At 40.4% G+C, this 72,089-nt stretch overlaps 1 protein-coding gene and 4 non-coding genes across 5 annotated transcripts; 3 read left to right on the top strand and 2 right to left on the bottom strand.

Moving 5' to 3' along the window:
* Nucleotides 1–4,499: 4,499 nt before the first annotated feature.
* Nucleotides 4,500–4,572, top strand: TRNAA-UGC (transfer RNA alanine (anticodon UGC)). The gene has a single exon. It is a non-coding gene; the product is annotated as a tRNA-Ala (tRNA).
* Nucleotides 4,573–24,326: 19,754 nt separating this feature from the next.
* TRNAA-AGC (transfer RNA alanine (anticodon AGC)) lies at nt 24,327–24,398 on the bottom strand. Its single transcript has one exon. It is a non-coding gene; the product is annotated as a tRNA-Ala (tRNA).
* Nucleotides 24,399–34,079: 9,681 nt separating this feature from the next.
* Nucleotides 34,080–34,161, top strand: TRNAS-GCU (transfer RNA serine (anticodon GCU)). The gene has a single exon. It is a non-coding gene; the product is annotated as a tRNA-Ser (tRNA).
* Nucleotides 34,162–42,137: 7,976 nt separating this feature from the next.
* On the bottom strand, nt 42,138–42,209 carry TRNAQ-UUG (transfer RNA glutamine (anticodon UUG)). The gene has a single exon. It is a non-coding gene; the product is annotated as a tRNA-Gln (tRNA).
* Nucleotides 42,210–44,294: 2,085 nt separating this feature from the next.
* On the top strand, nt 44,295–60,231 carry SCAND3 (SCAN domain containing 3). The gene is made up of 4 exons (XM_032141074.2): nt 44,295–45,296; nt 52,198–52,345; nt 55,486–56,978; nt 58,037–60,231. The coding sequence occupies exons 1-4, from the start codon at nt 44,877–44,879 to the stop codon at nt 59,951–59,953; spliced, it is 3,978 nt and encodes a 1,325-aa protein (XP_031996965.1). The 5' UTR covers nt 44,295–44,876; the 3' UTR covers nt 59,954–60,231.
* Nucleotides 60,232–72,089: the final 11,858 nt, after the last annotated feature.

The following is a 72,089-nucleotide window of genomic DNA, read 5'->3' as shown; positions in this document are numbered from 1 at the left end:
AGCTTCCTTCTTGAAGTCAGTGAAACTAAGAAACCGCAACTTCCGCAGACAGCGTTATGCTGAAAATTTGCGGGGCTGTCAAAGTTCTCCTTTTAGCCACGTTTCTGAATGTATACAAATATCAATATTCTTCCATAGCTCTTTAGCCGTTTGTACCTAAAAATATATTTAGTTTCCTGTTTTTTTGTTTTGTGTTTTTTTTTTTGAGATAGAGTTCTTTTCTGTCACCCGGGCTGGAGTGCAGTGGCAGGATCTCAGCTCTGTACAACCTCCATTTTCCGGATTCAAGTGATTGTTTTGCCTCAGCCTCCTGAATAGCTGGGATTGTTAGACACGTGCTACCACACAGGGCTGGTTTTTCTATTTTTAGAGGAGACGAGGTTTCACCATGTTGGCCAAGCTAGTCTGGAACTCCTGGGTTGTGGGAATCCACCTTCCTTGGCTTCCAAAAGTGCTAGGACTACAGATGTGAACCACTGTGCCCATCCACATTTTTCTTTGAAACAATTACATGTAACAGAGATACAATTCATTGGAACTAAAAAAAAGGAAAATAGTAAAAAGATGAATTTCCAGTTTGAGGTTCTGCATGTAAGTAGCTTGGATGTTGCTACTTTGACAACTGAAAAGCTGAAGGAGGGGAAAAATCAGTAACTTTTTAGATTCATAAAAGATAGGTCACAGAGGAAACTGGTGTCCCCCCAAATTGGAGAGACAGGCACTGAAAATCACAGCACATTGGAACAGAAATATCTGTGGGAACCATTGTGTAGGTAAGAAAACCTGAATTCTGATCAATGAACTGCTGGAGGCTAGGTGTGGGCAAGTCAGAGTTTAAAAACTCCTCCAGGGGGACCCAGTCACAGCAAGGCCCCCATGCTTTTGTGTGTTTTACTTACAGGAACTTGACCAGATTCTTGCAGCAAATATTAGAGAAAAATACCCTTGTGCTTCCACATGGGGAGAGGAAAAGGGACTATTCTGAATAGCACCTGTTTGTCTTAATAAATTCTGCCCTCAGGAGAAACTAGTTAATCAGAGCCTAACCTGCTGAGGTTTTATCCGCTCTTGGAGGAAAATACCCAACCCAGACAGCTCTAACCTTCCATGTCATGGAAGGGAAATATTTAACTCCAGCCCACTCTAGCCATCCTGTCCATCTAAGGGAAGAGAAAAACAATTAAGCAACACTTGTATGATTCACAGTGCAGAGGTGCAGGCTTACTAAAAGGCCTAATTGGAGGACTGCAGAAATCTTCCTGTCCGCCTGCATCTTGCGCTCACATTACTAAAGATCTATTTGCAGCAGTTCCTTTAACCCAGTGCATCATTTTGAGCTATCAAGAAAAAAGTTACAAGGCAAACTGAAAGGCAAAAAAAAGCTTGAAGATGGAAAGCAAGCATCAGAAACAGACATAGGCAGGGATCTTGGGATTACCAGATGGGGAATTCAAAACAACTAGGATTAATATGGTAAGGACTCTAATGGTTAAATTAGACAGCATGCAAGAACAGATGGGCAATGTAAACAAAGATGGAAATTCTAAGAGCCACAAAGAAATGCTAGAGATAAAAATAAAATGCTGTAACAGAAATGAAGAATGCTGTTGATGGGCTTATTGGTAGACTTCACATGGCTGAAGAAAGAAGCTTTGAACTTAAGGATATATCAGTAGAAATTTCCAAAACCGAAAAGCAAAGAAAGACTGAAAAGAAACAAACCCAGAACAAATAGCAACTAAGCCTGTGAAAAGATGCTCCACACCATATCCCATCAGATAAGTGCAAATTAAAACAAGAGACAACACACACACCTATTAGAATGACCAAACTCCAGAACCCTTACAACACCAAATACTGTTGAGGATGTCAAAAAATAGGAACTCTAATTCATTGTTGATGGAAACACAAAATGGTATGATGTGTTTGGAAGACTTTAGCAGTTTCTTACAAAACTAAACATACATTTATCATACAAGCCAGCAGTTATACTCCTTAGTATCCAGAGAAGTTGAAAACATATGTACACATAAAAACTTACACATATATGTCTATAGCAGCTTCATTCATAATTGCCCAAACTTGGGAACAACCAAGATTTCCTTCTGTAGGTGAATAAACAAACTGTGGCACATCCAGACCATGGAATATCATTCAGTGCTAAAAAGAAATGAGTTATCAAGCCGTGAAAAGACATGGAGGAAACATGTACCATATTATTAGGTGAAAGAGGCCAATCTGAAAAAGTTGCATACTGTATGATTCCAACTGTATGGTATTCTGGAAAAGGCAAAGCTGTGGAGATAGTAAAAGATCAGAAGTTGCCAAGGGTTACAGGGAGAGGGAGGGACTGATTAATTGGTGGAGCACAAAGGATTTTTAGCTCAGCGAAAATACTCTGTATACTATAATGGTGGATGTATGTCATTATATATGTATCCAAACCCAAAAAATGTGCAACACCAAGCGTAAACCCTATTGTAAACTATGGACTTTGAGTAATACTGATGTGTCAATTTAGCTCATCAATTTTAACAAATGCACCGCTTTAACTAAACACGCAGGGCTAAACAGTAGACAGGGATTGACATTCCTAGAACCTGCATTGGCCTGTTGGTTACCAGCGTGTCGCGCAGCCCAGGCCGGGGGATGGACGCGCGAGTCAGGTCACCCGGATCTCTCCGCCACCCCGTTGCGGTCTGTTAAGGAACCACTTGGGGCAGCGAGGAGCGGCAGGTGGAAGGGAGTTAGTCTAGGATGCAAAGAAGCGCGGCAAGAGAAATAAGCAAAGAGCCAAAGGTTTTATCCTCCAGTTCGGCTTTCTTTGCTTATTTCTAGAGATTTATGTTTATTTATTTGGCGGCCTCTTTTACTTGATTCAAAAGGTTTCATCTTAGCTTTCGCCTTTTTTTCCACATTGGTTTTCTATTCTCCCTTCCCCTCCTCAACACGGCTGTGGCCAGAGGGGTACCGGAAGGGGCAGGGCACCCACCGCTGCTCTCTGGTATTTTTGGGGAGATTTCGAGTGCTCCAGGGGACCCAAGAACATCCACACTGACGACCGAGCAAGGCTTGTTCCAATGACAGAGAGAAGAGGTCCTCCACAGGGAGGTGAACCGACGAGGACAAGGAGTCCGCGGCGAGGACAAGGAGTCCGCGACATGGAGGAAGGGGCGGGATGGAAGGCGGGGAATAGTATCTCTGCCCGCCACACTTAGGCGGGCAAGAAAGAAAACGGGGATGAGAGGCAGGGCGAGGCATAGGTTGGAGATGTGACGCGGCCGCAAAGGCTAGGAGCTCCCCGGAGAAGTCAATGGACCACCCCAAGCTGAATCCTAAGAAGGCAGAGACGAGGCTTGGTCTGCGAGGAATGTTAGTCCGCTGAAACTGCGATCTGCGGTTTAAAATTAACCGCCCAAGAGCGGGGAGAAAGGGCCATGTTTTTATTGCTGAAGGGTAAAAGGACATAGGTCCAAGGCCAAGCTGATAAACGGTTCCGGAAAATACTCAACGGTCCCCTCCTGCTAGCTCAGTGAGCGTCCGACCAGGGAGAAGCGGTGCTGGAGCTCGCATGTCAGCGCTTAACGGTGCCTTACCCATTCTGTCTCTAGCGGGATTATAAAAAAAAATCACGCCAGCCTCGCTTCTATATCAGCGCCACTGGGAGGCCAGAGCTGTTCCCTCCAGCGGCGAGCTGGATCTCATTTCTCGGTAGGTCTCTGCTAAGCGTAAATTCAGTAAAACCCAGCTAATGCATTTTAGGCCCGCAAGCTCCTGCCTGAGACCTGCCGTCCGCAAAGCCCCAAAGTTAGCGGGACAGATCGCTACTGGGTGTTCATTTCGGGCAAGGAAGCTCCACCCACCGGCGCAGAGAACTTTGGCCTGAATCCGAGAAGCACAACCCATATTGGTCCTCGTGCGTAACTCTCGGCCTTTATTTATTTGGTCAAGTCTTTCAAAATTCCTGGAGTCGTCAATTTTTGATCAAGAATGTGGTATACTTTCTGCTTAATGCCGTAGTTATATATGCTTATCTTTGCCAGAGCACTTGTCATACGCTATTGAAATGCTCTGTTTATATAATTTTGAATCCTCCCTCCTCAACCTTCACACTTCATTGCAAGTCTCTGTACTGTGAACTATATCCTGAACAGAGGACACCTGTAATTTATTTCTCACTGCTCTGTGAGTGGCTGCTGTACTCCACCTCTATACTAAGGGTGTGGGAAGCCTGATGAAAGAAAAATAGCCTCTGCCCTCCAGAAGCTACCTTACTAGAGAAGGCAACAAACTTAACATAAATCTACTCTTATAAGCTGTTTGTGGTAAATGAAATTTAGGGAAAGTACAAGGAAGTTATGTTTGGCATTAATAAGAATTTGTTGAACCGACTTGATTTTCTATGAATATAAATTGAAAAAGCCGACGGAATTGGGTAGTGCTACTCTATATTAAGAGCTATATGAGTAAACAAAGGGAAAAGAAGGTCTCATGTGTAGGGGGATGTAGCTCAGTGGTAGAGCCCGTGCTTTGCATGTACGAGGTCCCCGGGTCCGATCCCCGGCGTCTCCACTTCAGTAAGCTGAAGAATGAGAATACTGGTTTGTTAGTCCTCTTTCTTTAGGCTTGGGCAGAACTTCTGACGTCTTCAAATACTTGAAAATAGGTCGGTGGCTTTAAAGGTCAGATGTATTTAACATGGCACACTTGGATAGTGCCAAACTTTCTCCAACTGTCAAAATCCTGTAACTTCTAACTGCTTTAGAACACCTTTAAATCTTACCACTCATTAACAAAATTGGGTTTACATTGTTATGACTAAAGGTACAAGATTTGTAACCAGAAATACAGTTATTTGGAGCACAGTTGAAGATGATTCCACCTTCTCTCAGCCACGAGGATCAACTTAAGAGTTAGTTTTGAGGCGGAAGGGTTGAGCAGGGGCGAGGGCAGAGCAAGCGCCTCCTCGTGGCAGGGGCTCCAGCGCAAACCAGCTGCCTCACCTGCTCTGGAGCTCACGGCCGCTTGGCCTCACCTCACTCACGCTGTCCCTCCCGTTGGCTTGCCTGGCTTTGTCTTACCTGACGCGCCATGCCTCGTCTACCCGGGCTCTGTCCTCAACTCTGCCACCACCGCTGCATGGTCCTGCTCGCCCTGCAGCCCGACCTCTGCCTTGCCCACTCTGAGCCTCCGCGCCAGCCCATGTACGCCACGGAAATATGGCTGTTGGAATTGTGGCGTTTTACGACCTTCTTAACACCGTTCTGCATATGTGCTAAGCAGTCTGAGCCAGTTCAGAAAGGAGTAAATGGAAGAAGATGTTGAGCGCCTGTTAATGTCCAAAAAACTTTCAGAAAAAAAAAAAAAAAAACTGTCTTCATAAACTGTAATACCACATTACAACCATTGTGGTATTCAGTTTCATAACCATCTTTATGATAAAAATTTTGGACTTTTTTAGTACTGTGCATTATAGAGATGTATAGTCAAAAATGTTTTGCTTAAGTATTAAATACAACTGAAGCACTTTAAAAAATTAGCTTTGAGCTTTATATCAGGAACTGTCCGAAGTATTTGCCTTAAGATACATTTTCTGCCGTTGTTACCCTGGTCTTTTCACCAATATGCTACTTTTTTTTGGTGGGGGGGTGGGCTGTCATATATACAATCTATAGTATCGGTTTATATAGCGTATATTGTATTGTAAGCCATTTTTTCAGTTGCTTGTTGAATGAGACCTGGTCTGGTTCAATTGAATTTAAGGTCATTTGAATGACCTAAAGGGTAAACTTTTTCTTCTCAAAAATAAGACCTGAATTATTGACACAACCTTGAAGAAACAGCTATGCAAATTATGTTTATGAAAATTTTTTGGACTCAAGATTGGGGAGAGAACAGAGATGGTTGCAAGGATATAATAAGTGCTAGAGCTTACAATTTGCATGCCTAGGGTTCCCAGTTCGATCCTTGGTATCTCTAATTTGTCTTTCCCACAAGGAGCAAAATGAAGCAAAACCTATTCGGTTTGTTCATAGGTTATTTCATTCCTTTTTCGATGTCACTGCTAGTGTTTACTTTTCATCTTCGTCCCCACTTCCTGGTAGTTATTCTACAAGAAACTATATAAAGACACCATTTTTGTGGCAATTTTGGTCAACAATCAGAACAGTCAGTAATACCTATAGTGGGGATGTGGTTCAGTGGTAAAGATTGGAGGACCCAGATTTGATCCGCAGAACTTCCTCTTCCCACCTATCTCTTTAAAGAGTGAGACATTGCATGAATTCTGTAAACAAAACAAGGCCTTTGTCTTTCTCCCCTTAACAATTTTGAAAATAGATTAAAACACCAGAAGTTGAGGCAGTTGAATACAGACATATATGTTTATTTAGTTTTTTATTGATGTATCATTCCATGTGCTGGCTGGCTTAGTAGATTAGATGCTGATACTGAGTGGATTTTTGATCTTTGCAAGGCCCTTTTTTTGGTGTGGTGAATTTATTTATTTATTTATTTATTTATTTATTTATTGAGAAAAAGTCTTGCTCTGTCGCCAGGCTGGAGTGCAGTGGCACGATCTTGGCTCACTGCAACCTCTGCCTCCTGGGTTCTAGCGATTCTCCTGCCTCAGCCTCCTGAGTAGCTAGGATTACACGCGCAGGCCACCACACCCGGCTAATTTTTTGTACTTTTAGTGGATACGGGGTTTCACCGTGTTAGCCAGGATGGTCTCGATCTCCTCACCTCGTGATGTGCCTGCCTTGGCCTCCCAAAGTGCTGGAATTACAGGCATGAGCCACTGCGCCCAGCCTTGTGTGGTGAATTTGATTCTTTTGAAAAGCTCCCAATATCTCCTTATGTCCTGTCTAATATCACATGATGAATGTTTTCTCCCTTTTGGTTCCAGCAAAGAAATTTCTTTATTTTCAGTTATTGTCCTATTATTTCTTTCTTTCTTTATTTTTTTAGACAGAGTCTCACTCTGTCACTCAGGCTGGAGTGCAATGGCGCGATCTTGGCTCACTGCAACCTCCGCCTCCTGGGTTCAAGCAATTCTCCTGCCTCAGCCTCCCAACTAGCTGAGATTACAGGTACCCACCACCACACCCAGCTAATTTTTTTGTATTTTTAGGTAAGACGGGGTTTTACCATACTGGCTAGGCTGGTCTCAAATGCCTGACCTCAGGTGATCCACCCACCTCGGCCTCCCAAAGTGCTGGGATTACAGGTGTGAGCCACCGTGCCTGGCCTGTCCTATTATTTTATTTTCAATATAGCACACTTGCTCTGGTGTACCAGCTGTTGACCTAAGGGATGAGAACTTGACAAATTACTGATATCACACTGACCCTATATGCCTGTGAGTTCTTGTATTCTATGACATGTAAACATTGAACATTTCCAAGTAATTTAAATGCAAAGCAACTAAGTCACTACCACCTTTCTTTATCTTAGTTTTAAGTAGGAGTGCATGCAGATGGTGAAATAAAGCCACATTGCTTTCAATGCAAGGACCTCTGGCTCCATCAACTTCTTGGTGGTGGAGAGAGCAGGATAAGGGAGAACAGTGCATGGGTATGTATCCCACTCAGCCATTTGTCTTTTAGTAACAGTATGATTGTTGTCACTGTGTCATTTACTCATTTCTCCTCATCCTGGTTTCCCATTATAGCCAACTGCTTTTAAAATATATGTACCATGGAACACACATAAGCTGAAGTAGAATGGATTCTCATGATAGATTAGAACAGGACTTTAATGAAGAGAACTGGTTCTGAAGGAAACAAAAAGCTTCTCATGAGAAAGGTAACTTTGCCAAGCAATAACAAATCTGCCAACTCTTGACATTAGATTTCTTTAAGAAAAACATTTATTGGCCGGGTGCGGTAGTTCACGCCTGTAATCCCAGCACTTTGGGAGGGTGAGGCGGGTGGATCACAAGGTCAGGAGTTCGAGACCAGCCTGGCCAACATGGTGAAACCCCATTTCTACTAAAAGTACAAGAATTAGCTGGGCGCGGTGGCAGGCGCCTGTAATCCCAGCTACTCAGGAGGCTGAGACAGGAGAATCACTTGAACCCAGGAGGCGGAGGTTGCAGTGAGCTGAGATCGCACCATTGCACTCCAGCCTGGGCAACAGGACGAGACTCTGTCTCAAAAACAAAACAACAACAACAACAACAACAACAAAACAGATTTATTGAGGTATAATTGATATACAAAGAACTGCACACAATGTGTACAATATGATGAATTTGGGCATAAGGAAATACCCACCCATGATCCATCACCACAATCAAGGTAATAGACATATCCACCAATCAAAGTTTCCTTATGTCTCTTTGGGTTTTTTTGGCTTTGTTTCGTCTTTATTTTTTGTATGTGGTACAAACATTTAAAGTGAGAGCTGTCATCTTAACACATTTTGAAGCGTACAATACCTTATTGTTAACTATAGGTACTATGTTGTACAGCAGATCTCTAGAACTTATTCATGTAGCATAACTGAAATATATCCATTGAGCAACAATTCCCCATCTTCTTCAGCCTCCCAGCCCCTGGCAACCACTATTGCATTCTCCGTTTCTGAGTTTAACTGTTACAGATACCTCATGTAAGTGGAATCATGCAATATTTGTGCTGTGACTGGCTTATTTCAGTTCCCATAATGTCCTCCAGGTTTGTCAATATTGTTGCAAATGGCAGGATTTTCTTCTTTTCTAAGGCCTAATAATTTTCCATTGGATATATATGCCACACTTTCTTTTTTCATTCATCTGTCAATGGATACAGGTTGTTTCCATATCTTGGCTATTGTGAATAATGCTACAATGAACATGGAAGTGCATATATCTCCTTGAGATCCTGATTTCAATTTTTTTGCAAATATACCCAAAAGTGGGATTGCAGGATCACACAGTAGTCTTATTTTTAATGTTTGGAAGAACCTCCATATTGTTTTCCATTGCTGCTTCAGTATTTTACATTCCCACCAACAAGTGTACAGGGGTTTCAATTTCTCCACATCCTTGCCAACACTTGTTATCTTTGTTGTTTTTTATAATAGCCATCTCTACAAGTATGAAGTGACATGTCATTATAGTTTTGATTTGCATTTTCCTGATAATTAATGATGTTTAGCATCTTTTTGTATACTTGTTGGTTATTTGTATGTCTTTTTTGGAGGAATGTGTGTTCCAGTTTTTTGCCCATTGTTTAATTAGGTTATTTGGTTTTTGTTTGTATTCTTTTTTTGCTATTATGTTGTATGAGTCCTTTATATATTTTGAAAATTAGCTCCTTTACAGGTATATGATGTGCAAATATTCCCTCCCATTCTGTAGGTAACCTTTTTATTCTGTTGTTTTTGCTATGAAATTATTGAGACTTCTAAATTTTGCTTGTTTCAGTAGTGTAAAATGAAGTTTTATTGTTATTTATTGTTCATTACTAACGAATACTGCATCTTCACATCCTCATTAGCCTCTTGTATCTTTTCTTTTTGTAAATGCCTGTTTATGTCCTTATTTGACTTTCTATTTGTTTGTTTTTGGTTTGCACTGCTGGATAAAGTGCAGAATAATACACAGCCATCCTTAGAGAAATTGGCTAGTATTTAGGCAATCATGTTAACACATTCTGTATGACCAAATGTAATAGACACAGATGCTCTGCCCAGATCTACCTGCAAGGAAGGACTTGTTGTTGCCTCCGCTATTACAAGTGCATTCAGCAGACAATCCACAACTGTCAGGACTTTCAGGAATTGTTTCAGCTGCAGAGCTGCCTGCCCAAGATCACATCCTTTTTGAGGCTGTTCATATCAAATGAGTGAAGGGGCAAGAATATATATATAATATATATATGTGTGTATATATATATATTTTTTTGAGGCAGTTTCACTCTTGTTGCCCAGGCTGAAATGCAATCTTGGCTCACCACAATCTCTGCCTCCTGGGTTCAAGCAATTCTCTTGCCTCAGCTTCCCAAGTAGCTGGGATTACAGGCATGCATCACCACACCTGGCTAATTTTGTAGAGACGGGGCTTCTCCATGTTGGTCAGGCTGGTCTCGAACTCCCCACCTCAGGTGATCTGCCCGCCTCGGCCTCCCAAAGTGCTGGGATTACAGGCGTGAGCCACTGTGCCCAGCCGAAGGGGCAAGAATATTAAGGCCCCAAAGTGGAACAGATGGACCACTTAGCCTCAGACCTCCCCATAGTGTTAGCTGAGGCTGTCAGGCATGCATCCTACCTTGCATGCATCCTAGCTTGACTTCTTCTCAATCTTGAGTCTACTCTCTGCCTTCCACAGATGTGGATCTCAAAGATACTGCATAATAAACATCCTGCACATTAAACTCTATCTCGCTGGGCACAGTGGCTCATGCCTATTGGGAGGCTGAGACGGGCAGATCACTTGAGGTCAGGAGTACGAGACCAGCCTGGCCAACATGGTGAAAGTCCATCTCTACCAAAAAAATACAAAAAAAAAAAAAAAAAATTAGCTGGGCGTGGTGGCGTGAGCTTGTAATCCCAGCTACTTGGGAGGCTGAGGCACGAGAATCGCTTGAATCTGGGAGGTGGAGGTTGCAGTAAGCCGGGATCGTGCCACTGCACTCCAGCCTGGGTAACAGAGTGAGACCTTGTCTGAAAAACAAAACAAAACAAAACAGAACAAAACAAAACAACTCTATCTCAAGGTCCACTTCACAGATAATCTAACCTGTGACACCAAGCCACTATGCTCCTGTGTATATGTGGAAAATTGTAAGAAAATTCTTACACATACATGTAGAGGGACATGAGGAAATATTTTTATTGCATCATTTATTATCAGATATTTATATATTACATTTTTATTTATATACATATTTATATATTAGTATATATCATTTATATTTATATACTATTATAAACTCTGTCCTTCTGGGTTTTTATGGAGGCTTCATTACATAAGCATGACTGGTTAAATCATTGGCCATTGGTGATCAACTCAGCCTTTAGTGCCTCTCTTCTCCCTGGAGGTTTGGGGTTGGAGCTGAAAGTTCTCTCTCTCTGATCACATGGTTGGTTTCCCTGACAACCAGCTCCTGTGGCTATCCAGGAGCCCACCAAGAGTCTTCTCATTAGAAAAAAAGGTCTTAGGAGCTCTGTGTCAGGAACTGGGGTCAAAGATCAAATATTAGAACAAAAGATTTTCCTACTGCCCACCTAAGGGTTTCAGAAGTTCTATGTCAGTAACCAGGAGCACAGATACATTTTGTTTCAGAAGTTCTATGTCAGTAACCAGGAGCACAGATATATATATATATATATATATATATATATATATACACACACACACACACACATAATACACACACATAATATATATATACACACACACATATCTGTATAATATATATATTTCTTTTCTTTTTTTTTTCTTGAGAGAGGGTCTCTGTCACCCAGCCTGGAGTGCAGTGGTATGACTGTAACTCACTGCAGCCTCAATCTCCCAGGCTGAAGCGATGTCCCACTGCAGCCCCCCAAATAGCTGGGACTACAGGTGCACACAGCCAGCCATGGCTAATTTTTAAAGAAATTATTTTTGGTAGAGACGGAGTTGCCTAGGCTGGTCTCTGAACTCCTAGGCTCAAGCAATTCTCCCGCCTCGGCCTTCCAAAGTGCTGGGATTACAGGCGTAAGCCACTGTGCTGGTCTGTATTTCTTATATCAAAATATCATAGTGGTAGACCTACACATGAACTACTCTGTATCCATTATGCAGCAGGCCAGGTTTCACCAACTCAGGCCTGTATCACAACTGTTTCAGTACTGACTGAGTGGTTAAGTTAAATATTGAAAGCTAAAAAAAGCCAGTGCCCTTATACAAAGGCTGGAATGTACCAAAAGCCCCTCAGAGTTTTGCCTAGGACTTTTGTGGGCCTTAAAGCATGACAAAATAACGAAGGAGTTCTTAACAGAACCCATTTAGGATTAAACAAGTTTTATTGGGAGTCTGAAGAAACTCACCAAGCCTCCACAAACAAGTTTATTGGAGGTCTGAAGGAACTCCCCAAACCTCCTTGATTTAGCAGGAGACAAGATAAGGGTAATTTACCCCAGCACCTAGACCCATTTAGATTAAGTAAATTTACTGAGGCTCCAGAGGAAAGTCTTCAAGACTCAGATCTTAGTTATAGATTGAAAGAAGTTAATCGCTTATGTCTTTAGATGAATGCACACTTACACGTAGACATATAGCTTAAAAGGTATATAAGCTCTGGAAAACTTTGACATTTTGAGTTGGTCTGGCAATAATTTCCAGGCCTTCTTCCTGTAACCGGTTACAGGAATAAAAACTCTCTTCCTCTCCAGTTCATCTGCATCTCGTTATTGGGCATAGAGAAACAGCAGCCAGACCCTTAGTTTGGTCCAGAAACAATTAGAAACAATGAAGAAAATATACATGTAGTAACATACAAAACATCATGTTTAAAGAGTAAGAAATAATACTGAACTCTATAAATCACAGCATTTACATATATAAAAAATATATGGACAAAAGCAACACAAGTTACAATAAGACATACAAATAAAAAGGCACATTAAATACATTCAAATTATGGGAGAAATCTGAGACAAGAAAGGCAAAATTAGATTTTTTAAAAGGAACAAATAGGTGGAGCGCCCGTGGCTCATGCCTGTAATCCCAAAACTTTGGGAGGCCCAGGTGGGAGGCTCTTGGAGACCAGTCTGGGCAACATGGGGAAACCCCATTTCTACAACAAATACAAAAAAATTAGCCGGGCATGGCGGTGCACGTCTATAGTCCCAGCTATTCAGAAGCCTGAGGTGGGAGAATCACCTGCGCCTAAGAGGTCGGGCGGCAGTGAGCCGAGATAAATAAATAAATAGATAGGCCAGGCACTATGGCTCACACCTGTAATCCCAGCACTTTGGGAGGCTGAGGCGGGCAGATCACTTTAGGTCAGGAGTTCAAAGCCAGCCTGGCCAACATGGTGAAACCCCATCTCTACTAAAAATATAAAAAATTAGCTGGGTGTGGTGGTGTGCGCCTGTAATCCCAGCTACTCAGGAGGCTGTGAGAGGTGACAGCATGCTGGCAGTCCTCACAGCCCTTGCTCGCTCTGGGCGCCTCCTCTGCCTGGGCTCCCACTTCGGCGGCACTTGAGGAGCCCTTCAGCCCACCGCTGCACTGTGGGAGCCCCTTTCTGGGCTGGCCAAGGCCAGAGCTGGCTCCCTCAGCTTGCAGGGAGGTGTGCAGGGAAAGGCGCCAGCGGGAACCGGGGCTGCGCGCGGCACTTGCAGGCCAGCTGGAGTTCCGGGTGGGCGTGGGCTTGGGGGGGCCCGCACTCGGAGCAGCCGGCCTGCCCGGGCAATGAGGGACTTAGCACCCGGGCCAGCGGCTGTGGAGGGTGTACTGGGTCCCCCAGCAGTGCCAGCCCACCGGCACTGTGCTCCATTTCTCACCGGGCCTTAGCTGCCTTCCTGCGGGGCAGGGCTCGAGACCTGCAGCCCGCCATGCCTGAGCCTCCCACCCCCTCCATGGGCTCCTGTGTGGCCCAAGCCTCCCCAACGAGCGCCACCCCCTGCTCCAAGGTGCCCAGTTCTATCGACCACCCAAGGGCTGAGGAGTGCAGGCGCATGGCACCGGGACTGGCAGGCAGCTCCACCTGCAGCTTTGGTGTGGGATCCACTGGGTGAAGCCAGCTGGGCTCCTGAGTCTGGTGGGGACGTGGAGAACCTTTATGTCTAGCTCAGGGATTGTAAATACACCAATCGGCACTCTGTATCTAGCTCAAGGTTTGTAAACACACCAATCAGCACCCTGTGTCTAGCTCAGGGTTTGTGAATGCACCAATGGATACTCTGTATCTACTCTGGTGGGGCCTTGGAGAACCTTTGTGTCGACAATCTGTATCTAGTTTAATCTACTGGGGACGTGGAAAACCTTTGTGTCTAGCTCAGGGATTGTAAAGGCACCAATCAGCACCCTGTCAAAACAGACCACTCGGCTCTACCAATCAGCAGGATGTGGGTGGGGCCAGATAAGAGAATAAAAGCAGGCTGCCCGAGCCAGCAGTGGCAACCTGCTCGGATCCCCTTTCACATTATGGAAACTTTGTTCTTTTGCCCTTTGTAACAATTTTTCTACTGTTCACTCTTTTGGGTCCACGCTGCTTTTGAGCTGTAACACTTACTGCGAAGGTCTGCAGCTTCACTTCTGAAGCCAGGAAGATCATGAGCCCACGAAAAGGAACAAACAACTCCAGATGTGCCACCTTAAGAGCTGTAGCACTCACCATGAGGGTCCGTGACTTAATTCTTGAAGTCAGCGAGACCAAGCACTCACAAATTCCGGACACAGCTGAAGCAGGAAAATCGCTTGAACCCGGAAGGCGGAGATTGCAGTGAGCCAAGACTGTGCTACTGCACTCCAGCCTGGGTGACAGGCACCATCTCAAATAAACAAAATAAGAGATGAGCATTCTACAAACTGCTGTGGAAGAGAAGGGAAGACCATGATTATCTTAAATCTACCTGAAATAAAAAGAGGATAAAATAAGGCAGAGTAGAAAGGGGGCTTGGCTTCAGGCTACCCCCACTAGGGCATTCCTTCATGCATCTCCACTGATTACAAAACCTGCCTCACTGACGCCGTAATGTTAGAACTGCATTTAAAAGAATTCCAGGAACTGACCTTAGGAGACAACCGAGGTTGCCGAGTGTCCCACTTTGGGAAGGAATGTTGGACAATCAATTGATTTACAGTCTGTTGCCTCTGGCCAGACCACAGGGATGGCTCATTAAGTCAAGATAACCAGAGCAACTTAGTATGCCGCCCTGCACGCCCTACCGCCAATGTCAGTTCCCCCGCTTTGCCTCTTAAGAAAGCTTTGCCTCTTAAAAAAGACTTGGGCTCTGGAGCTCCAGCAGAGGCCGCGGCCTCGGCTTCCACCCGTCGGGCCCCGACTTGAAGCAGCGGGGAACCTCTCCTTACACCTCGGTGACCGGGTGGCCGCCGGGACACAGAGCCTTTGGGTGGCGGCGTGTGTGCGGGGCGGGAAGAACCGCGCAGAGGCCACTGGGGCGCAGGGCCCGGGAAGGCGGAGCTAGGGACTGACCTGGCCTCCTTTTTAGGCCACGGCGCAGCGCGGATCCTGTCCTCGGGCGACCGCTCTGTCCCAATTGAGCGAGACTACCTGGTCCTGATGACAATGGACAACGGCTTTAACGGCCGGAAGGTCAGCGGAGTCCCAGATGAGGACGAGTGGAACGGTAACGGCCATGGGGCGGTTGGCCTTCCTTCTACCAGACCTTGATGTGGGAAGAGAAAAATGGAGTAACAGGCCACATTTGGCGGTTTGGAGATGCCCACCACGCTTTGGGAAGGTGTACCTATAATGTGAGAAAGCTGCTCTCAGCTTCACCCAAAACTTTTACAAGAAAACATTTGCCACATCTAGCCCTTCCAGATGTAAAGAAGCTGCTGACGTATGATAGACTAAGAATATTACACATCTTGTAAATTCTCATTTGTTTAAAAAAATCGTAGAAAATAAACATCTTCTGGAGATGATTTTTTGAAATGGAGATGTTGCATCACCTCTGGAAGCAACACCAGGAGCAGACACATACACGTTTGTTCACTGGGTTAGACTAGGACGTGGAGAAGATCTGAGAAGGAAGAGAAGAAGGTCCTATGCCAGACTGGTCATATTTAGAAGACGTTTACATATTATAATCATTGTCCTGTGTGTGCATTTTATTCCTCACTACTGTATATGTAGCTGACAACTCCAAGTACTTTTTGAAATGTCTAGTCTTTTTTTTTTTTTTGAGATGGAGTCTCTTTCTGTTGCCTAGACTGGAGTGCAGTGGCACGATCATGGCTCACCTCCCATGTACAAGTGATTCTCCTGCCTCAGTCTCCCAAGTAGCTGGGATTACAGGCACGCACCACCATGCCCGACTAATTTTTGTATTTTTAGTAGAAACGGTTTTCACCACGTTGGCGAGGCTGGTTTTGAACTCCTGACCTCAAATGATCCGCCCACCTCGGCCTACCAAAGTGCTGGGATTACAGGCCTGAGCCACTGCTCCCGGAAATGTCTAGTCTTCCTAGATGTTCTGAAGTGTCTAATATATGTTAAATTTAGAGATAGTAAAATATTACATTTTGTAAATATCTTTTGGTTAAAATTCATATGAAATGTGTTGAGAGGGGAATGGCCAACCACCAGTTCAGTAACAAACATTGTGTTTATGCACTGGTTCAGGGGAGGAGGAGAAGGAGGCTGTGCAGAGAGCTCTATGCCACCAGTGTGCTTACGGTGAGGCAAAATTAACTATTGTCTCTCATGTCTGTGCACTTTGTTTTCCTTATCTGTGTATATACAGTGTTTATAGAGGAAAACAAGTCCTAATTTACATCTAGACTTTCTAGACATTAAAGAGGTTTCCAGTATATGACAAAAGTAGAGTTAGTAAACGAATATATTTTGAACATTTTGTTTTAAAATTCCTTGGGAAGATTGTCTTCTGAAAATTTGAGCATTATTGGCCACTGGGTTGACTGAGATGGGAAGGGTTCTAGGCTGGAATATTTTTATTTGGAAGACTCTTTCAGATTTTAACTATTGTTACATGTGTACAGTTTATTCAAGACTGCTTTGCAGGACCAGCACGGTGGCTCACACCTGTAATCCCAGCACTTTGGGAGACTGAGGTGGTTGGATTGCTTGAGGCCAGGATTTCAAGACCAGCCTGGCCAACATGGTGAAATCCCATCTCTACTAAAAATACAAAAATTAGCTGGGCGTGGTGATGCACGCCTGTAATCCCAGCTACTTGGGAGGCTGAGACAGGAGAATCACTTGAACCAGGGAGGCAGAGGTTGCAGTGAGCCAAGATCACACCACTGCACTCCAGCCTGGGTGATGGAGTAAGACCCTGCCTCCAAAAAAAAAAAAAAAACCAAAAAAACCTGCTTTGTATATGGTGGACAAATAAATATACTCTTTACCTGAAACATCTAGCCTATCTAGATGTTTAGAAGTGCCCAGCATACATTAAATATACAGGTAACATTTAACCTCTAATGTAAAAGTAAGAGTAAATAATCACTTAAAAATATATTTTTGCTAAAATTCGTAAGAAATAGTGTCTTTTGAAAGTGGAATTGTTGCCGGGCGCGGTGGCTCACACCTGTAATCCCAGCACTTCGGGAGGCCGAGGCGGGTGGATCACCTGAAGTCAGGAGTTCGAAACCAGCCATGGTCAACATGGTGAAACTCTGTCTCTACTAAAAATGCAAAATCAGCTGGGCGTGGTGGTACATGCCTGTATTCCCAGCTTCTTGGGAGGCCGAAGCAGGAGAATCGCTTGAACCTGGGAGGCAGAGGTTGCAGTGAGCCAAGATTATGCCATTGTGCTCCATCCTGGGCAACAAGAGCGAAACTCCATCTAAAAAAAAAAAAAAAAAAAAAGAAAAGAAAAGAAAGTGGAATTGCTAAACTGCCCCTGTGAGCGGTATAGTAGGGTCTATACTTGTTTAATGGTTTAGTGGAAGTGGGAGGGAAGATATTGCAAAAGGTAATATACTAGTGTGCTTATACTTAGACTTTTTAGACACCATTTTTCTGTATGTTTTGTGGATTTTGTTTTGCCATGTATAAATTTATAATTAACAAATGAGTCATAATTCTGCAACATCTAGTCCCTTAGATGTTAGAGGTTGCCAGTGTATGATAAAGTACTCAGTAAAATTAGCACATTTTGTACACTTTGTGTTGAAATTCATAGGACAGCTTGTCTTCTATAAATGACTTTTGGATGCAAATTTGTTCAACCATCTCCAAGCATTACACGTGCCTGTATATGTCCACTGAATTAAAGGCAGAGAGAAGGAAGTGAGGAGGGAATGGTTCAAGACCAAAATGACCATATTTGGAAGATACCTCAGATTATAGCCATTGTTACATGTATGCAATTTTATTTAACAGTGCTGTGTCCATGGTGGAAAAGTTGTATGAAATATCTAGTCTTTTCAGCTATTTACAAGTGCTTGATGTATTTAAAAGTAGAAGTAGTTGAATAACACTTTGTAAATAGCTTTTAAAGACTGATGGGAAATACTGTATTTGGAAGTGGAATTGTTAAACCACCTCTCTGAACAGTGTGCTCCCTACTTGTTCGTTGAGTTGAGGGAGGTAGGAGGAAAGAAACTGCAAAAGGTGTTTTGCTAGTGTGTACTAGAAAATTTCAGCTTATCCATTGCCTTATATGTTATGTGCTTTTCATTTAACTTTGCTATACTGTGCATATTGTGTAAATACTGGGCAAATGAGTTGTTGAGTGTATATTTTATAATATACAGTCTCTAGATATTAAATTTTTTAATATCTAGTCAATTTTATAACATCTAGTCTCTAGATATTAAAGAGGTTGCCAGCGTATGACAAAAGTAGTGTTAATAAACTAACATATTTTGTACACTTTGTGTTAAAATTCATTTAAAGACTGTTTCCTGAAAAGGACTTTTGGAAGTGAAATGATAACATCAGCTAAGTGACACAAGTGCCTATATCCACTGAGTTTGTGGTGGAGGGGAGTGGGAAGAAATTAAGGATTTTAGACTAGAACGTTTCAATTTAGAAGACACTTTCAGATATAACCACTGTTACATATGTGTGGTTTATTCAACGCTACTGTGTATATAGTGGACAAACTTAAGTCCTTAATTGAAACATCTAGGCTTTCTAAATGTTTAGAAATGCACAAAATACATTGTAGACATTGTTTTGATTCATATGAAATATTGTCTTTTGAAAATTGATCAAACTACTTCCCTGAGCAGTACACATTATTATATTTGTGCTGGTTCAGGGAGGAAGGAGAAGAAAGTGCAAAGGGCTTTATACCAGTATGTTTATGGTCTTTTACTATGCTGTGTATATAGTGTATATAAATGCACAAACGAGTCCTAATTTACAACATCTAGTCTTTCCAGATGTTAAGGAGGTTGCTAGTGTATGACAAAAGTAGAGTTAGTAAACCGATACATTGAGTACACTTTGTGTTAAAATTCATAGAGTGTTCTTAAAAACACAGCAGTGATCAGGGCCCAGTGGCTCACGCCTGTAATCCCAGCACTTTGGGAGGCCGAGGCGGGCAGATCATGAGCTCAGGAGATCGAGAGCATCCTGGCTAACATGATGAAACCCCACCTCTACTGAAAATACAAAAAAATTAGCCGGGCACTTGGTGGCACAGGCTTGTAGTCCCAACTACTCGGGATGCTGAGGCAGGAGAATCGCTTGAAGCTGGGAGGCAGAGGTTGCAGTGAGCTGAGATCGTGCCGCTGCACTCCAGCCTGGGAAACAGAGTGAGACTCCGTCTCAAAAAAACAAACAACAAACAACGACAACAACAACAAAAAACCCCACAGAAGTGAAATTGTTAAAATCTCTAACTGGATGCTTATACCTCTTCTGGATGCTCATACCTGTCCACAGGGTTAATTTAGAGGTGAGAAGGGGAAGGATTCTAGGCCATAATGTTCCTATTTAGAAGACACTTTTAAATTATAGCCTGTGTTATGTATATGCACCATTTATTCACTGCTACTGTATATACAGTAGAAAACAACTCCTATTTGAAACATCTTGTCTTTGTAGATGTGTAAAAGCACACAACATAGGTTAAAAGTAGATACTAAAGTAACACCTTTCACCAAAATTGCCTAGGAGTGGTTGTATTTGGGAATGGAATTGTTAAACTTGGTGTTTTGGAGAGTACACTGACTTTTCACTGGGTAGTGGCAAGTTGTGGAGGAAGAAGTATGTAGGGGGAAGAGTTCTGTGCAGGTGAGTTAGATTAGTTCAGATGGTCTAACCATTGTTCTATATGTGCATTTTAGTTAATATTGTTGTATATTAAAATGTAAGTCCTTTTGCTCAAAGTGTGTTGGAAGTAGAGGTAGCAAAACAATCCATTTATATCCTTTTGTTAGTTTTTAGGAAGGCCTGTCTTCTAGGAGTGACCTTTGTTAGTCCACCTCTTGGAGCCGGACATAGCCACCTGGACGGTGGAAGAGGGAAAAGAGGAAAGGTGAAGGGAAGGGCTCTTTGCTAGTATCTCCATTATCTAGAACATGGTTTTAGATGATAACCATAGGTCTATATGAGCACTTTACTTTTCAGTAAACATCTTTAGAAAAGATGTATCTTGGACATGGAATTGTGAAACCACCACTGGGTAGTGTATATCAGGACTTGTTCATAAGGTTAGCAGTACAGAGGCAGAAGGAAGTATAAAGGGAGAGATGAATGCAGATGTGTCCATATTTCCATTTTGACGATAGCCATTGATGTATGTGCATCTCTTTTGGCTGTACAATAGGAATATATGAAGTAATTAAAAGGAAGCATATCTTCTTGCTAATATTTTAATGGTATAGATCTGTTAATGAATTATCTTAGAAACATTATACTTAGTGTATTCAGTTGCATTATGTTTTATTTTAAATTGAGCACTAAGGGAATGCAGTATTTTAATCAGAACTCTGCTAATGCTTTTATCCAGAGGCATGTCTCCATTTTTGCCTTCTATAAAATTTTTGTCCCAAAAAAAGCAAGATTATATATTTTTTCTAACAGACTGAGTTGGTGCTGTATATTCTTGGTTATCAGAATACTCATATAGCTTTGCAATTCTGAATTGGTAAATATTTATGATGTGTAAAAAAGCATAATATATACTATATACTGTAAAATCTCAATCCCATATAACTGGATGTTATGTCTACACACACAAGACCTAGAAGGACACATCAAAGTATAAACTACTTGTGATCGTCGATGACTTTGTTCTTTGTTTCTTGTGTTTTACTTTTTTCCCCCTCCTTCCTTCCTTCCTTCCTTCTTTCCTTCCTTCCTTCCCTCCTTCCTTCCTTCCTTCTCTCCCCCTCTCTCTCTTTCTTTCTTTTTTCAGAGTTTTGTTCTTGTTGCCCAGGCTGGAGAGCAGTGGCGCGATCTCGGTTCACTGCAACCTCCGCTCCCAGGTTCAAGCGATTCTCCTGCCTCAGCCTCCTGAGTAGCTGGGATTACAGGCACACACCACCACACCCAGCTAATTTTTTGTATTTTTAGTAGAGACAGGGTTTCATCATGTTGGCCAGGCTGGTCTCGAACTCCTGACCTCAGGTGATCCACCCACCTCTGCCTCCCAAAGTGCAGGGATTACAGGCGTGAGCCACCATGCCTGGCCTCTTGTGTTTTTTAATTTCCTATAATGCACATATTACCTTTTAAAAAAATAAAGGTTATTTTAAAAACCTGGGGAAAAAGGGTCCTACTGACTTTAAGCCATTCTTGTACCTCAGCCTCCTGAGTAGTTTGGATTACAGGCGCCTGCCACCATGCCCGGCTAATTTTTGTATTTTTAGTAAAGACGGTGTTGCAGCCTGTTGCTAGGCTGGTCTCGAACTCCCAACCTCAAGTGATCAGCCCACCTCACCTCCCAAAGTGCTGGGATTCCAGGCATGTGCCAACGTGTCCGGACTCCATGCCATTTATTTCTTGAAGGTCAGTTTGTCCGGGAGAATTTTCCACATTCTGGATTTAGCTGATTGCATCATTACAATGTTATTAAACACATTTCTGTATCTCCAATATTTACTCTAAACAAATGGTTTTTATCTATTTGATTATAGAAATTTAATTTTCAACACAAGTATTTTATTGTGGTCCTGAGTATGTTCGACTTTACTTTATTATGGGTTACATGATATGTAGTTGTCTCACATTTGATGATATAAAATTTAGCTTTGGTTTTAGATGACGTCAGCCTACTCCAACCATTCTAGAGTCCTTCATCCAATTTCACCTCATGGTTATAGCAGCCATTGCCAATTGTGACCTGGATGTGTTATAGCAATACCAGTTGCAAAATGTTGACTCTAATTTTATAATCTCTCCTGCATTTATTAGCTGTTATTTCCTGAGAAGAAAAATCTTTCCCTCATCAACTATATGTTTATCCTGAAATACATTCCATACAGGAGAGATAGGATAAATACTTGATTCTTTTCCTTCATGTGTTAGCTTTCAAAATAAAACATATTCAAAAACCTTCAAAGGTTGAATATGGAAAAGCTATTTTGTGTGTGTGTGTGAGTGAGTATGTTTATGTTAACTTTGTAACCAGCTTCTTTACCAAATTCTCTATTTATAGTTAAGTTTTTCATTTTGAGGGGTGGCTTCCAGATACATAATCCTACCAAGATACATAGATAGCTTTATCCCGTTCTATCCAGTAGTTAATCCTTTAATTACTTTTTCATGTCTAAATGCTTTGGCTAATACTGCCATTACAATGTCAAGTAGTAGTGAACATAATGAATATCCTTGTCATGAAAAACAATTTAAATGTATTTGATCACAAAATACCATAAAAAGACTTAAATAGGGAATACATACCATAAACAGTGCCCCCCCACCCCGCCTGGCTTTTTTTTTTTCAGACAGTGTTTTCCCCTGTTTGCCCAGGCAGAAGTGCAGTGGCAAAATCACAGCTCACTGCAGCCTTAACCTCCTGGGTTCAAGTGATCCACCTGCCTCAGCTTCCCAAGTAGCTAGCTGGGAATACAGGCATGCACCACCATGCCCTGCTAATTTAAAAGAGATGACGTCTCTCTGTGTTGCCCAGGCTGGTCTGGAACTCCTGGGCTCAAGCAATTCTCCTGCCTCAGCTTTTCAAAGTTCTGGGATTACAGGCATAAGCCACCATGCCCAGCCTCATAAACATCTATTAACATTATATATTATACAGAATAATTTATCAGAATAAAACATAATTTCTAGAAATCAATAAGTTAAAAAGGGAAAAACTGGTTTCTTTCCTCTCATATTATGTATTTGATCAATATTTCATACTAGCTCTGGCGTAGGCAAATCACCTTTGATTTGGATTGATTAACATATGTAGGTGTTGTGGCATACTTTTTTGTGTTGGGGCAGTGGAGGTGGTCATCTAGTTAAATGTGTTTGTAAAATGAGTTCAACATGTGTTGGAGACCAGCCTCAACACCACCCGTAGGGTACCCAAAGTCCGGTGGCGACAAAGGATTGAGAAGAGACAAGTTAAGAGTAAAGGTGGGGAGCCAGGGGCCAGTTGCAAAATGGAGGCTGCAAAAGGCTCAGAGCTCTGGTCTCCACACTATTTATAGAGTACAATCACTTAGATCTAAGAAGCAGATGTTCAGGTCGAAACAGTGAAAAGGTGGCAGTGCGTCATAGCCGTAATCTATAGCAATAGCAGTTTAAATGAATCTCCTTTGTGCTCAAACAGCATATCTTTAACCTATCGGAGAGTAGCTAGTGGGAGCGGGCTTAACTTGGAGTCTGTCCACATTCCATTGTTTCAAAGGAGTGCCTTTCTCCTTGAACACAGTGTTTACAGATAAGAGAGCTGGTCTCGCTCTGAGCATGGGAACGTGATGGCAATTAGGAGGCTTTCCTCCTCAGAGGCCTCTTGTGGCTTTCCACAACATATTGTCTCATATTTTTATAGCCAGTTTATGCAGGCACCCCACAAGCCCTTTTCCCACAAGCCCTTTCCCCAAAAACATGTCATTTATTTTTACTGAAATTTTCTTGAACAAGAGATATTTGGATGCCTGGTCTCTCACACTCCCACTAAGCTATTTCAGCAAAGGGGCAGTAGTTCTGGCTTCATTTAACCAGCCAATCCCATCTGTCTCATTCAGGTTAGACTTAGGAGGCACCCCATGCTATGACAGACAGCATTTTATTGTCCTTCATGTAGCTATCACCCCACAGTACTAACGGGGCCCACCGCTTCCATATCTGGTGATTCAAGAAAAGGTAAGATACAGGGTAGTTGGAAGCTCAGAAGAAAGACATCAATAAGATATGTTTCTGCTATTCCACCTCCATGCTGTTCTTTGCTCCAAGAATTCTTTAGAATTCAAAAAAGAAAAGAAAAAAACAGTGAATAAAACAAAGGGTCTCTTATTATTTTTATATTATTTCTGTTTTTTTCTTTCTGTTTTTCAGTAATACCATAGCGTGAAATCCAAAGAAACCAGGCTGATTAATTAGCAAAAATGCTTGTTACAAAGGGTTCAAGACCTTCCTGGTGTGGCAATGCTATCGATACAGATATTTAACACCACAAAGACTGTACAGACAAGCATAAAATTGAATGAATGAGACTAGGTTTATTTAACAGGAGGGAGAAATGAAAGTGGAAAGCCGGTCCGTTGAGAGGAGAAAAGTGCGCACTCCCAAAACTGGTGGAGGTGCCGGGGATTGAACCCGGGACCTCGTACATGCTAAGCACGCGCTCTACCACTGAGCTACACCCCCAACCGCAGACAGCTTCCTTTGCATTTCTTTCATGATTTATAATCAGTATTTCTCAAAGATTCAGTAAATTGCAGTGAAATCATGAATGCAAACTCCGCAATTTGTGAAACAGCTAGGCTGGGTCCTGCACAAGCAGCGTCCAAAGAAAGCAACACAGTGAAATTACAAAGGAAAGAGCCTGAAAGCAGACAATCTGTTGTCTCTCGCTTTTTCCAGCTTCATTTCCTGCTGTTTTCAACCATAAGGCCCCAGGAGGCCAAAGCCAGTAGCGCAGCCCGGGTACCAGCTGAGACCTACGAGTTTGAAGGGGAACTGTAGGGGGGCGTCAAAGGGGATCCTCGCCTACCGAGTTCCAGTCCCCGCGCCCAGCACCGCCTTTCTTGGAACAAAGACTCTCAAATCACTACCGTTTCCAAAAGCCCAAAACGTCCGCTGAACATTTAGTGGTGATGGCAGGGAACGTTCTTGCGAGCTCAAGATGTCATGAATCAATCACAAGGACAAACTGGAAATCTGGGCCCGGGTGAGAGGCATCACGTAGGTACCCAGTTCCGCACGTCTAGAGTAGTTTACCTCCGATAAAACTCTGAGGGTCCCCTGCTAAGCCAAACTGGTGGGAGTTGGGGTGGGGTAGTAGTGTTATTTGAAAAAAAGATGAATTAGGTAAGGCAGGGCTGGCATCTGTTGCTTGGCGACCAATCTGTAGGAAACCATGGAGCAATGAAAAATTATTGGTTTCTCGAATGCTGAGGGGAGGTGGGGGAAGCTTCCCGTATTTTAAAGAGCTGGCCCAGCCCAATCCAGATTCACAACTATTGACTTCTGAGGCACCTCCGTTGAAATCTCTCCCTCTCTCTTTCTCAGTTTATAACTCACTAAAAAGTTGAAAAAATAAAAATGATACAAAAATACCCTTCTATCCTTTACTCAGATTTAGATATTATTAATATTTTACCCCATTTGCCTTATGATTTGCTTCTTCTCTCTCCTGTACGTTGCATACATCACGTCCATTTCCTTTACTTAAAGTACTTTACTATATACTCACAGTACTATTAGGAACTTTTGTAAATTTAACGTTGATACAATAGCTGTATTCAATCTACAGTCTGCATTTCAAGTTGACCAATTGACCTGATGTTTTCCTCTAGGGTCAGGCGTTGCATTTAGTTGTCCTATCTTTTTTAGTCTTCTTTAATGAAAAATATTTGCATAGTCTTTATTTTTTATGACATTGATATGTCATTTAAAAAATAGTGTTATTTTCATTTCTTTCTTTCTTTCTTTTTCTGAGACAGAGTCTCATCCTGTCGCCCAGCTGGAGTGCAATGGCGCGATCTCGGCTCACTGCAACCTCCGCCTCCCGGGTTCAAATGATTCTCCTGCCTCGGCCTCCTGAGTAGCTGGGATTACAGGTGCCTGCCACTACGCCTGGCTAATTTTTTTTTTGTATTTTCAGTAGAGACGGGGTTTCACCATGTTGGCCAGGCTGTTCTCGAACTCCTGACCTCGTGATCCACCTGCCTCGACCTCCCAAAGTGCTGGGATTACAGGCATGAGCCACCACTCCCGGCCTCATTTCATTTTTAAAAATAGAATGTCTTTCACTGACTGATACTTTCTCATGACTAGGCTCAGGACGTACGTTCTCCATTGGAATACTAAATAGATAATCTTGCGTGCTTATATATTTTTCAGCCATTGGTCTGTACTTTTTGGTTCTTGCTTTAAAAAAGTCTTCTCAACAAAGTCTCTAGATAGTACACTTTTTGTGACATTTCTGGTTTCACAAAGGATTAAGGAATTCTTTAGAGGTCACTCAAAACAAAAATAAACGAATATTTTCTGGGCGCTAAAGTGACTTAGAAACACCTGGAGCCCAGGTCAGTGTAGTGAGTAGTCAAAGCCATAGCTGTGGGAACTCTGCCTAAAGTTCCTGGGAGTTGGAACAGTTGGGAGCAAGAACTGCTGGAAGCCAACTTGGACCAACAGAGGAGTGGGTTTAACCTGAAGTCAGATACCAATAGAAATACAACTGTGAGGATGAATATTTAATATCAGAAAAGCAGAGAGTTGGAGGAGCTGAGCCTGACACTCTTGTTATAGGCCAAAACCTATAGTGAGACCAAGTGGTTCAGGGTCAAGTTTGTCGCCTACCTCCTGGCAGAAGTAGAAATATATCCTCTCTGAAAGAAAACTTCCCCGAGTTAGGCCTGCAGAACTCTCTTATGTTAAGATCACACAATAAGGTTAATAATAAAGATTACTACAAACCTAAGAAGGTAAATTACTATGCTTGAGACTCAACAGATACAAAAAAGTCATATTGAAACCTAAAGAACTGTAGACGTTAAATTTTAAGATACAAAATGTGTAATAGCTATGTCTGACATATATCAATAAATTAAGGATATGATTACAAATAGAAGTATGCAAAACAGTGAGTAAAATTATGTAAAAATTTAGATTCAAGAAATAAAGACATAATAGTTAAATTTTTTTTTTTTTTTTTTTTTTGACAGAGTCTCACTCTGTCAGCCACGCTGGAGTGCAGTGGCACGATCTTGACTCACTGCAACCTCTGCCTCCCAGGTTCAAGCAATTCTCCTGCCTCAGCCTCCCGAGTAGCTGGGATTACAGGGGTGTGCCACCACACCTGGCTAATTTTTGTATTTTTGGTAGAGACGGGGTTTCACCTTGTTGGCCAGGCTGGTCTTGAACTCCTGACCTCAGGTAATCCACCCGCCTCGGCCTCCCAAAGTGCTGAGGTTATAGGTGTGAGCCACCATGCCCGGCCAAAAAAAAATTCCTAATAGACAAGGCTAAATAGCATATTAGCTACAGCTGGGGAAGGAATTACTAAGCTGAAAGATAAAGCCAAAACATTAACCCAGAATACAGCAAAAATAGTTAAGAACATGGAACATATGAAGCAAGCTGAGATAGATAAACATGACTGCGAATTATTTGCATCTCCTCCCATCAGAAGGTGAAGCCAAATCTTTTTCCCCTAACCCGGAATGTGGGCTGCCTTTGTGATCTGCTTTGACCATGGGAACACAGTGGCAGTGATGCTGTGTTACTTCTAAGTGCAGGTCTCAAGAAAGCTTACAGCGTCAGTTCTCAACATCTTGGAACACTATCACTGTATAAGAAAGCTGGGCAGTCCTGTTGGGGAGATCAAATGAAGGAAAACTGATAACTCCAGAAAATAGCCCTTGCCAAGTATCAGACATCCAGGCATTAAGGGCATCCAAGAGCAGGGAGTCCCAGCTGACCTGCCAATTCACATTGAATTTGTAAATCCAGCCGATTTTACAAGGAGATGAGATGATACATTTCAGCTGAGTTCTATGTTGTTTTAAGCCACCGAGTTTGGAGTACTTTATTACACAGCCACAGAATACTGATTTAAAAAATAATAATAATGGAAATGGAAGATTATGTGAAAATTCTGAAGTATATATGATTAGAGTTCAGGAATAAAAGAAGAGAAAAAAATGTAAGCAAGATAATATTTAGATATAATATACCTGGAAAATTTCCCAAATTGGAGAGAAAATTTTCACTTAGAGAGTCAGAAAGCAAATGTGTCACAAGCACGTTAAAGAGAAACAACCATAACTACACATCTCATACTGAAACTGTGTTATACCAAACATAAGAGGATGTCTCAAATCAGCCAGAGAGAATGTATAGATTTTCTGCAAAGAAAGAACAATTAGAACGTTAACAAGCATCTTCATGATAAAATCCAGGAAACAATAAAATATATTTTGGAAGTATTGAAATAAAACAATTGCCAATCTAGACTTGTGTACCCATCAAAGTAAACTTTAAGAATGAGAAAGTGTTTAAAATTTTATTTAAAATTTATTTTGGCCGGGTGTGGTGGCTCACACCTGTAATCCCAGCGCTTTGGGAGGCTGAGGTGGGTGGATCACGAGGTCAGGAGATCGAGACCATCCTGGCTAACACGGTGAAACCCTGTCTCTACTAAAAATACAAAAAAAAATTATCCAGGCATGGTGGGGGCACCTGTAGTCCCAGCTACTCGGGAGGCTGAGGCAGGAGAATGGCTTGAACCCAGGAGGCGGAGTTTGCAGTGAGCTGAGATCGCGCCACTGCACTCCAGCCTGGGTGACAGAGTAAGACTCCATCTCAAAAAAAAAAAAATTTATTTTTGGTGCCTATAAATGGGTAAATCCCAAAGTAGCAGCAATACAGAGTATTTAACAATATTTTAATATTTTCTTTTACTCAACAGTCCATCTTTGTGATTTGCTTTCCATAAATACACTAGATTAAAGCAACAATACTCCAAGTTCAATTTGAGTTTATTGAATACTTTATTTCCATTCAGAGTTTAGTAATTACATTATTCTGTCACCAGCGATAATCAAATGGCCTACCTAAGTAGCAAAAATCATAAAGCTATTATAAGCCAAGTCAATGGAATTTATAAAGTTAATATAAAACAGTAACTAGACTAATACACATATGAATTGGGCCCTACTAGAAACATGCTAAAATCATAAGCTTTATTTAAAGAATGGGGTATTGGGGAAGAGAAGAAAGAGAGGCCATTATCATCAAAAATTATTAGGAAGGTTTAGGCAAAAAGAGGCTGGGCACCGTGGCTCACGCCTGTAATCCCAGCACTTTGGGAGGCTGAGGCAGGCAAATCACCTGAACTCAGGAGTTTGAGACCAGCCTGGCCAACCTAGTGAAACCCTGTCTCTACTAAAAACACAAAACTAGGTGGGTGTAGTGGTGAGCACCTGTAGTCCCAGTTACTCGGGAGGCTAAGGCAGGAGAATCACTTGAACCTGGGAGGCCAAGGTTTCAGTGAGCTGAGATCATGCCACTGCACTCCAGCCTGGGTGACAGAGCAAGATTCCGTGTCAAAAACAAAACAAAACATCACTATTTAAGTGTCATGAATTATCATCATCATATGTAAGAAAAGATAACCCATCAGAAAAAATAAATAAAAATTAAATTAAATTAAAAAATAAACCAAAGGACCTATACAGATCAAATTTTCAGTGAGTCTCTCTTTCTTCTTCACAGGCATTAGCTGCACTATCAGCATAGCCATAGTTCCCATAGCTGCCAGAATGTACTCCTTCACTCAGGCCTGCATGCCTCATTATGTCAGAAGAGAGAGGGAAATGGAGGGCATAGAGGGTGGGTGGGTAGGAAAGAGCTAGGGGTTACCCAGATCATGTCTTCAGTACCAGGATCCCACAGAACAACAACTTTCCCCCCCTCAAACACCTCAACATTGGTGGAGCCTTAAGAGTGAGAGTTCTGCCTGGGCACAGTGATCCACGCCTGTAATTCCATCACTTTGGGAGGCCAAGGAGGGCGGAAAGTCAGGAGCTCAAGACCAGCCTGACCAACATGGCAAAACCCCATCTCTACTAAAAATACACACACAAAAATTAGCCAAGTGTGGTGGTACGTGCCTGTAGTCCCAGCAACTTGGGAGACTGAGGTGAGAGGATCATTTGAGCCTGAGAGGCGGAGGCTGCAGTGAACTGAGATCACACCACTGCAGTTCTGCCTGGGCGACAGAGGAAGACCCTGTCCCCCTTCTCCCCTCAAAACAAGAGTGAGAGTAATTTTGAATATCATTGACAAAAACAGGTAGTTGACAGCTAATGCTTGCATCGAAAAAAGCTCTTCTAGTTTTGTTTATTAAAGCTTTCAAACTTATATAAAGTTAGAGAGAATGGTGTAATGACTTTCCATGCACACATCAACCAGGTTCAACAACAATTAGCATTTACCATTCTTATTTCATTCATCTCTCCTTTTCTCCACTGAAGTATTTTACTTCTAAGCATCATGTAATTTGATGTTTAAATACTTCAGTATATGTCTAAGAGAAAAGAACATTTTAAAAAATGGGCACATGTGGCCGGGCGCCGTGGCTCATGCCTGTAATCCCAGCACTTTGGGAGGCTGAGGTGGGCGGATCACGAAGTCAGGAGATCGAGACCATCCTGGCTAACACGGTGAAACCCCATCTCTACTAAAAATACAAAAAGAAATTAGCTGGGCGTGGTGGCGGGCACCTGTAGTCCCAGCTACTCCGGAGGCTGAGGCAAGAGAATGGCATGAACCCCGGGAGGTGGAGCTTGCAGTGAACCGAGATCGCGCCACTGCACTCCAGCCTGGGCGATAGAGTGAGACTCCATCTCAAAAAAAAAAAAAAAGGCACATGTTGTCAGGACCTCCTGAGGCACAGAAAACAAAAAGAACGAACAAACAAAACCATAATTTTAATAACTTTATCACTTCTAAAATATTTAACTAAAATTCTTAATATTATCTAATACCTAGTCCATGTTCAATTTTCCCAGTTATGCAAAAATTGTTTTATAGGTGAGTTGTTCGATTTATGATCCAAAGTAGGTTCATGTATTATTTCTGGGTGATAAATTTCTTAAAACTCTGTTTATTTTTTTATATTTTACTTTGTTGAGACAGAGTCTCACTTTGTCACCCAGGCTGGAGTACAGTGGTGCGATCTCAGCTCACTGCAATCTCCTGGGCTCAAGCAGGCCTCTCACCTCAGCCTCCCAAGTAGCTGCGACTACAGTCACACACCACTGCACCTGCCTAATTTTTGTATTGTTAGTAGTGATGGGGGTTTGCCATGTTGGCCGGGCTGGTCTCAAACTCCTGGCCTCAAGTAGTCTGCCTGCCTTAGGCTCCCAAAGTTCTAGGATTACAGGCATGAGCCACCACTCCCCACCTGCTGTTTTGATTTTCATTTCCCTAGTTACGTATGATGTTGAGAATCTGTAAATAAGCTTAGCTGCCACCTTCTTTAGTGAAGTGTCCAGATCTTTTGCCTACATTTTAACTGGGTTGTTTGTTTTCTTGTTAAATTATTGAGAGTTCTTTGTACATTTTCTTTTCATTCCCTTAACAGTGTATTTCACAGAGAAGTTTTTAATTTTAATAAAATCCAACTTATTTTTTTTTCCAGATGTTTTGCTTGTGGTGTTGTCTTTATAAACTAATTGCCAAAGCCAACACTACCTAGATTTTCTCCTATGTTATCTGCTAGAAATTCTAGAGTTTTGTGTTTTACATTTAGGTGTATAATCAATTTTGGGTTAATTTTTATGAAAGTGTTAAGGTCAATGTCTAAAGTCTTTTTTTTAACATATAGATCTCCAATTGTTTTATTAAAATTTGTTTTAAAAATCATGCTTTTCTCCACTGAATTGCCTTTGCTCCCTTGTCAAAGATAAGTTTTCTATGGGTCTGTTTCGGAATTCTCACTTCTTCCCATTGATTTATTTTTCTATTATTTTGACAACTGTATTAGTCTATTTTCACACTGCTGATAAAGACACATCCAAGACTGGGCAATTTACAAAAGAAAGAAGTTTACTGGACTTACAGTTCCATGTAGCTGGGGAGGCCTCACAATCATGGCAGAAGGTGAAAGTCATGTCTCATATGGCGGCAGACAAGAGAAGAGTTTGTGCAGGGAAACTCCCCTTTTTAAAACCATCATATCTCGTGAGACTTATTCACTATCATGAGAACAGCATGGAAAAGACCTGCCCCATGATTCAATTACCTCCCACAAGTTCCCTTTCAAAACACGTGGGAATTCAAGATGAGATTTGAGTGGGGACACACTCAAACCATATCACACCACCACACTGTCCTGATTACTGTAACTTTGACATTGGGTAATGTTAGTTTTTCAGCATAGTTCTTTTGCATGGTGTTGGCTATTCTGAATCTTTTGCCTTTCCGTATAAATTTTGAGTTTGTTTGTTTTTTCTACAACTAAGTATCTCACTGGGGTTTTCATTAGGATTGTGTTGAATCTATAGATCAAATGGAAAGAACTGATGTCTTGACAATATTGAGTTTTCCTATCCATGAACATGGAATATCTCTCCATTCATTTGGATTCTCTTTGATGGCTTCAGAGTTTGTAGCTTTTCTCACATAGATCTTGTACATATCTGGTTAGATTTATATCTCAGTATCCTTTTTCTTTTTTGTTTTCTCTTCTGTTTCTTTCTTCTTTTCTTTTTTTTGTGCTAATATAAATAGTGTTGCTTTCTTAATTTCAAATTCCAAATGAGTATTGCTAGTATGTAGAAAAGGAATTGACTTTTATATATTAACCTTGTATCTTGCAACCTTGCTATAATTACTTTCTTTTCTTTTTTTTTTTTTTTTTTTTTCTTTTTTTTTTTTTTTTTTTGAGACAGAGTCTCACTCTGTCACCCAGGCTGGAGTGCAGTGGTGTGATCTCAGCTCACTGCAACTTCCACCTCCCGAGTTCAAGTGATTTTCGTGCCTCAGTCTCATGAGTAGCTGGGATTACAAGTGTGCGCCGCTGCACTCAGCCAATTTTTTTTTTTTTTGTATTTTTAGTAGAAACAGGGTTTCACAATGTTGGCCAGGCTGGTCTCGAACTCCTGACCTCAAGTGATACACCCACCTCGGACCGGAAAATCATAATAACTGTCCTCATTCAAATAAATAACTACGATTGTTTGAATCATTAAATAAACAAATCTTTAGTCCTCTAACCCAGGTCAGTTTTCCATGTTGGGTACTTGTATGGTGAGGATGGATATATGAAATTTGGTAAAGGAACATGATGGGGAGAGAAGACAGTCCCTTCTGCCTAAACAGAAGTAAAGATTTCAAAGGAAGGAAAAACAATACAAAACAAAACAAAAACAAAAACACCCCAGCATTTGGGCAAGAAATAATCTCTCCAATATTTTCCACCAAATATAGAAAAGCCGAGAAACCCTAGTGAGTAGATGGGTTCCTTGGTGCTGGGTTTATTTGAAATTGCCAAAGTCAGCTTCTTCCTGGATAGATAAAAACTATGGGATGGAGTTGGTGAAGTGGCCCGCCCAGATCACACGGTGAGTGGGACAGAACCCCGACCCAAGCTAGCTGGCTCCTGCTCTAGGAAGGATTGCCCCACCCGACCCTGTAAGTGCTGGTGGCAGCCAGGCTAAATCATCTTACGCAGTAACATTCCAAACTACTCTAGAACGAAAATGTTCGCATAGGGGAGTCTTTCTACTTTTTTTCCAACCCCGTTTTGACCCATTGCTGCATATCGCAGCAATGCAATAATTCCAAAACCCAGAGAAAGAATAAGAGAGAAATGAAAGCGTCTCCTTGCTGTCCGGCATATTTCCGAAGCAAAAATGTATAAGGGAATCACAGAGCCGGTTTGTTGTTCGTTATAGTTTACTTGCTAATTTCTGGCACCTCCCAGAAAACAGGAATCCCTGGAGATGTTCTCATCAAGAGAAGGAATAATCCGGTCCCTCCAAAGGGAGAACACAGAGCAGCTAGCTGGAGCCAGGTCAGCAAACCAGGGTTCAAATCCTATGTCCATTCATTCCGGTGTTCAGCAAGGATCTACGTGTTTAATACCTAGGCGTACTGTTTTTATCTGTTCGTTTGATGTGTGCCAAGTAACTGAACTGAACTAGGTGTCATTTATCACTTTTGTGGTTGCTGCGAAATGTACCTAAAAATACCCGATCCTGAGTGTGGTTGTAAGGACTGAATCAGGATTAAGCCAGAAAAAGAGCGATTAAAAATAGTATTATTACAGGACTAACTGTGCGGAGGAAGAAAATGACTTTGCCACGCTTGACATGTGACGAGGTGGCCGAGTGGTTAAGGCGATGGACTGCTAATCCATTGTGCTCTGCACGCGTGGGTTCGAATCCCATCCTCGTCGTTGCCTAAGGTTTTATTTAACCCTCTAAAAGGATGGGTCTGAATGCTGCCTAGTTAGCGTTTATCTTGGGTAGATTAATTTGCCAAGAAACCGAGTAAATTACTAAATGTATCTTAACTGGCCTCTGCTAATTTTCAGTTCTGAGTACAAGATTCTCTCAAATCTCAGGGACAGTTCTTCCTCAGCAACATTGATCATACTTGTAAGTTAAATTAGCCAGTTGAGACATTTGGGTAGTGTTTGCTTTTCCCTCCAGGTGGTAACCTTCTTAAGGGCAAGGAATATTTGTGTTCTCCATAGAGTTTCCAGCTCTTCTGAAGGAGCAACTGAATAATTAATTGAGGGCTATAGAAAAATACTGTCAATAAACTTAAAATAAATGATAAAAATCATCCACATAAACATGTACAACAAATTATTGATCCTATGTGTTGCAGGTATTTTCAGCCTAATTTTAACCTTACTGAAATTTTTACTGTTTGCTAACTTTAAAGTGCCCTCCCCCAACAAAATTCTTAAACATTATTGTCTGCTGATCTCTAGCTTTGAGGAGGATTTGTCTCTGTTTAGAGATGTGACAAAGCTGAAAAATATACTCCTCACGACATTCCCAGTTATATTTAAAGATGCCTCTGAAAGCAAGACAGAGAGTAATGTCCATATGGAATAGTTTCTACTTGTGATTTCCATCGTGGGCCTTCGGAGAAAAAAATATATTTTATTTACTTTATTGAAGTTTTTGAATAGGTACTGCATTCACATGATTCCAAAAGTATAAAGCTATATAAAATCTTGCACCCACCCATAATTATTCCCTAACCACCTAATTACATTCTTTACAGATAACCACTGTTATTAATTCTTTCCAGGATTATACTAAGCACATATGAATATATATTACATAAAATATATATTTCTATTTTTATCTCAAAAAAATCACAAAATGAATATTGTTCCTTATCCTGCCCCATTTCCCTAACCAATATATCCTGGAGAGCTTTACCTATCATCACAAAAAGTGAAAGCTTATTCTTTTTTAAGGATGCATTTATCCCAATGCATACTTTACCATATATTATTTAACCAGCTCTCTATTGGACAATTTGGGTTTTCTGTATCTTTTGCTATTATAAACTATGCTGCAACAAATAACTTTATATATACATACATAAAATTTTGAATGTATATATATGTAATACTGCAATATAAATTTTTAAAAGTGAGTTTGCTGTGTCTTAGGATATACTCATTTAAAATATTTAAGATATTGCCAAATGGCCCTCCAAAAGGATTTTATTAGTTTACACTCTTAACCAGTAATGACTAAAATTCTTGTTCCTCTCACCCTCCTCTGGGCTGTTACATCAGAATGTAACACAAAGTGTGTGTTATGAATGAAGAATTCTGGGCCTCGATCATGATCTATTGCATTATAACCTCAGTGGCAGGCCAGTAGGGGATGGGATGTTCCTGAATCTGTGATTTAATAAAGTATTCAGATGTTTCCTATGTTGGTCTTAAGGCTTGTACATGGCTGAAGTATCTACATGTTATCTCCATTCATCTAGAATTTTCTTTTTCTTTCTTTTTCTTTTTTTTTTTTTTGAGACGGAGTTTCACTCTTGTTGCCTAGGCTGGAGTGCAATTGTGCGATCTCGGCTCACTGCAACCTCCACCTCCTGGGTTCATGCGATCCTCCTGCCTCAGCCTCCCGAGTAGTGGGGACCACAGGCATGTGCCACCAAGTCCAGCTAATTTCTGTATTATTAGTAGAGACGGGGTCTCGCCATGTTGGCCTAGCTGGTCTGAATTCCTGACCTCAGGTGATCCACCCGTCTCTGCCTCCCAAAGTGCTGGGATTACAGGCGTGAGCCACTGCACCTGGCCTAGAATTTTCTTTATTTCTGTAAATGTTTGCCTCAGGAAAGCTGCTTTTTTCTTCCTCCTGCTCCTCCTCCTCCTGCTCCTCCTCCTCTTCTTCTTCTTTTTTTTTTTTTTGTTTGAGACTGGGCTTTGCTCTATCACCCAGGTGGGAGGATCGCTTGAGTCTGGGAGGTGGCTGATCTCTGCTCACTGCAACCTCCACCTCCCAGACTCAAGCGATCCTCCCACCTCAGCCTCCGGAGTGGCTGGGACTGCTTTTGTTTTGTTTTGTTTTGTTTTGTTTTGTTTTGTTTTGTTTTTGGTAGTGACAGGGTTTCACCATGTTGCCCAATCTGGTCTCGAACTCCTAGGTTTGACCTGACCCTCTCAGCCTCTCAAAATGCTGGGATTGCAGGCGTGGGATTACCGCTTCTGACCAGTTTCTATCTTCGATGTTCCCAGGTACACATCTCATAACTTGGACAGGTTTTTTCTTTTTAATTTAATTTCACTTTTTAAATTATTGTCTATAGCCACCCTACTGTGCAATAGATCTCAAAACATTCCTCTTGTCTATCTGAAACTTTGTACCACTTTGACTAACAACTCTATTCTTTCCCCAACTTCCACCCTATCTACAACATCTGGTAACCATTATTCTAATCTCTCTATTTCTATGAGTTCAACTTTTTTTTTAGATTCCACATATAAGTGAGATCATGAAGTATTTTTCTTTTTGGGTCTGGCCATTTCTTTTAGCATAATGTCCTCCAGGTTCATCCACATTGTGCAAACTGACAGAATTTCTATCTTTTTAAAGTCTGAATAGTATTTCATTGTATATATAGCACATTTTCTTCCTCTTTTTTTTTTTTTTGGAGTTTTGCTCTTGTCACCCAGGATGGAGTGCAATGGTGCCATCTCAGCTCACTGCAACCTCCGCCTCCCAGGTTCAAGCGATTCTTCTGCCTCAGCCTCCCAAATAGCTGGGACTACAAGCATGCGCCATCATGCCCAGCTAATTTTTGCATTTTTAGTAGAAATGGGGTTTCACCCCATTGGCCAGGCTGGTCTCAAACTACTGATCTCAGGTGATCCACCTGCCTCGGCCTCTCAAAATGCTGGGATTACAGGCTTGAGCCACTGTTCCCAGCCTAGCACATTTTCTTTATATATCCATCTGATGATGGACACTTAGGTTGATTCCATGTCTTGGCTATTAACTGCAATGAACATGAGAGTACAGATATTTCTTTGATATATTGATTTCAATTCCTTTGGATATATTCCTAGATGTGGGACTGCTGGATCATAAGGTAATTTTATTTTTAGTTTTTGAAGTATCTATATACTATTTTACATAATGGTTGTACTACTTTACATTTTCACCAACAATGTACAAAAGTTGCCTGTTCTCCATGGCCTTGTCAACGCTTGTTATCATCTTTCATCTTTTTGATAAAAGCCGGCTTTTATAAAAAAGATTTTGTCAAAAAGATGAAAGATTGTTACAGGTGTGGTGGGTCACGCCTGTAATCCCAGCACCTTGGGAGGCCAAGGTGGAAGGATCGCTTGAGCCCAGGAGTTTGAACCCAAGTGTTTGAGAGCAGTCTGGCTAACATAGGGAGACCACCATCTCTACAAAATAAATAAAAATCAGCGGGGCGTGGTGGTGCATGCCTGTGGTCTCAGCTAATTGGGAAGCCGAGGCAAGGGGATCGCTTGAGCCCAGGAGGTTGAGGTTGCAGTGAGCCGTGATCTTGCCACTTCACTCCAGCCTGGGCGACAGAGCCAGGCTCGGTCTCAAAACAAAAAGCAAAACAAAGCAAAAAGCAAAAAAAAGTCATTCTAATGGGTGTGAAGTGATATTGTGGCTTTAATTTTCATTTCCTCAATGCTTAGTGATGCTGAGCATCTTTTTTTCATATGTATTGCCATTTGTATATCTTCTTTTGAGAAATGTCTGTTCAGGTCCTTTGCCTATTTTGTAATCAGGTTGATTGTTTTCTTGCTATTTAGTTGTTTGAATTCCTTATATATTTTGCATATTAACCCGTTATTAGATATAAGGTTTGCAAATGTTCTCCCATTCTGTGGTTTGCCTCTTCACTTTGTTTCCTTTGCAGTGCAGAAACTTCTTAATTTGATGCAATCCCGTCTGTCTGCTTTAGCTTCTGTTGCTTGCGCTTTGGAGTCAAAAAAAAAAAAAAAAAAAAAAAAAAAAATCATTGCCCAGGCAATGTCATGAAGCTTTTCCCTTATCTATTTATTTTTCAGTATATAGGTTTATAGCTTCCAGTCTTGTATTTTAATCCATTTTGAGTTGATTTTTATATTGGTGTAAGATAAAAGTCTAATTTTATTCTTCTTCATGTGGATAACTAGTTTTCCCATCACCATTTATTAAAGAAGCTGTCCTTTTGTGTGTTCTTGGCACCTTGTCAAAAATCAATTGACAATAAATACATGGGTTTATTTCTGGGCTTTCTATTCTCTTTCAAAGGTCAGTATGTCTGCTTCTATGCCAGTACCATGCCTTATTACAATCACTTTATAATAGGTATAAATAGTGAATGTGATGCTTCCAGCTTTGTTCATTTTTTTTTTTTTTTTTTGAGACAGAGTCTCGCTCCATCGCCCAGGCTTCAGGCTGGAGTGCAGTGGCGCTATCTCAGCTCACTGCAAGCTCCGCCTCCCGAGTTCACGCCATTCTCCTGCCTCAACCTCCCGAGTAGCTGGGACTACAGGCGCCCGCCGCCACACCCGACTAATTTTTTTGTATTTTGTTTAGTAGAGACGGGGTTTCACCATGTTAGCCAGGCTGGTCTCGAACTCCTGACCTCGTGATACGCCCGCCTCGGCCTCCCAAAGTGCTGGGATTACAGGCGTGAGCCACTGCACCTGGCCAGCTTTGTTCATTTTGCTCAAGATTTTTTTGTCTATTTGAGGTCTTTTGTGGTTCCATACAAATTTAAGAATTGTTTTTTCTATTCGTGTAAAATATGACATTGGAGTTTTGACAAGGATTGCATTGAATCTGTAGATAGCTTTGGGTGCTGTGGACATTTTAAAGATATTAATTCTTTCATGAACATGGAATATTTTCCATTTATTTGTGTTTTTGTCATTTTATCAGAGTTTTATAGTTTTCAGTGTACAGATCTTTCATCTCTTTTGTTAAATTTATACCCAAGTATTTTATTTTGTTTTTCTTGCTATTGTAAATGGGATTTTTTTTTAATTTCCTTTTCAGATAGTTCATCATTATATAGAAATGCTACTGATTGTTTAATGTTGATTTTGTATCCTGCAACTTTACTGAATTTATCATTTCTAACTTTTCTGTAACATCTTTAGGGTTTTCTATTTGCTGATCATGTCATCAGCAAATGGAGTTAATTTTAATTCCTTTCTTATTAGGATGACTTTTATGTCTTTCTCTTATCTAATTGCTCTGGCTGTATAAAACTAATTTTTGAGAGTTTTTATGATGAAAGGGTGTTGAATTTTGTCAAATACTTTTTCTGTATCTATGGATATAATCACATGGTTTTTATCCTTCATTTTTGTTAATGTAGTGTAACACATTTTTTGATATGGACAGATTTTAAAATCGGTTTTAATTTCCTCAGGAAATCAGCTACCGTTAATTGGCTTGGTCCTCTATTCTGAACACATCTTCTCTGGGCAGCTGATCATATTCTCAATCCTTAGCTGGATGTCTTCTTTGGAAAAGAAGTTTTCCCAGGATATGCCTATACATTCTTTGATGAAACTGTCAAAGAAAAAATGTACCAGATGGAGTTAAATAGGCAAGGAAGACTTTATTCCAGACAATTGCAATAGGGGACAGAGATTAAATAAACTCAGATCCAAATACATCAGGGGCAGCTGGGGATCTATAGCCAATAGTAAGGGTAAGACAACCATTTGATAGAAAATGACTACGAGGAACTTGATTAGATATCAAGGGTGGAAAAAGGAAACTTGATAGGATTTTGAGGTGAGGAATTCTTACTGAATTGGCTTAGCAGGCTTTTTGCTAAAACTAGGCTCAACTGGATTATTTGCTGAAATTGGGCTGGGCAAGCCAAGGATGGGACCTAGTTGAGAGGAGGACTCAGAGGAACCTAACTAAAGTTTGTTCAAGGATAGGGTTTTTATAAATACCCACGGGAATTTCTTCAGCTTCCTAAAGGGATTGGAGACCCACAGAACATGTAAGGCATCAGGGAGAGCATGTATGTATGCTCCCAGCCTCTCCCAGCATTGGTGGCTGCTTCTGCCTCCTCATAGCAGCTGCTCCTTGGCCTTCTGTTCAGTTCTGGGTCACGTTGTGCAGGCACCATCTCCAATCAGGTCTTGTCCATTACCTTAATTTAGAGGCTTGGGATAAACTCTGAGTTACTGGTTTGAGCTAGGATAAGTGGATGCTTGATGATGGATGTGATCATAATGATTAGGTACAGTACCATAGGCTGGCTATGGTGTTAGGTGGAAGGATGGCTGGACTTATAAGCATCCCAAACAGGTAGAAGAGGCTGTTAGGCCATTAGGAAAAGGGAGAACACTTTGGGTGAGATCTCATCATGCTAACATCAGCAAAGTGGAAAGAAGGTGGGGCCACACTAGCTAAGGCAACACCACAAGAAAATGTTATTTCCCTCTGCAATTAGCACCATTACAGACCATATGAAATACAATCAAGCACACCTAATGGGAGCCAAAATAATGCTTTCATAAATTTTGTAAACTTAGTTACAGAGTCTCTGTGTAACCAATGGTAATTCATAATATGAGCTAATGAATTATTAATGGTTTAATGGACTCGGTGAAAGTAGGATTCGACTTGGTTTTTTGGTATGTATGCGAAAATCAAAATGTCAAAGTAAGAAATCTGAAAATAAATAATTGGATTTAAAGGTTGTCTCTTACATCATAGAAGAGATTAATTTGTACAAAACACAAATGCTTGTTTCTAATTTAGTTCTTGTTCTCTCTGTCCTCTAGGGCACATCTTTCCCTCACCTTGCCACCTCACATTTCCCACCTCATTCTAACAGCTAAATGAGTGTCTATCAGGAATTTTCCAGACCTTCCAGGTTTCATCACCTCTATCTCCAATTCAATCCTGGTCTACACACACAGTTCAAGGGAGGCAAGATAGCGGGTACATTTTCTGTTCTTGACCTTCAGCTCCAAGGGACTGTTTCCCGGGTGCTTCGGACCGAGTGTTTGGGAGTGTCTGGGGAGGACTCTGTCAGGGAGCCCCCTCCTTTCACCCTGGTACTAGGAGCTGAAGAGGCGAGATGCCAGGCGAACGGCCGAAGGCAGAGGTCTTTTTACCCCCATCTCCCTTGTCTCCCACACAAGTTGTAGGGCCCCTCCACCGTGTCTAGTCCTGAATTGGGAATGCCAGCTCCCGGCGCGGCGAGGCCAGGGTCCGGTCCCTAGGTGAGTTTTTCTCTCCGCTGGAAGACCCGACGCCGTGGATACCAGGGACCCGAGCCCTCCAGGGCTGCTGGCTTTGGAGGGATTTCCAGAGGTTGCAGTCGGGGTGAGCGGAGAGACTAAGAAGTACAGGGGACTAGAGAAAGCAGATGAGGGTGAATTGTCTCATCAAGATGGGGGATAGGGAAAAGGGCCGAGAAGTAACCCAGGGCGCGAGGTCCACAGCGAAAAAAAATAAATAAATAAAAAAATAAAACAAAACAAAACAAACAAAAAAACACGCCCGAGACCAAGGCTCAGCCACTTTACACGCAGGACTTAGTTGTGGCAGCGAGGAGGGCTTCGAACCTAGGCACTTTTGAGGAAGCGTTTGTCTCTAGCACAGGAATTGGGTTTCCACGTTGCTGCTGGAGCGTTTCGTAAGTAGGTAAGAGGAGCATCTTTCTCTTTGTCTCCAAACCCGTGAATTTGATACGCTTTGAAAGCGTTCTTCTAGGCGAAAGCGCTTGGTACTTAATTCATGCTTGGATAGAAGGGGAGAGTCCAATACCGTGCACGCGGCCACAAAGGTGTTTTCGACAAGAATTCGATGGGAAGCGGAGGAACGAGTTTTTTCCACATTCAGAGGCCAAGCCAAGAACTGTAAAACGTTCACCTTTGAAAGGTCCCACCGAGATTCGAACTCGGATTGCTGGATTCAAAGTCCAGAGTGCTAACCATTACACCATGGGACCAACCGCAAGCATAGAATAGGTATATACAGTCGTGCTTAAATACCTCTTTGATAATAAACTTTCTAGTTGTTCCAATCCGGAAGAGTTAGGTCAGGCTTCAGTGAGACCACGCTGACAGGAAAGCTGACGCTTTGTTGCTGAAGAAAGAGTAATTGTCAAAATAAAATTCAGGGAGATCTGTTCACTCTTTCCTGCGCTTTTCTTGGGAGCATAAATTAGCTTTCAGAAATCAACCGGGGCAGATTTGTGAGGTCTGAAACTTAACAATTTAGAATGTCCTCTTTAAGAAAAAGAATAGCTGTTATCAACATAAAATTATGGGTACTCTAAGGCCTGTATGATGTATCTGAGGATAAGCTGGAGTAGGGAGAGGCAAGTGTCTTAACTAATTTTCACTATACTTGCATACTTTTGCAAATTTTACAAAATATGTTTCATACAGAGCAACCTCTTCCCAAGGCCTTGGAAAGCACAGCGCAAGGAAAGGATCTTAACACACTCATGTGTGTTAAGACTCATGATAAACATCCCTCTGGGGTGCAGATCTTTTAGCAATATCTTGTCAAAATAGTCTCTTCTACAGCCACTAAAAAGAATGGGATAGACATGTAACACATGTTGGCTTGGCAGTTTCTGGGGGAGGATTTAAATTTAAAACAAACAAAAAAAGCCCAGTCACTTGGTGAATTGTAGTCTAGTATGATTTAAGTTTTGTAAATTATAATGAATTATAATTGTGACTCAGTTATATTTGTACATAATAATATTGTACTCAATTTTATATATACATTTTAAAAATAGGTTGGAGGTACATACAACAAACTTTTGGCATCAATTTTTCTGAGGAATGGAACTGAGGATGAAGAAACTTCACTTTTTGCCATGTTGACTTTTTAAATATTTGACTTTTTTGTAAGTGTCTATCACTGTTGTAGTAATTAACAAATGCAAATCTACAAAACAAAAAAAAGAGTAAGGCTCGTCAGTAGAGGAATTAGAAGTCACGTTTACTCCATGTTAACTGCCTACTGTGCTCAGCATGGCAGAGATCACTGCCTTGCAGAATGAGAAAAAGGTAGTAGAATCCCTGACTGCAAAGGATAGTTAGGGGGGAAACACAAAAGATAAGTTCAGCACGTTAAAAGTGGCTGGGAATATGATCCTTTCAGGGTTGGATGACACAGGCACACAGACAAAAATTTTATACACAATGTTACTCAAGACCATTCACGGACTCTAAGCGTAAGATTTCTTTTTTATTTAGAGATTTCTGAAAGAAATGTTCTGATTATTCAAAGCCTCTCTACTCAAAAATGCCAAAATACGAGAAATCAACATGAGGACCACAGCAGAAGGAAATAGAGAATGGAGAAGGGAACCAGGCAGCAATTCAACAAATATTCCTTGGGCATCTCTGCGCTACCAGAGGTATGGAGGATCCCAGTGACTGCTTGAAGGGAATGTTCTGGTTACTCCACTCCAGTGATTCTCTAGGCGCTGATCAGCCGTCCAGATTTTGTTAGATTTCTGGGACCAGTTTCCCACAGTTGTTTAGTCACGGCTCTGTGCTCCGGGACTAAACAACTGAGGCTCATTCTCGGTAGTCTTGGTTTTCTAATCCGTAAAATGGAAACAATGGACTAACTCTTACATTTCTTTTTAAGTCTGATTTAGGGTGAAAGGGAAAGGTGAAAGTGGCCCGAAATTAACGAGGAAAGGCGGGGGAGGAGCCTACAGATTCGCTGACGTGGTAGTCCTTAGGGATGCTCCTCTCCGTTTTGTTTCAGGTTGCTGCGGTGAGCACCGCGGGTCTGAGTGCTAGCGGTGGTTTATCATGGTGACAGGAAAACACAGACCAGCAGCCTCTACTCCAACACTACTCACGCTGTGAAACTCTTTTCACCGGGATGCCGGACAACTAGGTAATTCCGGAGTTAATTCTCCGTAGTTTCCAGAGTACTTGCCTCCCTAGAATTACTGGTACCGTAGGTGTTTGCACAACCAGTGAGAAGACTGCACCACCTGGAATCCTAGAGCGGACCGGAAGTGAGCGTGGCTCACCGGGCCTGGCCGGAACCTACGGGCACAGCTGCGGGTGTGTCTGCGGAACTGCCACCTGAGCCGTAGAGTGTTTCCCTCGACCCACTAGTCTGGGTTCGACAGGGTCTGAGCTCCTCAGAGGTGGGAGCTGCGGCCGAGGGAAGGGTGCATGTGCGCGGCGACAATCGGGCCTCTTCCCCAGGCAGCTTGTGAGCCCCTCTCCCTCTCCGCCCTCGCCCAGGCTGCTCCGATCTTCGTTTCCTTGCCTAGGCTCATACACCCAGGCTTTATTTAGGGCCAAAGTATCCTTCATAACCTCAGTTTTCTGTCTCGCAAGTATCTTGCCGCTCACTTTGTGACCCTGAAGCTTTAGTGAGTCGCTCTGTGCTCACTATTTCTGGTCTTTTCAGAGGATGGCTTCACTTTCAATGGAATTGCCCCAGTAACTTGCCCTGTGTTGTCACGTAAACAAGTCCTTTTAAACGGAGTCTGTAGTTGGCCTGCGTTGAGTGTTTTCTTATATAAAAAACTTTCCTGACCAAGAACAAAAAAGGAGCTCAAGTAAAATCACCCATTTGCCTAGACCCCAACTGGAGAGAGCCTTTCCCTGAGCTGTCTAAGCTCGGGATGGAAGCAGTCTCTAGGGTCTTCCCAGCCTTGGCTGGCCAGGCTCCAGAAGAACAAGGGGAGATTATCAAAGTAAAGGTTAAGGAAGAAGACCATACTTGGGATCAGGAATCAGCCCTACCTAGGAATTTGTCTTATACGAGGGAACTCTCTCGTCAGCGCTTCAGGCAGTTCTGCTATCAGGAGACACCTGGGCCCAGGGAGGCTCTCAGTCAACTGCGGGAACTTTGCCGTCAGTGGCTGAACCCAGAGGTACATACCAAGGAGCAGATCCTGGAATTGTTGGTGCTGGAGCAGTTCCTGACCATCCTGCCTGAGGAGCTCCAGTCTTGGGTGCGGGAGCATAATCCTGACAGTGGAGAAGAGGTGGTGACTTTGCTGGAAGATTTGGAGAGGGAGCTTGATGAACCTAGACAGCAGGTGAGAAATTGGAGGTGCCATCTTCTGTGGATGGATCCAGAATGGAGTAATGGGAGTAATTTCGCACTGGCGGTTGCAAACCCTGGTTTGGGGCATTATTTCTTATTTGATCACTGGTGTAGATGAATAGATGCGTGCATATGAGATAACAGTCTTTGTGTATGATACAAATAATTAAATGATTTAACCAAATGGAAAAGCTTGATCTATTTTTTACCAGTAGAAAATATATTTTATGTAGTGACTATGAGATTAAAGAAATATACAATAGTAAATTTTTTTTAAAAAATTACTGTCTTTTGAAGCTATCTAGGCTCTGTCACTAATTAGCTGTGTAACCTTGGGCATATTACACCTTCTCTGGGACATTAATGTCTTCATCTGTACAATGAAAATACTAATTGCATGATTTCCTTGGTTCTTTTCAGTATCTAGAGTTGGTATGTAAAATGTTTTGAGCTCAAAATTATTTTTAGAAGAATTTTAAAAGCTTTTTGCCATTACAGTGGAGTTGTTTCTAAAGGAGTATATTTGCCTTCTTTGACAGTAATTTTAGAACATGATGGATATTGCCAGACATTCTTATATTTTTTAGTGATACTATTCATACATTTATCTGAACTCTTTCAGAATATGAACCCTTTATATTTACAGTGTGATCTGTTAAAAACGCATGTTTCTGGGATGCAAAATCTTTTAAAATGAGGTCAGTATGCCGGAAGTGAGTCAGTATAATCTTGAAATTATGTAGGCTCATGTATGAGTTTTCCCAGCAAGTTGATGTTTGGGGCCACCAGGTGGGAATAGCTGAATTCAGAGTATCTGATTTAGCTGAGCACAGCAAGTCCTGAATACATACAGTACTGTACATAACTCCCGTTTGCCCCCACATCCTTCCTCTGGCTGTCTTGGAAGCGCTTATTTACATTGTTCCCTCCCATCTTTGTGTATTTTTTGCTAAACTTTTTTGTATTCCAGAAAAGGAGCAAGCAGAGGTTTTGTAAGTGCCATGGAAGTGTGCTTGTGATAAAATTTCTGCTAGTGAGTATAAAGGAAGAAAAGCTTTAACAATTGAAGACAAGTTTGAAACTATACAGTGTTTTGAAAGAAAAGAAACTGTGAGATTGGTCATGCGACTGGCATAAAGGAGTAAATGTATGTACAATTAGAGACAATGATGGGGAAAATAAAAGAAAATTATCTAGCTGGAACAACTGCCAGTGTTAGGAAATCTACTGGAACAAGGCATAAGGAAATGGAGGAAGTGGAGCATTTGTTTAGTGTGTGGATTGAATTCCAAACAAGGAAGCAATCCAATGCAGTCTTTCTCAGAGTTAAAGAAAATACCTTCACAATGTATGGAGACATTAAGAAAAAAAGATGAAAGTCCCGCAGAAGTGCCTTCATTTAGTGGAAGTAGTGGCTGGTTTAGTGGCTTCAGGAACTACTGTACTTTCCACAGTGTTAAAGTGTCTGTGCAGACAAAGTAAGTGCAGATGAAGAAGCTGCAAAGACATTTTCCCCAGCATTAAGAAATTAGATTGATAAGGAAGGCCATTCCCTGGCTCAGATTTTTAGTTTTTATGAAACCAGTCTCTATTGGAAGCAGATGCCCTCAAGGGGATATGTGGAGAATTTGGGTGCATGGATCCACAATGGAGTAAGCAGGACTGGAAGTACTCTAGAAACACACTGTGGGGTTTAAGGCTACAAAGGATCAACTGATGGTGATGCTGGGTGCAAATGCCGGTGGAATTTTAAAGCTAAAGCCTGTGAGTATCATTCTGCCAATCTATAAGCTTTAAAATGAATTGTAAAGACTAGCCTTGGTGCCTACTATAGGTCTAGCAAGAGAGACTGGATGACAGGGCAGACATTTTCTGATCTTTTGGGTGATTTTTTTTTGTAAATTAAAAAAAAAAGCATTGCAAGAGAAAAAAAATTGTCTTTTAAAATTCTTATAATTCTCAGTGATACACCAAGCCACCTTCCAGTAGTCACTGAGCTTTCCTCAAATATCACAGTTCTCATTTTACCTCTCAATACAACTTCTTTACTGCAGCCCCTTGATCATGGTGTGATTGCAATCTTTAAAGCTTATTCTTTAAAGCAAACATTCAAGATATTGATTGCCTATACGGGGGTGAGAGTGCCCTAACATTTTTTGAATTCTGTAAATGATTCAACATTAAACTTATTATTGATATTATTGTAGAGGCCTGGAATGATTTCACAAAAGCCTGTTTGCATGGGGTGTGATATACAATTCTCCCTGATTTAATTTATGATTCCAAAGCCTTTGAGCCTTCAGAAGAGCTCCCCAAAACCAACCCAAGCTGTATTGCTCTTGCAAAGGGGGTTGGATTTGAAGAAGTTGCTTGTGAGGATAATGCGGAGCTGCTGTAATCTTGACACCCAGGATCTTTCTACAGAAGAGTTGCAAGTTAGTTGCTGAGGCACAAATGGAAGGTGTGGAGGAAGAAGAACATGCAGTTCCGCAAGCTACAAGCTGCCTCCCAAGAGCTTTTCACTTCTCAGTTATCTTCTGCTTCAAGTATGATAGAGAAGCAGTTGGAGTGGATAAAAGATAGTGACTACAATGCAGAATGCAGCATGATTTCACTTCATGACATAAAGTCCTATTTGGACCCATATAAAACAGCTTCTTTATGAAAGAAGGAAAGTGTTAAAACAGCAAACACTGGGTATCTTTTTATAAGCCGGTGTCAAATAAATAAAAACAAGATGATGAACCGGAACCCACATCATGTTTCTTGTAGTATCACAATATCCAAGGGTGGAAGGATATAACATCAAATGTTTAAGCCTCTTCACTTGGACTTTTGATGATTATATCTTTCCACCTTTGAATTTTTGTTGTTGTTGTTGTTTGTTTGTTTGTTTGTTTTGAGACAGAGTCTTGCTCTGTCCCCCGGGCTGCAGTGCAGTGGCCCGATCTCGGCTCACTGCAAGCTCTGCCTCCGGGGTTCAGCCATTCTCCTGCCTCAGCCTCCCGAGTAGCTGGGACTACAGGTGCCCGCCACCACACCTGGCTAATTTTTGTATTTTTAGTAGAGACGAGCTTTCATCGTGTTAGCCAGGATGGTCTCAATCTCCTGACCTCATGATCCGCCCACCTCGGCCTCCCAAAGTGCTGGGATTACAGGCGTAAGCCACCGTGCCCGGCCCACCTGTGAATTTTTGATGATTATATCCTTCCAACCTTGCCTCGCCCTTTCCTCACACTTGTTTCTAACAAGATAACATCACCTTTCTAAGGTAAAATCCTATACTTAAAGTAAGATTTATTAATGTCTTATATTTTTACTAGAGTTGTTATAGTGTTTATTTTATTTTATTTTATTTTTATTTTTTGAGACGGAGTGTCACTCTGTCCCCAGGCAGGAGTGCAGTGGCGGGATCTTGGCCCACTGCAGCCTCTGCCTCCCTGGTTCAAGCGATTCCCCTGCCTCAGCTTCCTAAGTAGCTAGGATTTACAGGCACGTGCCACCACGCCCAGCTAATTTTTGTATTTTTAGTAGAGACATGGCTTCACCATGTTGGCCAGGATGGTCTCGATCTCTTGACCTCGTGATCCGCCTGCCTCAGCCTCCCAAAGTGCTGGGAGTACAGGCATGAGCCACCGCGCGCCGGCTGGGAGTTGTTACTGTTTTAATAGTGCTCTGGTGACAAAGTTGTGTAGGTGTTAAAATAGTCCACCCTTTAACCATATTTTCCCCATAAATCTTGTCACTTTTCTGCAGTTTTACAGAAAGCATGTTTTTAAAAAATACATTCATATATTACGTTGCAGCACAAATGCCTATATAAGCAGTTTCTCACGTCTAGTCAGCACACCCTTTTCCCTTTGCTTTAAATAACAAATACTGTGGGGTTTTTTTCCCCTTAAGATATGCCTGTTACTTTAGAATAGGGGTATCCAATCTTTTGGCTTCCCTGGGCCACATTGGAAGAATAATTGTCTTGGGCGACACTAAAATACACTAACACTAACGATTGCTGATGAGCTTAAAAAAAAAATCACAAAACAATCTTACAATGTTTTAAGAAAGTTTACAAAATTGTGTTGGGCCACATTCAGAACCGTCCTGGGCTGCATGTGGCCCGCAGGCTGCAGGGTGGACAAGCTTGCTTTAAAATTTCCCCTTCTAGCTTTGTTGAAAAATGTAACTTCTGGTAGGACTTGGTGTTTGGTCAGTTCCTTGGGTATTGTTCAGGTTATACGCTGATCATGTTTGATAGTTTTTTTTAATGTGGTCAGAGTTATAAATATCTCTTAGTCTTGTTGGATATCAAGTTTGTATAAATGTTTCTCATTTTTCTTGTTTTTGTGTGATTTCCCCCACAGGGGAAATACCACTGTGGCAGACACTTTTAGCTGCCAACCCAGTGTCTATTCTACCCTTCTTTCTTCCCGACAAAATGTTGGTTTTGTTCATACTGGCAGTATATCTAATTAAATTCTTTTCCAGGCATCCTTGTTCTAGAGTTAACTATGCAGCAGAATTCTGGCCAGGGAGAAATAAGCATATTTTGGGGAGGAGGTTCCTGGGGAAGCTTTTATTTTCCTGATAAAATAGGGGAGATGAGTTTAGTTTCACCTTTTCCCACTTCCAGTCTTGAACATTAATGTGATATCTGGCCATCTTGTGACCATTAAGTGATGGTAAGCATGAGGCCAAATGCTAGTGTTAAAAGTGACAGAGCAGAAATATGAAGACAGCTAGGGTCCCTGACAAAACTGTTAGATAAATGAGTTGGTGCCAGCAACTACCTTCTTCTAGACTTCTTGTTATGTAACAAAAATAAACCCCTATTTGTTTGTGCCACTATAAGTTAGGTGTTCTAACTTATTGGAAATATGTGTATTTCTAATGAACACAGCAATATTTACTCTTACCATATTACAACCAAAAGTTTCTTTCCAGCATTTTTATTTATTTATTTATTTGAGATGGAATCTCACTCTGTCACCCAGGCTGGAGTGCAGTGGCACGATCTTGGCTCACTGCAACCTCCACCTCCCAGGCTCAAGCAATCCACCCTCCTCAGCCTCCTGAGTAGCTGGGACCACAGGTATGTGCTACCACGCCTGGCTAATTTTTTGTATTTTGGGCAGTGATGAGGTTTCACTATGTTGCCCAGGCTGGTCTCGAACTCCTGAGCTCAAGCAATCCTCCCACATTGGCCTCCCAAAGTGCTGAAATTATAGGTGTCAGCTACTGTACGCAACCTCTTTCCAGTATTAAAAAAAAAATCAAACCCAGAAATTGAATACTGAAAGACTAATGACTGTTGTGACCAGTTTGAAGTAACTTCAGTTTTGTAATTTATTACCATCCCCCAAGGTACTCTTCAAACTTCTGTGGTAGAGGCAGAAGTGGAGTTCCTCCCAGTTCTAAGACCAGGCCCACCCATTTTGGTCTAGTCCAGCTGGTGGAAAAGTAGAGGAATCAAGAGGCTAGACTTGTGTTTGTGCTTAGAGGGTGTGGGGGGGTGGGGGAGAGTCAGTGAATAATTCAGCACAATGAACCATATCCGTATTTTGTTTCTTAGTTGCTCCAAAAGCTGGGATTGTGTGTACTAACATTACAGAATTGATACATTGTTTAATTATAAACAGCAGGTGGCCCTCTTTCACAGATTCTGTTTCTGGCAGTTATGCCAAGATTGAGACGAATTGAAATTCATGCTATTATATTATACAAAGCAATTTACATAAGATACCATATTAAGCTCAGAGAAGGGAAAAACATACCAAAGGGAACTGGCTTAACCATTTTATGAATTTTGAGAAAATTGATTTTTTCAAATGTGCTTTGCACAGTTTAAGAATTTTTTTTTTTTTTTAAGACGGAGTCTCACTTTGTCGTGCAGTGGCATGATCTTGACTCACTGCAACCTCTGCCTCCTGAGTTCAAGTGATCCTCCTGCCTCAGCCTCCTAAGTAGCTGGGACTACAGGTGTGCACCACCACACCTGGCTAATTTTTGTGTTTTTAGTAGAGATGGGGTTTCACCATGTTGGCTAAGCTGGTCCCGAACTCCTGACCTCAGATGATCCATCCACCTCGGCCTCCTATTTATTAGTCCCAAAATGCTAGGATTACAGGTGTGAGCCACCATGCCCGGCAAGAATAAATTTATAATGTGGTATCCAAGTTGGAGGAAAGGAGCATGACACAGAATCTTAAATCTCAACATGATATTCTAATAATATGTAGGCTTTCATCTCCTCCTATGTCATTGGATATTCCCTTTTAGAATATTCTGGTTTATGTGCAATTTTGGGATTCACTATCCATGGACATTTTCCAACTTGATGTAGCAGGGTGAGTGTAACCATTAATAACTCTGTAATCCTTTAACAATTTGAACATTTTCTTAGGCCTGGTGAATCTGCATTATTAATAGTAGAGGCAGGGTTTCGCCATGTTGACCAGGCTGGTCTCAAACTCCTGACCTCAGGTGATCCACCTGCCTCGGCCTCCCAAAGTGCTGGGATTACAGGCATGAGCCACTGCACCCGGCCCAGTATTTACTTTTAATTAAGCACACTGAAACTCATTTACAATTTTTTTCAGTCATCACAGTTTAGGAGATATTTCTTTAACATGCTTTCATTGTTATTCCCAGAAACAGAAACCAAAGGGATGTGTTTTAACTCCTGTCCTGTAGAGACATCAGTTTCTGTTGTATGGCTCTGGCTTTATTAGTCCCAGCATTTTTCATTTCTCTTCATGTTTTATCTTGTGCTTAAGAATTCAGTAAAGACTGATTTTTTTTCTTCTTACATTCTATTTTAGTGGAAGAATACAAGTTTAGCTATGACAAACCACAATTATTTATATTGTTTACCAAATGCACCTATTTGTCCACAGGTCTCACAGGGCACATATGGGCAGGAAGTTTCTATAGAAGAAATGACCCCTCTGGATTCTGCAAAGGAGTCTTTAGGCACCCAGCTTCAGTCTATGGAAGATAGAATGGAATGTGAATCTCCAGAGCTACACCCACTTCAAGATAATGGTGAGAATAATTTAGTTCTAAGAAAGAAGGTGAGACTTGGAAGAGTGAAGGGTCTAGTATTGAAAGTTATCAAACCTCATTCCATTTCAGCTTCTACTGAATGTATTAATAGTTGAAGGAAAAGTCAACCAGTATAGTGTAATGTTATTAAGGGAGTTGAATTAAAACAGTCAGGTAATAATGTCAAAAATACTTGAACATAAGATTTTTCATGGATACTTTGTAATGAAGTTAGTAAGTGCCTGTGGATAAATCAGATACCTCTGTAGGTAAATACTGAGGACTTGTCAGTGTAGTCATGGGTCCCATTGCTGTAGCCTCTGATTACAGTTTTTGTCACATGATGACTGTGTATACTATTTGGAAATTCTACCTTAGAATATGGAATTTCTGAAGTCTATGTTTATTAGTGTTCTAAGGTCTGTTATTAGTGTTCTAAGTCTATGTGTAGAGGCGGAGTCTGGCCTGGTTCTGGAACAGCTATCTTTTCCGTTTAAAAAGGATTAGGTAAAATGGATACAATGTTTTTCTCCTCTTACAGCCCTAACAGTTTTCTTAGACATTAATATTGATTCTACAAACTTCTGGGGCTCATATTTTCCTGGTTCTCTTGACATTGCCCTGTATTTCTTCTTCTAATTCATTCTTGTTTGTTTTCCTTCTCTGCTTCTAGTTCTATAGCATGGCACAAAATGGATCAGCATGGAAAGAAATGCTATCCATACGATGGTCTTTTTCAGTCACATTTTGAGATAGCACTTACCATTATTGTTATTTTATTATAAAGTTAATTAACAATTTTCTATTGAACACTCGATGTAGTAACATGTTAGATAATGTGAAAGATTTAGAGAAATAAGTGATCTCTGTTTCTTTAGAAACTTACAGTCTTGTTGCATCTACCTATAAAACAGTTAAAGAAGAAAGTGCTATAGTGCTAACTTGTGTTGTAAATAGATTATGATTTTCAGGAAAGGAAAACTCACAGTGAGTTTAAATTTAATGATCAAAGAAGCCTTACTGGAACAATTGAGAGTTAAATGAGGCCAAACCACACAGTAACATATCATTAATTTTAACCTAGTTTTAGAAAATATAAACATTTTAGATGATTTAAATTTACTAGTTCATTACTGCTACAGAACCAAACTGGGGTTCACTTGCCTGGCACACGAAAGCCAAACATCCACATCAGCGGGAGAAAGGAGGGCATTTATTTGCAGAATGTCAAGCAAGGAGAATTGGGCCCCTCAAAATTAAGACCCAGTCTCCCCGACGGTTTGCAAGTAAAGGTTTTTTAAAAGAAGGGAGTCAGAGGTTACAAGCAAAGTCATAAATCAATACGTGGACACTGTACATTTGTTTGACCTAAAAAGGTAGGATGGACATCTCAAAGAAGGGGCTTACAGGTCATAGGTAGATTCAAAGATTTTCTGATTTGCAATTGGTTAAGGAGGTAAAGCTTTGTCTAAAAATTTGGGATCAGCAGAAAAGAAGGTTAGTTCTGGCTTGTGGGTGTGACTTCTTCGAGGCTGCACAGGAAGAACTTTAGAACAAAGCAGCAGTTGGAGTTTAGTCCTCAGTTCCCCATTATCTGAGGTCTTCAGACCAGTGGATCCATTTGGTGGAGGTATGGGTTTCTGAAAAACAACTTAGGGATATATGTTAAGATGCTATCTTTAGCTAATATAGGGAACATCTCATGACTAACTTTTTTGGATGTTGTTTTAAGGTATTACCTTCTTGTTTATCAAGTTGCTCATTTACTTCTTAGAGATAGTTAGATGCCTGGAATTTCCCTTGAAGGAACTCAAGATTTTCTGTTATTACCATGCTTGGGGTTAAGGGTGGCTGACAGGCCCCTAAGAGGGGTCCCTGCTCTGTCTCACTATTTGGTATGCAAATTGATAGTATAAATGATGTTGACTTGAGTGAAAGTATTTTTCTAAGCAACTATAAAACTGTCTAGAGATGTTGTGCTAATTCTAAATTATTCGTTTTTGTTTTTTCCAAAATAGTTTTTTTCTTAACGCTTAGCCAAATTTGAAGTATTCTTAGTGTTTCTGTTATTATGAGTATTCTAGAAATTTCTTTTAATAAGCTTTATTAAGTCAGAAATTTTTCACGGATTTTGACTCATCCACTACTCTTATTAAAATTAGTAATGAAGCTATTTGTATTAAGTTTGTAGTTAATAGCCCTGAAAGGGAGCTGATATGAATGTATTAGGTTGGAACTTACTCCTCAAATGTTGATATAATAGCTAACCTGACTGAATAAAAGAGAAAATGTGTAGTGTGGAGATTTTTAAAAAAATCTATTATTGTCTTGCTGAGCTTCCTCCAAAAAAAAAAGTCTGGGCCCGGGCACGGTGGCTCACGCCTGTAATCCCAGCACTTTAGGAGGCCAAGGCGGGTGGATCACGAGGTCAGGAGATCGAGACCATCTTGGCTAACATGGTGAAACCCCGTCTCTACTAAAAATACAAAAAAAAAAAAAAAAAAAAAAGTCTTTGCATAGTAAACAAACAAATAAAAGTGAATTTGCATCCTATTTTACATAAAACAGTGCTTCAATCCTGAAAACTGCTCTGGAAAGTGATGTCCTGGCTTTCTACTCTTTATTGTGTGAAACTTTTTGTTACTGGCTGGAGTTTCATTTATGCTCTTCATTCCACTAAGGTTGGATTCCTTAATCAAAATGGTATCCCCCTGGTCTGGTGCAGTAACTCACGCCTGTAATCCCAGCACTTTGGGAGGCTGAGGCTGGCAGGCAGATTGCCTGAGACCAGGAGTTCAAGACCAGTCTGGCCAACATGGTGAAACCCCATCTCTACTAAAAATAAAAACATTAGTCAAGTGTCATGGTGCGCACCTGTAGTCCCAGCTACTTGAGAGGCTGAGATAGCAGAATTGATTGAATCTAGGGGGCAGAAGTTGCAGTGAGCTGAGATTGTGCCACTGCACTCTAGCATGGGCAACAGAGTGAGACTCTGTCTCAAAAAAGAAAGAAAATGGTATCCGCTTTTGTGTGTCCATATTCCCTGCTTCTACCTCAAGCACTACTGGCTCCTTTGGCAATATATGTATTTTAAATTATATTCCTGAATATTCTAATTGATTTTTTTCCTTTGTTTTTAGGGTCATTTTTGTGGTTTTCCATGATGTCTCAAAGCATGGGTGATGATAACCTCAGTAGCTTAGATACTAATGAAGCAGAAATTGAACCAGAAAACATGAGAAAAAAGTTCTTCAGAAGCTTAGCAATGTTACTGGAAAACAAAAGTAATAATACTAAGATATTTTCTAAAGCAAAGTACTGTCAGTTGATAAAGGAAGTGAAAGAAGCTAAAGCTAAGGCGAAAAAGGAATCAGTTGACTACCGTCGCTTGGCTAGATTTGATGTTATCCTTGTACAAGGAAATGAGAAGCTAATTGAGGCTGTAAATGGGGAAACAGAAAAAATACGGTATTACTTACACAGTGAGGACTTATTTGACATTCTGCATAATACACATCTCAGCATTGGACATGGTGGACGTACTCGCATGGAGAAAGAGTTACAAGCGAAATACAAGAACATCACAAAAGAAGTTATAATGCTGTATCTGACCCTCTGTAAACCATGCCAACAGAAAAATTCAAAACTCAAGAAAGTTCTAACATCAAAACCAATTAAGGAAGTTAGTTCAAGATGCCAAGTAGATCTTATAGACATGCAGTTGAATCCTGATGGGGAGTATAAATTTATTATGCATTATCAAGATCTCCGTACAAAGTTAAGTTTTTTGCGGTCATTAAAGTCTAAAAGGCCTACGGAAGTTGCACATGCTCTTTTAGATATATTTACAATTATTGGAGCACCCAGTGTCCTACAATCTGACAATGGAAGGGAATTTTCAAGCCAGGTTGTCAGTGAACTCAGTAATATTTGGCCAGAGTTGAAAATTGTCCATGGGAAGTCTCAGACCTGCCAAAGCCAGAGTTCTGCAGAACAAACTGAGGATATCCGAAAGAGGATTTTCTCCTGGATGCAAACTAACAACTCATCACACTGGGCTGAGTTTTTGTGGTTCATCCAGATGTCCCAAAATCAGCCCTATCACAGAAGCATGCAACAGACTCCATGTGAAAGTGCATTTAGCTCTGAAGCTAAACTGGGCTTGTCCCATTCTCAGTTAACTGAAGAACTTGTTGCCAGCTTGCATACAGAAAATGAATTAGATCAGGTTGACAAAGAGTTAGAAAATACTTTAAGGGCCCAGTATGAAGAAAACATTGAGACTGGAACAGATAGTAGTGATATTGAAGAGAATCTTTCTGTCAGTCCTAAGGTGGCTGAAAAAAGCCCTCCTGAGAGCAGACTAAGATTTTTATCCTGTGTAGTTTGTGAAAAAGAATGCACAGGTGTTAATAGTTGTATATCATGTGATGGAAATATCCATGCAATTTGTGGAGTGCCCTCTCAACATGGGACTGAGGGCTGTGGTCGGCAAATAACTTGTAGCCTTTGCTGTGAAACCAGCACAATGAAAAGGAAACATGATGAGATTCAAAGAAGTTTGCCTGTTCAACCTTCCAAAATGCTAAAGCCATCAGGGACACCATTTTCACCAGACAAAGCAGGAGATTGGGTAAGATTGAATATCTGCCATAGATGAAAGCAGGGGAAGAATCTCATTACACTTTACTGTGAATAAGTGTTGTGTTACAAGGTATATGAAAGCACATTTTTATTACCTTGGATATATTTTCCCCAAAGAAGGCCTAATTACTTTTAATGCTTCCTCTCTTTTTTTCCAAGTTGGAAGTTGTAAAGTTGTAACCTTGAATGCTGCCTTTTTTATTATTCTGGGGGTGATGAACAGTATCTCTTTTACTCCTTTTTGATGTCACACATTTCTTGGGGGAATGAGAAAGCTAATATTGAGGGAATAAGTAGTGTGTATGCTGGTATGTTTCTACAGAGAATGAATTTGGTAACAGATGAATTTAGTGTTTCTCTGTTTCAATCATGTGAGTTTGGGTTGGGGGTAAGCTAAGAAAGGACATGTCAAGTGAAGTATTTGTAGGGGTAGAGGATGATAAATTTGCTTGGAAGATACGGGTTTGTGTTGGGAAAGACTTCAGTTTGGGAATTTAAATGGAGAGCATGAAATAGAACCAAAAAAAATTTAAAATCAGTAGGCTTTATGAGGTGGGGTTAATGTTTTGAAATATGGAGGTTACTCATGACTTAAACTAGTGGTACTCAAAGTATGATCAGTAGACCAGTACTGGTATAAAAATTCCAGTCCATAAGGAAGTAAGTATAAAAATTAAGCATAAGTATTTAGAAACCTTTATAACAATTGACATTACTGCAACATCCAAGCACACGATTAATGGACTCATCTTACTGAATAGAATATAGACCAATTTAGGTATTGTTAAACTCTCAAGGTGAGTCACTTGTGGTGGCAGTTACACATAGGTCCCCATTACAACCTGTGATACTTTATGCTTCGTTTATCAGCCATAACCCGAAGATGTATAAAACTCTGAGAAAATATAGGCATTTATTTATTTTTATAACTTAACTTTAAAATAATTTTTTATTTTAATCAAGTCTAGTTTTTAACTTGTGGTTTAACATTGTTAGCTAAAGGAGGAAAGTAAAATTCATATTATTTACTTTTATTCCTAATTTCAGATGGCGAAACAAGCTTCACTGGACTTTTTTGTCAAGAAAAGACATGCCTTTTCTGAACACGGTAGTAGTAATAAAAGAAATGTTAACAATAGAAGTTATCCTGAAGAAGGGAGAACCAAAAGAGTTCATGCTAGTTTCACTCGGAAATATGATCCTTCATATATTGAGTTTGGTTTTGTAGCTGTAATTGATGGTGAAGTACTAAAACCACAGTGTATTATTTGTGGAGATGTACTGGCTAATGAAGCAATGAAACCATCAAAGCTTAAGCGACATTTATATTCGAAACATAAAGAAATAAGTTCACAACCAAAAGAATTCTTTGAAAGAAAAAGTAGTGAATTGAAAAGCCAACCAAAGCAGGTGTTCAACGTTTCTCATATAAACATTAGTGCTTTGCGGGCTTCGTATAAAGTAGCACTTCCAGTTGCTAAGTCTAAAACACCATACACAATTGCTGAGACACTGGTGAAAGACTGCATCAAAGAAGTTTGCTTGGAAATGTTGGGTGAATCTGCAGCAAAGAAGGTAGCTCAGGTACCACTTTCCAATGACACCATAGCTCGACGTATTCAGGAACTGGCTAATGATATGGAAGATCAACTCATAGAACAAATAAAACTAGCAAAGTATTTTTCATTGCAACTTGATGAATGCAGAGATATTGCTAACATGATAATTCTTTTAGTGTATGTGAGGTTTGAACATGATGATGATATAAAGGAAGAGTTCTTTTTTTCAGCGTCTTTGCCTACAAACACAACTAGCTCAGAATTATATGAAGCTGTGAAGAATTATATTGTTAACAAATGTGGTTTGGAATTTAAATTTTGTGTAGGATTATGTTCTGATGGTGCAGCTTCAATGACAGGAAAACATTCTGAAGTGGTAACCCAGATTAAGGAACTTGCACCAGAATGTAAAACAACACATTGCTTCATTCATCGAGAAAGTCTTGCTATGAAAAAAATATCAGCTGAACTAAATAGTGTACTGAATGATATAGTAAAAATTGTGAATTATATAAAATCTAATGCATTGAATTCAAGATTATTCTCTTTATTATGTGATAATATGGAAGCTGATCACAAGCAACTGTTACTGCATGCTGAGATACGGTGGTTGTCACGGGGAAAAGTTCTGTCAAGAATGTTTGAAATACGAAATGAACTCTTAGTGTTTCTGCAAGGCAAGAAACCCATTTGGTCCCAACTTTTTAAAGATGTGAATTGGACAGCCAGACTTGCTTATTTGTCTGATATCTTCAGTATTTTTAATGATCTTAATGCTTCTATGCAAGGGAAGAATGCAACTTATTTTTCAATGGCAGATAAAGTTGAAGTACAAAAACAGAAGTTAGAAGCTTGGAAAAACAGAATTTCTACAGATTGTTATGACATGTTTCATAATTTAACAACAATTATCAATGAAGGAGGTAATGATCTTGATATTGCACATCTGCGAAAAGTTATCAGTGAACATCTTACAAATTTGTTAGAATGTTTTGAATTTTATTTTCCATCAAAAGAAGATCCACGCATAGGAAATTTGTGGATCCAAAATCCATTTCTTTCATCAAAAGATAACTTAAATTTAACTGTAACTCTACAGGATAAGTTGTTGAAGCTGGCTACCAATGAAGGATTGAAAATCAGTTTTGAAAATACAGCATCACTTCCTTCATTTTGGATAAAAGCTAAAAGTGAATATCCTGAGCTTGCCGAGATTGCTTTAAAATCGCTTCTTCTTTTCCCCTCAACATACCTCTGTGAGACCGGATTCTCTACTTTAAGTGTTATTAAAACAAAACATAGAAACAGTTTAAATATACATTATCCCCTGAGGGTAGCATTGTCATCAATCCAACCTAGATTAGACAAATTAACAAGCAAGAAGCAAGCTCACTTATCACATTAAAAGCTTTAAATATTGATAGGTATTTGTTCAAAGTATGCATATAAGCATTGAGTGTGAGGAATTTGCTATTTCACTTTAAACTTTGTCAAGTTACAGTTATGGAAGTATGAAAAGTTATGAGTGAAACAGCAATTTTCTATATAAATTGCCTATATGTATATTTTCAATTAAGAATGTGTACAGCTTTTATAATTCTTTTATTTTTCCTGTTATATTTGTCATATTTATTAAAATATAATTTTAAATCTGTTGATTCTACTATTAAAACATTTGATCTTATATTTTGTGTCTTATTGTATTTCATTAGCATGTTAAGATTGTAGGACAACTTCAGGATGGGAGATGGTTTCTTTGAAATAGACTAGGCCAGTGAAGGGAAGTGAATTCAAGGGGGTAGGCTTAGAATTCGAATGCAGGGGACAGGTCAGTAGCATATGAAGTTTGTTAAGCTGATCCAGAGTGGTTAGGTTGGAAGTTGATGTTAAGTTTGTTTTGTAGGTTCATGTTTAGACAAAGTGTGTGAGTGGGATGGAAGCGAACACTTATTTTGTAATGGTGTTATGGCCTTGGATTCATATTGATAAATTCTGATTTATTTTTATTTGTTTTTGAGGCAGGGTCTTGCTGTGTTGCCCAGGCTAGAGGGCATTGGTGCAATCTCTGCTCACTGCAACCTCCACCTCCCAGGTTCAAGTGATGCTCTTGCCTCAGTCTTCCAAGTAGTTGGGATTACAGGCACCCACCACCATGCCTGGCTAATTTTTGTATTTATAGTAGAGACGGGGTTTCACCATGTTGGCCACGCTGGTCTCGAACTCCTGACCTCAGATGACCCTCCCACCTTGGCCTCCCAAAGTGCTGGGATTACAGGCGTGACCCGCTGCACCCGGCCAATAAATTCTGATTTCATAAGGATGGGCGATTGGGCCATGCTGACAAGTTTATGTTAGGAGGTTTCTAGATTTTGCTAGAGCTGATTGCCTTTAAGGTGCTCTGGGACAAAGTCAGAAATTATTGGCACCTCGATTAGATTTAACAACTTCTATTTTGTTTGGAGATGATTCAGAAAAATGCCACAAATATCTGCTCTTGTGTCTGAACTCATTTAGAATGATCGAAAGCAAATTAGTCAGATAAAACAGGTTCTTTAGCATAAAAACATGACAGAATCCATGAAGAAAATATCTTTTCCTAGACAGGGTAGCAATTTACAGTAAGTGCTTCATTTCAAATAAATGTAATATTCAAAGTTAAGGAAAGGAAGGCTATTTAGTGATTCAGAATGTTACTAATAATTTAACCTTTTGGTAATGAAAGTTTCAAGAATCCTCCAAACCTTTGAAAATAGACGAAAGGTTCATATTTAGTCCGGAAACCTTGATTGGATTATGTTTTATTGTGTGTTTGTTTTAATATAATCTTACAGCTTTTCAAAAACAAAAAACCTTATAATGGTGGATAGATTTAGAAGATAGTGGTTTAATTTCTCCCACCGACAAATTATATGCCCTCTTTCCTATCTGACCATATTTTGGAACTAAGGGATTTTAAAATGTTTTACCATTTGTTTTATTGATTGAATAAAGTATTGTGTTTCCCATTTTTAATTTCAAAAGGCAACGTGGTGATTTTATATTTATTTCTATAAACACTTAAAGTAGTCTGGAAGAAATTAAGAGGGAATTAAGAGTACATATTACAAGAGAACTAAATTCCCTTACTTTCTCTCTAAGAAATATAAAGTATTGGATGTCTGAGATTGGTACAAAGCCTTCACTTTCTCTCTAAGAAATATAAAGTCTTGGGTGTCTGAGATTGGTACAAAGCCTTCTAATATACTTGAACACCTATTATTATTTTTTTCTGCAAATGATTCAGTGCCAGGAGGCTAACTTGCTTTACCTTTTTTTTAAGACACAGGAATATTTGTCTTTCCTCCCTTACCTCCCTGTTTTATTGTATCAAAGTAAATTTTTTTAGGGCAACAGCTTTATTGAGATCATGAAATCTTACTGCCTATTCTTAACATGAATTTGATGACTAGTGATTCTGTAGATAACCTGATTTTCTCTTCCTATTTTCTGCTTGTTTTGCAGCAAGTTCACATGTCTATAAACGTGGTATATGAATACACTGCAAAGGTATCTTTATTTGTGTATACTTATGACTACTCTATGCAGTAATGTTTATTTCCATCTATCATGTATATATGTGCTGGTTTTAAAAAATTGTATTTATATACAACAGGAGGTTGTGTTGGGCTTTTCCTATTACTCAAAGAACAGCAACTAGGGAGGAGTCAAAGATGGGTCAAGGAGATGCTAAGTACTTCACTTTTTAAAGAAATCTGACAATGACTAGAATCAGAAAACCCCACCACCCACTGCCTCCATGCACACACCCAGACCTAACTTGGATGATTAAGAAGTGGTAGAACTAGCTCCCAAAATCGTGCTTTCTGCCAAGGGAATCACTGGTAGTGATTGAAGATGCCTTCAGGAAGGAGAGACTTGTATTTTATTTCCAGATTGGGTGTTAATTTAGGCAGCAAACTTGTTCATCTGCTTTCTGCCTACTTGATCAGGAAAATAAAAGGGAAGGTGGGGTGGGGAGGGGAGGTGATTAGACTTGCAGTAGTTCAGTCTGTAGTCTCACAATTTGGGGTGGCAAAGATATGCAAGTTTCCTGTGGGTAAGGTGACACCAAGGAATGTAATTAATTCTGACCTCTCGGCTAGTGTCACATTCAGGAAAACTGTCCTTCAGCCTGGAGAACTCTCCAACAAAGCCTGCGGGCATTTATAGCTATTGACAGATGAAGGAGGTAAAAGCCATTAAGTTATCTATCTATTTATATATTTGTGGGTAAGGCCCCCACAAATATCTTGGAGAATTCTCACATGGTCCCCATGAAAGAACAAGAAAGCTTGAATTCTGGGCCTTGGAGGCAAATTACAAATTTACGCTTGGTGCCCGTGTGTGTGTGTGCGCGTGCACATATTTTGAAGTCTTTGGTCTAGCCCTGGTTTGCGGAAGCAGGATACAAGAGGGAATTGCAGCTAAAGGGCCTGATAGCCTTTGCAACTTTATACCCAGATTCCTCTATATTGCCCCAGCCACCTGGGTGAATGACCACTTCTTCAGCTCTGCTGGTGAGAAACTTGAGAAAGAACCAAAGTGAGGGGAAACCCAGGGTGGGGCTTTTATGGCAGAGAAAGGAGGGTAGAGATTACTTGAGTGATCTCAGTGGTACAGTCAAACTCTGGGCATTTGGAGTTTGGCTGTTCTGGTTTGGCTGGCTGCTTAGATATTTCAAAGACAAAAGAATCTTGAGTCAGGTTCTAAAAGGATCCCTGTTAGAAAGTGTCCCTTCTCTGATGTATGGCTGTGTACTTTCTGCAGTGAATCTCTCCTGAATAACTCCCAGAATGTCTTTGCCAGTGTTCACCAAGATAGAAAGATTGCAAAAGTTTCAAACATTATACAATTAGAAATTATTATGATAAAGAATAAGACATGTATTTACTGGTTCAAAGAACATACTATGTGCTTTGTATTCTGACATATGTGTGTTAAATCGAATTTATGATCAATTTGTTATTATGATTGAGAGAGTTATAGGAGTTATAGTTGTTTTCATAATCGAACCTTTGGCTCATTAAAATTATATAAAGGGGAAAAGCCTGAGGTTGTTATGGATTGAATGACTTTTTTTCTTTCTTTTTTTTTTTTGAGATGGAGTCTCACTCTGTTACCCAGGCTGGAGTGCAATGGCACGATCTCAGCTCACTGCAACCTCTACCTCCCAGGTTCAAGCGATTCTTTTGCCTCAGCCTCCGGAGTAGTTGGGACTACAGGCATGCACCACCACACAGGCTGATTTTTGTATTTTTAGTAGAGACAGGGCTTTACCATATTGGCCAGGTTGGTCTCAAACTCCTGACTTGGTGATCCGCCTGCCTCAGCCTCCCAAAGTGTTGGGGTTACAGGCGTGAGCCACCATGCCTGGCTGGATTGCATGACTTTTAAGAGTTTATGCTGAAAGAATGCTGTGCTTTATTTTAGGATTTAAATGCAAATGAATTTGTGGCTGAAATCTCTTTTGCATTTTGGGAGAGCAAATTTTTCAAATTGCCATTTTCTTCTTCCACTTGAAAGCAAAAAAACCTTCTTTCAGTTGAAAATTAGCAAAATAGGCACTTCAAAAAAGAAAAAGTCTGTATGCCCAACAGACATAAAAATATATTTGAAACCAGGTTGGGTGTGGCGGCTCATGCCTATAATCCCAGCACTTTGGGAAGCCAAGGAGGGTGGATCACCTGAGGTCAGGAGTTTGAGACCAGCCTGGCCAACATGGTGAAACCCCATCTCTACTAAAAATACAAAAATTAGCTGTGCGTGGTGGCACACGCCTGTAGTCCCAGCTGAGGCTGAGGCAGGAGAATCGCTTGAACCCAGGAGGTGGAGGTTGCAGTGATGCTGGGCAACAGAGTAAGACTCCATCTCAAAAAATAAAAAGATATTCAAAATAATTTGTAATCATAGAAATACATATTTAAATTACAATTACACTCACCAGACTGGCCCAAATTAAAAGTATCAAGTGTTGGTAAGAATGTGAATCAAACTCAAGCTCTTACACTCTGAATTTTATGTACATGTTGGTACAAGCATTTTAGGAAACAATATGACATTATCAAGTAAAGTTGAAGATGTGCATGCCCTACAATCTTTCAAATCCACTCTTATTTACATACATCGTGAGGAGCCATGTCTTTGAGTGTTTATAACATCAATATAAAACCCATATTGGGAACAACCCAAATGTTCATTCACAGGACAGTTGTAATATATTTATTCAACAACTAAAATTTGTACTATATTCAACAACTAGAATATAGTAGTAAAAATGAATGCCTACTGAGAATTTTGGGGGGTAATGAAATGGACTATATCTTGATTAAGTGGTGGGTATATATATATATATGTAAATGCATATATGTCAAAAATCATCAAAGTACATAAAATGGGTGCATTTATTCTATGTAAATTATACCTCAATAAAGTCAACTTTAAAAATAAATGACCTACATTTACATGCATCAACGTGGATTAAATTTAACAATACAATATTGGAAAAGAAAACCAAGTTGCAGAAGAATACACAAATATTGTACCATTTATATTAAAAAATCTTTATAAAAATTTTATATATGTGAAGAAACTAAACAGCATAAATTAGAGATGCTACGTGGTAAAATATAAAGCAAGAGAAAGCCCACAAAATACAAAAAGAGAATTTTGGATAGGGATTATCTCTCTTGGGTGACAGAAGAAGGGAAGGATTGTGATTTTGGCAGAGCCACTAAGGTCATATTGTTTCTTAACATGGGTTGGGGGAACGAGGATGTTCAGCTTATTATTTTTTGTAAATGGCTTATAAATATGTTATAAATATTATTTTATATGTTTTTGAAGTTTAAAATATAAAGGAATTAGTTAAATATATATCTGACAAAATTATGCTGAAAGCAGAATAGAAAGAATAAAAAATAATGAAAGAAGTGAAGTTATCAAGGAGAAACCAAAGTGTTCCAGTATCTGCTCCTAAGGAGAGAACAGGGAGAAGTAATTGTCAAGATAAAGGATAAGAATATTCTAGAATTGATCGAAGTAGTTTAAACCATAAACACATATTTTATGTCACAAGATAAAGTGGTCTGAACATTATTTCAATGGCCCAGAAATGTATGTCAGCAGGGACAGAGTGTTTTTGTCCTGTTTTCTCTTCCTTCCTCCATCTGTTGGCCTTTGCCCTCAGGTTCATCATCAGAGGTCACAAGTGGGCTTTGTCACCCTCAGTGTTAGCTACTCACAAAAAAGTAATTAAGAATAGGAGTGTTATGAGGCAAAAGAGCTTTTTCTTGGAACTCTCTTCCATCAATAAGGAAAGTCTTTTTTAAAAATCTCTAGCAGATTCCCCCTTCAACTAAGTAGCCATAATTGTCTCACATAATTTACCCTACACATCTTTACTTAAGGGGAATAAGATTGCCATAAAAAATACCTTAGAAAAATCATGATTCACCCCCAATGCCAGGGTACTTTACCATGCAGTAGGAATCCTGTTTCCAAGAAGAGTAGAAAATAGCTCTCGGGTTGGCAACCCTCAGTGTCTGTCAACATTGATAAATACAAGGGCAAACGTTTTCTGGACACTTGCTGGACAGAGTGAATTTTTACAGCCTTTCAGGAGGATGATTTAGAAATAAGTATAGAAAAGTTTTAAAACAGTTGACCAACTATAATTGTTAGAATTATATAATATATATACAAATCTAATTATGAGATTAAAACATTAGGATAGTTTATATTAGTCTAAGACAGAGAAGGAAACCATCTACACAGGCCAACTTTAGAGGAACTGCTTACTCAAGTAGTGTTTCTTTCATATATTTAAATACTAAGCAATCCTAATAATAAAGATTTAGATGCATTTTCTTCCATGAGAAGCTGGTCAAAATATTGTGCTGACTGGGAAAAGGAGATTATAAAACAGTTTACACAGTACAATCTTAATTTGGAAATTGTATTCTATGTGTATTAAGAATATCTGAAAAGTTATTTCCCAAAAATGTCAACAGTGCAAATCAAGACTGAGATAGCAGAGTTTGCAAAATCATTAAGTGATGGATGGGTCTAATGAATATACATTTATAGGCTTAAAATACTCTAATTGAGCCAGGTGCTGTGGCTCACACCTGTAATCCCAGAACTTTGGGAGGCTGAGGCGGGCAGATCACGAGGTCAGGAAATCGAGACCATCCTGGTGAAACCTCATCTCTACTAAAAACACAAAATTTAGCTGGTGTGGTGTTGTATGCCTGTAGTCCCAGCTACTCAGGAGGCTGAGGCAGGAGAATTGCTTGAACCTGGGGGGCGGAGGCTGCTGTGAGTCCAGATCACACCACTGCACTCCAGCCTGGGCAACAGAGCAAGACTCCATCTCAAAAAAACAAAAACAAAAACAAAAAACTATAATTCAACTTTGATTAAAATAAAATTTACTTTTAAAACTATAATTACAATGAGTTTAAAAATCTCGAAAGATGATTGTTGACTCAAGTACTTTTGAAAAAACAGTCACTACCCTTTGTTATAAAGAAAGGGGAGAAGTTGGGGAAATATTTATATCCTAATTGTCACAAAAGTATAGTGCATTTACCAGGTGAGGTTCCAGTCATACTTAAGTTTTATATATATAGTCCTCACGAAATTTAATTTCTGGCTAATTTATTTGCTGAGATGAACAAGAAGTTTTTATGTAAAATTTAAAGATTTTAATATTAATTGCCTTCAGTATTTGTTAGTAAAATGTTTTATCACAGGAAACTGTGTTTGTTAAGGATACATGTTAAAGAACTTGGAGATTTTTCCTTAAAGTTATAAATTATGCTTTTTTCATGAATTTCAATGCTAATCCTGGTTAACTAACCCTCTACGAACTTACTGATAGTAGTATAATTAATTTTACTGTATACAAAACCAAAAATTATCTTGTAGGTTAGGAAAAGTATACTGTCTAAACCCTTGACATAAATACATGTCTTTCATTTTTTAAAGGAGAAGAAGATTTTCTTTGTGTTGAAAGAGAATAAGCTGAAACAAGTGTCACAGAGATGAAAATCTACTTCACAAAGAAAATATCTGTAATTATATGTATGAGTGGTCTCTTTTAAAAAGCTTCAAAATATCTGCTTTTTTAACATGGATACTTCCATCATACCAGCATAAGAATTTTGCCTCGTCCTTATGATGGCCTATATTTTACCTCAGTGCAGTTATAGTTGCTATTTCACTGATTTGGGATCAGAGAACAAGGGAGGAATTGATAGACAAAAGAAGGTAATCTTGGCTGGGCACATATAGAAAAAAGAGGAGGATGCTCATGCCTGTAATCCCAGCACTTTGGGAGGCTGAGGCAGGTGGATCACGAGGTCAGGAGTTCAAGACCAGCCTGGCCAAGATGGTGAAACCCTGTCTCTACTAAAAATACAAAAGTTAGCCAGGCGTGTTTGGTGGGTGCCTATAATCCTAGCTACTTGGGAGGTTGAGGGAGAGGACTGGAATTGCTTGAACCTGGGAGGCGGAGGTTGCAGTGAGCTGAGGTCGCACCATTGCACTCCAGCCTGGGGGACAGAGCAACAGAGCGACTCCATCTCAAAAAAAAAAAAAAAAAAGAAGAAGAAGAAGAAGAAGAAGAAGGAAACCTTTCTCTGACTTGATGAGTTTGGAGCGTTTGCTGGGAAATTCAGGTCTCCAAACAGAGTCTACATCATGAGTTTGGAGCTAGGGGGAAAATTTTTGGTTAGCATGAAACTGAATAAAATAATCTAAGATAGAATGTATGAAGTGATAGGAGAAATATTCTAGGACCAAACACTTGATAACACCAGATATAAGGTTCAGACAGAAAAAGAAGACTCAAAAAAAAAAAAAAAAGTAAGAAGTCAGAAGACAGCTGGGAAGTAATAATTTAATGGTAGCCATGAAATGAGAGATATGCATGTGAGTAATTGTCAACCATATAAAATCCTTGATAAGATAAAGTCTTGGTAAGGTGGGTCTAAAATGAACTTGGACAGCCGCTCAGCAATTCTCCTGCCCTTCTCCTGGGAACCCTTATCTCCTACGTACCCCACTCACATCCTCTTGGATACTTTGGCAAGTACCTTGATCTTACACAAATCCACTGACCTGACCAGAATTGATTGTTTCATGTTGCACAGCTGATATAAGCTAGGCTTGTGATGGACTTTCAAGGATTTTGGATGTGAGAGCAAATAAAAGGATCAGGATACATTCTGTGTCTTGGCTTAAGTCAAGAGGTAAAGCTTGAGAGTTTCTTTTTCATGTTAAGACAGCGATTCTGTAGAGAGTACGGAATAGAGATAATTCAAGAGACGGAGTAAAGCCAACTTGCAGAAGGACGTAGATATAATAGAAAGCCCTTGACATCACTAGAGTTCCAGGTTTCAATTGTCACCAAGAATCAGCTATATTCTTGTTCTTTCCAAAGTTCAATTATTTGAATTTTCCTTGGATTCTATCAATAGGACCTAGTAAATTCTCCTTTTTGCTTAAGCTAGTTTAGGATTTGTGCCATTTGACACCATAAGTTTTAATTAATACTGTTTATTAATTTGGTAAAAACAGAGGTCATTGATTACTCTGTTCAATTCAAAGTGGTTTCAGTGGAGTAGTAGAAATGAAAACATTACAGTGAGTTGAATTACTAAGAAGAAAGAGGTAACAGCTAGTGTAGACAGATTTTAGCTTTGTTCATTTCCTTAATAAATATTTATTGAGGGCTTACTATATGACTTTACCAGGGATAAAGATGAATCAAAAGATGAGTATGATATAGTCCTCTATTCAAGAAACTCTCAGCCTTTTGAAGGAAGCTGATAAGAAGGTATTTTCAATGCAGTGTATAAGATTATGGCTCAGAGAGGAAGGGGAGAGAGAGAGAATGACAGGAAGAGACTGGAGACAGAAACAGGGATTACTGATGGATTTAGACTTCAAGGAGGCAAGTAAAAATAGAGTTAAAATTACAAGTGGACAGATTTACTTACATGCTGAAAAAGGACCTTCTTTTGAAAAAGGAAGTCTGAGTCTAAGATGGCATTAAAAAAAAAAAGGAAAAAAGAAAAAGGAGGGAAGCAAGGATACTTGGAATCCACTGAGGATCACTTTAGAGACTATATTCTCTGCAAAAGTTGCTGTGGTAATTAATCCTACTTTTATGTCTTATGAAATGGCTGTTCCTCTTCCTAAATAGACTGTCCTTATTCCTGTGAGCACTTCTACCCAGGTAGCTTGCCTCCTTATGTGCAAAGGGAAGGAGAGAGCAGAAAACAAATACTTCCTAATATTCCAATACTGAAAACCAGGAATAACTTTTTCATATTCACATGACAGTATATTGTCAGTAAGAGCAGGATCTCATACTTTCCTTTACACCATCTATCACATTAGCAGCAATACCATTCAGTGAGCACTCAACAAAAATTTAATCTAGTGATATCCCGTGGATTAAAAAAAATTTAAGTAATACTGGTGGAATGAATGCCCCTTCTCAGAAATCCTTGTCTTTGCTGCCAACTTCCTATCCAGATGGTAGAGCTCAATTATCTGTGTGGAAATGGGTAGAGACCAGGGAATGGGGTGACGAGGGTCACAAATACACTGTTTCAATAGGATCATGATTCTCAAAGGGTGATCCCAGATCAGTAGCACTTGGAAATTTGTTACAGATACAAATTCTTGGGCCCCACCCCAGGACCTAATGAATCAGAAACTGCAACATTTGTTTTTAAAAGCCCTCCAGGTAATTCTGCAGCATACTGCCTTGTCTGTTCTGGCTGGTATAACAAAATATCTTTGGGTAATTTATGAACAACAGGAATTTATTGCTCATATTCTGGAGGCTGGGAAGTCCAAGATCAAGAGGCCAGCAGATTTGGTGTTTGGTGAGAGCCTTTTCCTCATAGATCACACTTCCTATGTGTCCTCACATGATGGAAGAAGCAAACAAGCTCCTCAGGCCTCTTTTATAAGGGCACAAATCCCATTCATGAGAGTGGAGGCATCATGACCTAATCACTTCCCAAAAGCGCCATCTCATAATACCGCCACACTGGGCATTAGATTTCAATATATGAATTTTGTGGGGATGCCAACATTCAAACCATAGCACACATCAAAATTTGAGAACCACCGTTTTTGGGCAGTGATTCTTAACTGTAATGGGTATATGAATCACCTGGGAGTTGTTGAAATGCACATTCTGATTTTTTTGGTCTGGATGGAATTCAAGATTTTGCATTTCTAACAAGTTCTCAAATGGTGTCGACATTTATTTTCCGCAAACCATGCATTGAGTAGCAAGACATGAGGACCCTGAAGTGGGGAGGGTAGTTCAAAGCCAGGAGTAGTGACAAGGCTGCTGCTCAGCAGCAACTGAGGTACCTATTGGCTTTATGCAAAGTTGTCAAGCAATGTTTCAGATGGGGATGCAGCTGGATGTACAGGGGACAGCAAGGTCTCAGATGGGGATGCAGCTGGATGTACAGGGAACAGCTGCCAAAACAACCTTGTTTTTTATTCCTCTTAGTTAACTGCAATTCCATTTATCATCCTTTCTTCTACTCCTCATCCAAGACACATATCAACAATAGATTTTGTTGACTGAATTTCCACAGTGCCTGCACTAGCCTAGTTTATCAATTTACAAAACTGATACTCATATTTTCCAAACTACAAGCTTAAAAGCCCCCAAATTGAGTATTTTTAAACACAGGGAGATGAAAAAAGGTAAAAAGAGGCTGGGCGCAGTGGCTCATGCCTGTTACCAAGGCTCCACTCATTAACTAAAATGCCGTGATTTCTTTTCAAACATTTTTCCCCTGGAGTATGTTGGTAAGAATTAATTATTTTGAGAACAGCCAGTGGAGAAATTTCCTAGAACTCAATTTTGATAAATGTCAGGTTGCTATTCAAGGACTTGTTTTTTCAATGACAAATTGTAGGGTTGGAAAAGAGCCCCAAATCCTCTGTTTCAAAAAGGGATTTAGATTTATTTGAGCATCTCTGAACTCACTGTGTTTGCATGGCTTTGCCCAGCTGCTGTACTTCTTGGGCCAACTATGGTTTGGTAGTATTTTTTTATTTATTTTATTTCATTTCTTTTTTTTTGTTTTTTTTCTGAGACGGAGTCTCGCTCTGTCGCTCAGGCTGGAGTGCAGTGGCGGTGTGATCTCGGCTCACTGCAAGCTCCACCTCCTGGGTTCAAGCCATTCTCCTGCCTCAGCCTCCCGAGTAGCTGGGACTACAAACGTCCGCCACCAAGCCTGCTAATCTTTTTCTTTCTTTTTTTTTTTAGTAGAGACGGGGTTTCACTGTGTTAGCCAGGATGGTCTCGATCTCCTGACATCAGGTGATCCACCTGCCTCGGCCTCCTAAAGTGCTGGGATTACAGGCGTGAACCACCGCGCCTGGCCTTCATTTCATTTTTGAGATGGAGTCTTACACTGTCACCCTGGCTGGAGTGCAGTGGCGCGATCTCGGATCAC

This window comes from Hylobates moloch, unplaced genomic scaffold, assembly GCF_009828535.3.
Source record: "Hylobates moloch isolate HMO894 unplaced genomic scaffold, HMol_V3 SCAFFOLD_20, whole genome shotgun sequence".
Taxonomy (NCBI): Eukaryota; Metazoa; Chordata; class Mammalia; order Primates; family Hylobatidae; genus Hylobates; species Hylobates moloch.
Note: the sequence above shows the minus strand (reverse complement) of the source record. Positions and strands in the feature narration are given on the sequence as shown.

Bases quoted from the DNA above. Each gene is read 5' to 3' on its own strand.
- SCAND3 (XM_032141074.2), top strand. From the start codon at position 44,877: ATGGAAGCAGTCTCTAGGGTCTTCCCAGCCTTGGCTGGCCAGGCTCCA. The intron at 52,346-55,485 runs GTGAGAATAATT...CTTTGTTTTTAG, and splicing joins ACACCCACTTCAAGATAATG to GGTCATTTTTGTGGTTTTCC. The intron at 56,979-58,036 runs GTAAGATTGAAT...TCCTAATTTCAG, and splicing joins CAGACAAAGCAGGAGATTGG to ATGGCGAAACAAGCTTCACT.